General features: G+C 34.8%; 3 protein-coding genes and 1 pseudogene across 6 annotated transcripts; 2 read left to right on the top strand and 2 right to left on the bottom strand.

The window, feature by feature from the left end:
• The first annotated feature begins 1240 nt into the window (after positions 1-1240).
• LOC120206407 lies at positions 1241-3615 on the top strand (annotated as a pseudogene).
• Positions 3616-20649: 17034 nt separating this feature from the next.
• Positions 20650-21963, bottom strand: LOC120206704 (extensin-1-like). Of its 4 annotated transcripts, none has more exons than XM_039206303.1 (4): positions 21832-21963; positions 21118-21753; positions 20941-21074; positions 20788-20850 (listed from the first exon to the last, which is right to left on the bottom strand). In XM_039206303.1, the coding sequence occupies exons 1-3, from the start codon at positions 21936-21938 to the stop codon at positions 20954-20956; spliced, it is 864 nt and encodes a 287-aa protein (XP_039062234.1). In that variant the 5' UTR covers positions 21939-21963; the 3' UTR covers positions 20788-20850; positions 20941-20953. The 4 variants fall into 4 exon arrangements, with proteins under 4 accessions (XP_039062228.1, XP_039062234.1, XP_039062240.1 ...); XM_039206309.1 differs by having other exon boundaries at positions 20941-21263; positions 21445-21753; XM_039206297.1 differs by having other exon boundaries at positions 20650-20852; positions 20949-21753.
• Positions 21964-27140: 5177 nt separating this feature from the next.
• Positions 27141-33772, bottom strand: LOC120207406 (the record flags this gene model as incomplete). Its single annotated transcript, XM_039206868.1, is given in 4 exon segments — positions 27141-28057; positions 28060-30499; positions 31418-32089; positions 33191-33772. Coding segments are annotated over 4 exon segments (4611 nt in total), but the record flags the coding sequence as incomplete, so codon positions are not given.
• Positions 33773-33902: 130 nt separating this feature from the next.
• On the top strand, positions 33903-56765 carry LOC120207396. The gene is made up of 7 exons (XM_039206860.1): positions 33903-33907; positions 40164-40425; positions 52032-52228; positions 52310-53603; positions 53658-53924; positions 54008-55442; positions 56416-56765. The coding sequence occupies exons 1-7, from the start codon at positions 33903-33905 to the stop codon at positions 56763-56765; spliced, it is 3810 nt and encodes a 1269-aa protein (XP_039062791.1).
• Positions 56766-72089: the final 15324 nt, after the last annotated feature.

Here is a 72089-nt window from a genome sequence, read left to right as displayed (position 1 = left end):
AACATATTTGTATCTAATACTTATCCAATGTTGTGGATTGTTGTCTCGGTCATTAATAAAAACGAGGTTAAACTATGTAGATGAGAATAAAAGTACCTATGAATTCAGCGCCCAAACAATTCCGGTGCTGTGTTAACATGGAGGAGGAGCCAATAGCCTTTCTAGGGGTGAGTAAAACTTGACTCGACTCCAAAAATCATTTTTTTGACTCGATTTGAATTCAATTCGAGTTGTAATTTCGTAAACTCGACTCGACTTAAAAAAATTTCAAGTTCAAATCGAGTTGTAAAATACAACTCGAATAACCATAAATTTTTAATAATTAGTAAATTGAGTTTAAAGTTTAAGTCGAATTCCTCAACTATGTATGATATATGTATATCACATGTGAACAAAATATGAAGAAATGTACACATATTTTATATGGTTATAAAAAATCATTTAAACTGAAATCAACTAATATCATAATATTATAAGTATTTATAATTAAATATAAATAGAAACTCAAAATTTGACTCGATTCAACTCGAAAAATTTCAAATCAACTTCAAATTATTAAATAGGACTCGACAACTCGAATCTCAAAATTTTTTGACTTAACTCGATAGAATGCTGCCTCCTAATCTCGTCGAAAGAGAAAAGAGTAACTCAAAATTTAGTAATCATTAGTGTAGTTTACCTAAAAGTATTGATTTATTGGTTCTTAACTTTGAGGTCGTGGGATCGAGTCTCATGGAGGACATTTCATAATTCGGAGGTCTTCTACGGAAGCTGCTCTCAACCTGGTGTTGGGGGCAGCCTACTATCTTATCTCCTCCTAACCCATTACATATGGGAACAAGGGACAACCATTTATAGATTGTTTACTTTATGCCATGTAAAAAAAAACCTGGATCGTTAACTAACCATGGCTATGAATCAGTGGGTCACTTTCAGTTCAGCATCGATGAAAAAAAGATACAAAGCAATGGACATGGAGGTTCTTATGAGAAAACAATGGTTTATTTATCATGTTTACATCGAAATAATCATTTTCATTGGATTTGGAGCTACAAAGCTATGGCTGTCAAATCTCAGCATAGATTCCAAGGTATCAGCTTGCTAAACTGTCTTTTTATAAACCAGACATACTCAAGGACATGAAAGTATAATATATCTGAGAAACCTTAAGTGAAAGTTCAAATACCAATTAGGTTACTTTTTTGTATATAGCCTGAAATATTGGCTCTGGTGACCAAATATGGAGCCCGTCATGTTGATGATCATGTTACTCCTTTTCATATTTGTATCCACTGCTTTCTGCTTATTTCGCTTATCAACTTCACCAAAAGCAATGGAGGATATCCCTGGTAGCTTGGGATAGCCTGTAATAGGTGAAAGTTTATCATTTCTGTCAGAACTTTGGAGTCAATCTGGTGTATGCAGTTTTATGCACAATAGACAACAGAGGTAATGAATTAAAACTTTGGGTAGGGTGCCATTTGCGTAACAAATAATGTTTAGATACATGTTCTTATACATACTTTTTTCAACAGATATGGAAAAGTGTTCAAGAGCTTTGTTTTGGGGAGATTCACAGTGTTCATGACTGGCAGAGAAGCAAGCAAAATCTTGTTGACAGGCAAAGATGGGATGGTGAGCTTAAATCTTTTCTACACAGGCCAGCAAGTCTTGGGTCCGAACAGTTTGCTCCAAGCCAATGGTGAAGCACACAAGAAGCTTGGACGTTTGATAGCTGAGCCACTCTCCATTGATGGTTTGAAAAAATACTTCCATTTTATCAACAGTCGGGCAATCGAAACACTGGATCGATGGTCTGGTCGAAGAGTATTGGTCCTTGAAGAGGCTTCTTCAGTTGAGTATTGTAAACAAGTAATTCGTTTTAATGTCGATTTTCAATATAGAAATATTTGAATCGATTCCTTTATAGTTTGCAGTTCACTCTCAAAGTAATTGGCAGCATGATAATGAGCCTTGAACCCAGTGGTGAAGAGCCTTGAACTCATTTCTTCTTCATTTTCTTCCTTGCCTTTCAAGATCCCAGGAACTGCTTTTTATAATGGTATCAAGGTAAAGTTTTGCTCAGCCATGGTTATGTTGTCTGTGTTATTCGGGTTTTAAGTGTCGGATGTGTGTATGCATCCATTAAGGTAAAGTATCACTCCGTATCAATGTCCGGCTATGTCTCGATCCGTCAAAGTTGGGAACTTAAGAGGAAAAATGGAGTGTTATATGACAGGCATGACTTGGGGTAAGTGTTGGTTAGGGATGTGTATGTTATAGGCATGATCATCTTTTTATGGTTTTCCTTTTCATATTTGGAGGACCATACTCCATGTTGAAGTCCTAATGTGTCAAAGGTAGAGATTTTAGTGAAAATAAAGAGTTCGAGTAATATAGTGTAACGAACGAACGATGAGCTTAATAATACATTTTCTGTATTTCCAGTCCCGGGATAGCATGTATGCCATGCTAGACTCAGTCATAGCAAAGAGGAGAAATGGGGAAGTGATCCAACTAGATTTCCTGGGATTCCTTATAATTAAACATAGCAAGGGAACAAATACAGTAGACGATGAAAATAAACTCACTGATCAACAGATGAAGGACAATATCTTGACTCTGCTCGTTGCCGGTCACGACACCACGACTGCAGCTCTTACATGGCTCATCAAAATCCTTGGAGAAATCCCTGCAGTTTTGGAAGAGCTTAGAGTAAAACGTTTACTCGATCTTGTTCAAGCTAAATTCTAATTTTCTTTCCACTTCTGACATTATAAAAAACTCGAATCCCGGGTGACTTTGCAGGAGGAACACATGTAAATTCAAGCAAATAGAAAGGACGGGACCGGTCTTACATGTTCCAAAGTTAATAACATGCCTTACACCAACAAAGTAAGCTTATATACTATAAACCAAATTATTCAAGGCTCACTGTGGACTAATACTTCTCATCACATTAAATCCAGGTTCTTGGTGAAACTCTCAGAAGGGCCACAATTTTACCTTGTTGTTCAAGGAAAGCTGCCCAGGACTTTGAGATTGATGGTATATTAGACTGTTCCAAATGAACAAATATGAAGTGTAGATCGGAAATGACTTCTTTTACTTGATTTTCTAGGATATAACATCGAGAAAGGTTGGTCGATTAGCCTGGATGTCGTTTCAATCCACCATGATCCCGAGACTTTCCCTGATCCTGAAAAGTTTGATCCTGCCAGATTTGATGTAAGCAATCAGCAGTGAAATGTTTGTTTTCTTCTAGGAGGCATGCACTTGACAATATCTATGTATTTCAATTGCAGGCACCTTTAAAGACTTTCAGTTATCTAGGATTCGGTAGTGGACCACGAATGTGCCCTGGCATGAACCTGGCTAAACTCGAAATCTGCATCTTCATCCATCACCTGGTCTGCAGATCAAGTAAGATGATGCAATGTTTAAACTATATATCTTCAATTTGATAACTAAATTATAAAAATGTAATCTCTATCATAGGTGAAGAGCTCTGGAGAAAGATGATTCAATGCAGGCAACGCTAGTTCGTATGCCGAAGAACAAGTATCCGGTTATGGTTGAGCCGCTGTGAAACTTCGCATGCCAAAATCAAGATGAAGGGGAATAATGGGAAGTAGGAGAACGAAAGCATACGAGTGCATGAATTGAAGAAGATAATATAAATCCCACACACACCACCACATAGAAAGGATCAAAATGAGAAGAGAATAAAGATTTGTAACAAAACTATCATTCTGCTAAACTATTTAAAAAGTGCAACTTAGTTCAAATATATGGTAGTGATATAGCAAAGTATACTGGCAAATAAACAAAAATCTCATGGTAATTTTCTAGTTAAGACAACACTTGAAATTCATCCAAAGGGATAAAAATGTCAGATTATTGGAACAAGACGAAGCTTTTCACCTGACAAACGTACGTTTCGAAATGGTGTAGTAATTTCGTTTGAATGGTATATGGCGAAGACAACATAAGATTTTATGTTATGAGACGAATTTATAAAATTCTTAGGAGATGTGAACCTATAAAATTTTAAGAGCAAAAACATATCCCTCCCTTTTGCTCAATCTCTGAATTTACAAGATAATATTTGTTCAGAATTTTTTAAGCAATTAACAACGTACACAAACGTTCGTACACAACTGTTGAAATCCCGAACTTCTAGGAAGAACAATTTTTCATTTTCATGAGATTGAGATTTGGGATGTAAAGGATGAACATTTTAAATTCTCATGCCTTCACTTCTATCTTTGTCATTTCTTTTCCTTTTCCTCTCTCCTAATTCTTTCTTCTTTCTATCACTAAAACTTGAAACTTTACCCAAAGGTTTAGCTTTCTAAAAATTACTAAGCATCTAAGTGTTTTTAAGACGAGTTTCTTTTTAATCTTCTCAAAAGCTCCGTCAAGAGATTATGAACAAAATTATAGATGGGAAAACCAAGGTTTATGAAGGGTTTAGAGAAGGGGAAGCTTTATGTCTCATTTATATTGCATTTCATAATTTAATAAGTATTGCGTTAATTATTTAATCTAAAGTACTAGTTAGAAATATTTTTTTAAGAACGTGATTAGTAAGAAAAGTTGGTGAGTCCTCTCAAACCAAAGAGAAAGAAAATTGATTAAGGATTATCTAAGAGCTCCGAATTACTGAAAATTGAGGTTTATTACATTTCAACTATGAAATATCTCTTATATTTGATAACATTAATGTTTTGATTGTCATTATTAGATGGAGTGTTTCTCGCAGAACCTCTACCCTGGGCAGATCGCCCCTACTCGTAGTATCCGGTGCAAATTCCGATGATGTGGGTATGTTCTAACTACAACCCTTAGGCGTTTGAACTTATCCTTGAGAACGAGCAGGAGTCTAAAATGTCAGAGTAGGTTACGAACAATCTCTTAAAACATTTTGTGTAACCACATCTGAAACACGCCCTCATCTTCCTATGACACTCTCCATCATGTTATCTACTACAGAAGTACAAGTAGGAACAACAAAATATGCAGATGAAACACCCATACTCACAGATTGACCAGAAGAATTACTAGGTCTACACTAAGAGTCATCATGTCTGAAAAAGTCATATCTCGAGCTCTTACTAGGACGAGTAGAAGAAGAGAGACCCACAGAATCATATTGTTTCCTTTTATTCTGATTATATTGTCCCCTAATGAGGTCCTCCATCTCCTCAACAGTCTTAACTTGGTCAATAAGAATAACAAAGTCTCTCTCATGATGAGTGGCTACATTATGTCGGATCCCAACATGAAGACCCTTCTTGAACCACAAACATTTATCATCCTCAGTAGTAATTAATCCATTGTCATACTTACTAAGACACATGTGTTGAAATAGAGAGAAGAATATTGAGAAACAATGGCTTGAGTTTTCCATTGATTAAGAGTGGATATATATATACACAATATGGGGCACATATAAATAGGAAACTAGCCTAGAGTTAGGGGATTACAAGGCACATAAATAGGAGACTAGCCTAGAGTTAGGGGATTACAACTAATCACAATGATATTATAATTGATTACAATAATTTAAAATTTAAATAAAATATGTTATAATTAATTCTCTAATATGCCCCCTCAAGATGGAGCTCCGGATGAGACACCAATCTTGACCCTTAAATCTTGGAATCGGCTTCGTGGAAGCGGTTTGGTAAGAGCGTCGGCAAGTTGATCTGCTGAGGAAACATGAGTAACATGAAGAGCACCTGATTGAACTTGACCCCGAATAAAGTGATAGTCAAGTGTCATATGTTTCATGCACGAATGAAAGACTGGATTAGAACAGAGATAGGTGGCACCAACATTGTCGCAGTAGATAACAGGCGGTGTAGGAAGAGTGATGCCAAGTTCTGTGAGAAGGGAACAAAATCCAATTGAGTTCAGAAGTAGTAGCGGCAACTGATCGATACTCAGCTTCCGTGGAGGATCGAGCAACTGTATGTTGTTTCTTGGATGACCAAGAAATAGGATGATGACCAAGATAGACAATATAGGCACTCGTTGAGGTATAGTCATATTTGTTTCCACCCCAATCAGCATATGAGAATGCATGAAGGGAAAGTGGATTTGCCTTGTGAAGGAATAATCCATGAGTTAATGTGTCACATAGATATCGAAGCAGTTGTTTTACAGCATTCCAATGTTCAGACGTCGGGCGATGCATGAATTAAGAAAGCTTGTTAACAACATATGCTGTGTCTGGGTGAGTGAGGCAAAGATACTGTAGACTGCCAACAATTGTTCTATATTTTATGCAGTTAGTTAGAGCTGTACCTGAATGAAGTGTGAGATTTCCATCTGTAACAAGTGGTGTAGCAACATGTTTTGCACCAATCATTTTTGTCCGGGAAAGAAGACCAATGATGTAGCGCCTTTGAGTAAGCAACAGACCCGATGGAGTGGTTAGAACCTCAATGCTGAGAAAATAAAACAAGGTGCCAAGATCCTTGATTGAAAATCTTTGTGCCATGAGGTCAATGTAGCGTTGAATAATATTGGTGTTGGTGCATGTGATAATAATGTCATCCACATAAACAAGTAGATATATAGTAGTGTCACCTGAGTGAAGAATGAATAGGGAAGTGTCTACATGAGAGTTTGTGAACCCAGACTCAATGAGAAATTGGTGAAGATCAAGGTACCAAGCCCATAGGGCCTGCTTGAGTCCATATATAGCCTTCTTTAGTTTGCATACATGTGTTGGATTGTCTTTATCAACAAATCCTGGAGGCTGGGCCATGTAGACATTTTCGGAAAGATGGCCCTGAAGAAAGGCATTATTAACATCCAATTGTCGCAATTGCCAACCTCTACTGAGTGTCAGGCTTATAATAAGCCGTATTGTTGTCAGCTTGACAACCAAACTAAAAGTGTCATGATAATCCACTCCAGGTCACTGATGAAAGCCTTTGGTAACTAATCTAGCTTTGTACTTGTCAATAGAACCATTAGGAAGCCGTTTAATACGAAAAACCCACTTACATCCAATAAGGTTCTACAGAGAAGTAGATGGAACAAGCTCCCAAGTTCCATTCCGAACAAGAGCATCAAACACATCATTCATAGCTTGTCTCCATTTAGGATCTTTTAGGGCTTGAGAAACAGTATGAGGCTCAATGTCTGATGGTTGAGAAATGATAGCAGTGAGGTTTATTTTGGTTAGGGGTTTATGGATGTTGTTTTTCGATCTAGTGGTCATGGGATGGGTATTTTGATGGGTGGTTTACGCTATGATTGAAGCATAAGAGGTCTTATAATTGTGTGGTTCTAGTGGTAAATGGTCGACGATGGTTTCTTGACGATTAACCAAGCTGTGTTAGGGTAAAGGGAGGTCTATGGACAGGGATCGACGGTCGACTGATGAGGAAGGGTAGTGGTTTGTTTGGGTATTTTGTGACAGATGTTGACATGAGGAATCCCTTTGTGGAGGCGTATTGAGTGAGCCACTTGAAATTGGTAAAATTTGGACCGGGGAAAGCCATTTGGAAATGATCTCTGGGGTGGGACGCGATAGATGGATTTGGTGAGTGCTAAAGGGAAAGGAGTTTTCAAGAAATTTGACATGACGAGAAATGGAAGTGGATAAAGCGAGACAGATATATGCACTTTGTGTTGAAGAGTAGCCAAGAAAGATACAAGGAGTGGAACGAGAGTCAAGTTTATGCTGAGAATAAGGACGAAGCCATGGATAACATAAGCAACCAAACACCCGAAGTTTAGTGTAGTTGGGTTGAGACTCAAAGAGTTTCTCAAAAGGAGATGAAAGATGTAATGTGGTTGTGGGCATACAGTTGATGAGATATACATCAGTTGCAAAAGCGTAAGTTCAATAAGTTAAAGGCATTGATACATGAGTAAGGAGAGATAAACCAGTTTCAATAATATGTCGATGACGTCATTCAGAAAAACCATTATGTTATGGTGTATGGGGTGGTGTAGTAGGATGTGATATACCATTGGTGGAGAGGGAACGATCAAGGGCTTGATATTCACCATCATTATCTGAATAGAAAGTAACAATTCGATGTTTAAATTGGTTTTCGACTAATGCCTTGAAACTTATAAAGACATCGTACACATGAGATTTTCGTTTAAGGGGATAATACCAAATATATCGTGTATAATGATCAACAAAAATAACATAGTATTGAAAACCATCAACAGAATAAATATGAGAGGTCCAGACATCAGAAAAGATAAGTTCAAGCGGGTGAGATGCGGTTAAGGTAGAAGAAGAAAATGGAATTTTATGACTTTTATTTCATGAACATGCATTGCAATGTGTGAAGGATGATAGCGGACTAGACAATGGTAAAGGAAATTTGGAAACAATATTTTTCATAATAGTAAATGATGGATGACCTAGTCTAGAGTGCCACTCGGACGAAGTGGTCGTGACACTGGAAAATACAAGCAATGGTGGAGAGGAAACTGAAGGGGATGTAGTTGGCCACTCATATACGCCATCCTTAGGTTCACCCATCAAAAGGATTGTCCCCGTGTTTAGATCATTCATCTGAAAAGCAGAGGGTGAGAATTCAACAGAAATATGATTATGAGTGCAAAGTTGATAAATCGAAATTAAGTTCTTTTTCATGGAAGGGACACAAAGGACATTTTATAAAGTAAAGGTACGAGAGGAAGTAGGTATGGTGGTAAAACCAGTATGGGTTATGTGAAGAGTCGATCCATCACCAATCATGATATCATCAGATCCTTGGTATGAGATATGAAGAGAGAGATTGCTCAAGTCAGATGTAACGTGGTGAAATGCTCCATTATCCAGCAGCCAAGTAAGTGTAGTGTTGTTGCCCATAATAGCATGATTGGCTCGTGGTTTCCAGGGTGTGGAGGGGCGATATCCCTGAGAGCCTTGAGGACGAGATGTTGTAGATTGTTGATTAGTGACAAGCCAAAACATCGGGCATCGTTTGGCAGTGTGTCCTTGAGTGCCACATGCTTGACAATGACCCAAATAAGGTTTGGGTTGGCGTTGATCATGAGGAGAAAGTATAGTGGTAGGGCATGATTGCTGTGAATTGGTGGCTGATGGACGCCAATTTGGATGATTTCGAAAGGCCGTGGGATTTTTCGTGACTGGTAGTGATAGGGAAGGTGGTTGAGCGGTCTGAAGAGATGCTTCTTTGCTGAGAAGTTTCTCATGAAGTTCAGCAAAAGAAATTGGCATGTCACGGGCATTAATGATATCAATGACATATTTATACTCATCACTTAGTCCTTCTAGAACCCGATCAATAAGATCCTCATCATCAATTGGCTTCCCTAAAAGAGCAAGTTCATCGGCACGAGTCTTTATCGCCTGCATGTATTCACTAATTGATTTTGAGCCCTTGTTACACCGCTTTAATTGTTCCTTCAATTGTTTAATATGACCACGATATGGTTTGGCGTAGGTATTAGCTAAGGTTTGCCATGCATCAAGGGAAGTAGTGGTGTGGGCAATAAGCGGTTGCAGTGAAACGGAGATGGCATCAAGGAGAGCGCTAAAAAAGAGACGATCCTGACGCTTCCAGGTTGTGTACTCCAGATTTAGAGATGTAACACCATTGACGGTGACGGTGGGTTGTGGTGGAGTTTGAGTACCATCAATAAAGTGATAAAGGTCATAACCTTCAAGAAGAGATTGGATTTGAAGGCTCCATGTGAGATAATTGGTGGATGACAATTTGGTGATATTGGAGAGATTTATTGTAAGGAGAGGATGTTGAGGATCTTGAGAATTTTGGATAGTAATAGGATCGTTGGTGGAAGAGGAAGTCGTATGAGAAGCCATTGAAGGGACAAGTGGTGTCGTTTTAGATATATGTATATGAAAGATCGTGGTGTTTTTGAAGAAAAAAAGAGAGAGGAAAATATGCTCAGGAAGATTAGGCTCGTGATACCATGTTGAAATAGATAGAAGAGTATTAAGAAACAATGGCTTGAGTTTTCCATTGATTAAGAGTGGATATATATACACAAGATGGGGCACATAGAAATAGGAAACTATCCTAGAGTTAGGGGATTACAACTAATTACAAGGCATATAAATAGGAGACTAGCCTATAGTTAGGGGATTACAACTAATCATAAGGATATTATAATTGATTACAATAATTTAAAATTTAAATAAAATTTGTTATAAATAATTCTCTAATAACATGAACTCTAACTCATAATCTTGAACCATCATATCACCCTGCTCCAGATTTATGAACTCTTGTTCATATTGTTTCAAATAGTTGTCGATATACCAACTTCGAAAAGCCTTCCGAAAAAACTCATAAGTTAGCTAATCTATCAGAGTAGTCATCTCAACTGAATTTCACCAAAGCTAAGCATCATCCTTCAACAATAAAACCATGACCTGAAGTCTATGTCCCTTAGGATAACTCATCTCTTTGAGAAAACTCTCAGTCTCCTCAATCTAGTACTCTCCAATAGACAGGGATGCTCAAGTGAACCCTCTGAAATATTCCACTCTATTAGATAATAGAACCGACGATATAGTAACCACAATATCCTTTGGCTGAATAAAAATTGATCTCTAAAGTAAACATAAAACTACTCAACAACAGCAGCAACATCAAAATCATCTATGGCTCTGCTCTCGGTGACAGACAGATCCTCAGTTGGAACAGAAGAATCGAGCGCTCAAGTATGTTGGTCACCCTCAAACGCAAATGTCTTAACCTCTAGAAACGAAGGATCCCTATCCACTTCTATTGTATGGTGCATAAGAACCTTGAACTCTACAAGGAGGTATACTATCTACTAGGTATCTATACAAAACATAAATAGAAACTAAAGTTAAACCTGGTACTAGAGTGTGGAAACAATATAACTCGTATATAAATATCATATTTGAAAATATATAAGGTTAAACTGTTTATCGAAATTTATACTTATAATAGATTTCGGAAAACATCTCTCATTCCTAAATCATTTTCAATGCATGCAAAAATTATTTCAAAAAAAATATAAATTTTACTAGCAACATAATCCGAGAGTTAAACCTGTGTAACGAAACCACTAAATGTAGCCACTTAAATCTGACTATACATTATGGTCGAATCTCGAAAATCACATTAACATATATTGACATAAACATAAGCTTCCCGAGCTCATAAAAAAAATCATATCAAGTAGCTGATAAAGTAATCAAAAACAGTTTCAGATTCATAATATACAATGACAGAACATCTGTTAGGTCTAATAATGAAACTAATTTTTATAAAAATAATGCATGTCAAAAGCAAAGTCCAAAACCACTCAAAGTGATCTAACAAATACATCAAACTGAACATTTCATTAATGTATAACACTAGTTAAAAAGGACACCTTTATCAACTAAACGATACTAGGTAAGCATTACGCTTCTCTCAGTCGTTAGTATTAGGTCCTACAAAGTGGAAATGTGTATCTAGAGTTGAACATGCAGAATCAAGCTGAGCTAAATGGAGGTGGCCCAGATATACTGAAAAATAGTGTAGATATACATAATCACGTTCAAAACATAAAATCAGAGAGTTAGACCATTAATTTCAAAATTTACTTAACGTAAATGTAATATAAAGCATCATCGTTAATTTTTTAACAGTAAGTGATCGAAACGTAACATTGGCTATGATTTAAAAAAAAAGTAATAGTTGACTGATAAAAATAGAACTAAAGTGAGAGTTAAATGACTAAATATGTAATTTACCCTATTTCTAATTGAATTTTCATTTCTCACGTGCGATTGACAAAGTGTACCAGTTTCCTGGTTGCTCGATTACTGTCTAGAAACAACTAGTATTCATTCTCACTTGGCCTGAGAAGGGTAAAACCAATTACTTTTGGTAAAAGTTTTGTATCACCATAAATTAAGTAATTTCAGTGGTTAAAAGATTTGTTATGAGTGATAAAATTTGATAATAAAATTCGGAGGCAACTTAAAATCTAGAAAATTTAGATATTTAAATTAAAATTTTAAAAAATCTTAACAGGTTCAGTTTATTTATTTTTTAAAAAAAATGGGATATAACTAAAATTTTTGAAATTATGTGAGGCTTAATGAGAATTTTTAAAAATTATGGGAGGGATTTAATTAAGAATATTCAACAATTTTAAAATTAAAATGAATTACTAAAAAAATTTTGGGAGCTAAATTAAATATTTTAGAAATTTTAAAGGTCTAAACTATAATTTTTCAATTTTTTGGGGCAATGAGTCTCCATTATCTTCCATCAATGTTTGTTGTATTCCTTAAGATCCCGAATTTAAGTACTATATATACATAGATATAAACATTTATTATCAAAGAATTATAAATCTTTAAACATATACCACCTTATATTTAACCATATTTATATAAAGAGTTTTGTATCATTTTATTTGTCTTGTTTAAAAACCTAATAATTATTAATGACTTGAAGGAGGGGTTAGAGGACCAGTCAACAAAGTTTTAAATTAATCTTATAATAATTTATTCTAATTAAATTAGGCTACTGAACGTACAAATCCAAATGCTCTAAACAATATAATAAAAATAGTTAAACCTATGATCTAGGCTTTTCTCATTTGACAGCTATCGTATTAATTCTTGAGTATATATTAATAATTTTAGATTAAATTTACAATCAGGAATAAATTGAGAAGGAAGAAGTTAGAAATGATTGTTCTTAAAAAATTTAAATTCTTATATATTTTAATTATTTTTTTATATTTTTTATTGATAATATGTAGTTATCCCCTGTAAAAATTTATAAATATATCTTATATTAAAACTTTATAAATTTGAGCCCTAACATACAATTCTACATCCTTCTCGAATTACAATAATTCAAAATGAACCATTATATTTCATAGAATAATAAATACTAAATATATTATATTTTATTTTAAATAAATTAAACGAGACGTATGTCCTAGAGGAAAGAATTCAGGGATGGACTTAGACGGGGCGAGTGGAGGCAATCGCCTTCTCTAAACATTTCAAATTCTTATATATTTTAATTTTTTTATATTTTATATTAAAAATATGTTTGTACTCCTTAAAAAATTTTAAATGCTCCCTTGTTTAAAGTTTTATAAGTTTAATCCTTCTAATATAAAATGCCCGAGGAGAGTTAGTATTGAAAATTAGGGTTTGTGGAGGCTGAAGGTGAGAATGTCAAACACACACCTAAGGGCTACCAACCAGACAATGAAAAGGAAATAATCCGGAACAAGACTATTACTCCTACCCCAAGTGAAAGAGACACCTACCTAAAACTGAAAATTAATTAACTATATTTACTACTAGTTAGTTTTTAAAACAATAAATGAATCAATATAAATATGAAATATTAATTGATACATTAAACAACAACAACAAAATCCTATTCTCATATGTAATGGGGTAAGGGGAGGTAGGGTAGTAGGCTGCCCCCAACTCTAGGTTGAGAGCAGCTTCCGTGGAAGACCTCCGTCAATTAGAAAATTAAAAATAAAGATAAAATACAATGCATGTATAAATAAATAAATAAATACATAGTTGAACATTCTTCTTATGCAGTCTTCATATGCACGTCTGTAATAGGAAGTATTTCCTGCAAATAAATCACTGCATAAAAAAAATCTCTGCATATAGATAGAAAACGTAAGATCCGATTAAATTTAAAAAGAGGAAACATGAAGAGAAGGATACACAGAAGTCATCGATAGCAAGCTACGAGAAGGATAAATTAAATTAATTAAAACCTAAACTAAGGCAACAGTAATCCGCTACCCTAGTTCTAAGCCTTCATAGATTCTAATGACAAAAACGTATACAAAATAGAAGTTATAGAAATTACTACAAATACATTAAAAAGAAGACAGAGATGTTACACCCTATGGTTGTGACCCACACTACTCGGCTATCCTGGTCTTAAGTCTCCATAATTTCCTATTAGAAGTCATGTCCTCGGTAAGGGTTAAATTATTCAAATCAGATCTCAAGCAGTCTACCCACTTCCTCCTTGGTCGTCCTCTCCTTCTGACACCGTTAGCTGTAATCAACTTTACCCTCCTGACCGCATCTGACGGTTGTCGCCTAAGGACATGCCCAAATCATCGTAGTATTTCCTCCCTCAATTTTTTGGATACATATACCCCCCAAGAACATCCTCAAGAGTTCAAATTTTGATATATGTGAATATAACAAACTGTGTTAGGATGATCGTCCTTACATATACAATAGCTAATTTAAATTAATCGATCGATAGATTAAATATTATTAATTGTACAAAAAATAAGTATTACAAAGAGAGAGAAAATGACAATGAAAGTTGGTAGCTAATTGATTGATAGGAACACCCATGACGAAATCCATGACGAAATTCAGAGTTGATATATAATCATTTTTTTCATTTAGTTTTGGATAAGTAATAAATAGTATTCATGTGAATAAGTAAGCCAACTTCTACAGTTCATCATTGATATTTGAGGTTGAAATTGAATAGTTATTTTTTAAAAGTATTAAAGGGTAGATTTACTATATAAAACTTATATTTGGGGGGAAATATTTTTTTTTCAAACTAGGGGAATAGGAAAAATTTTACCATTTTATTTACTATAACCTTATAAATTTTGGGGATAAAAGAGAAACTTCACTAAAATGTTATAGTTCATTATGAGTTAATTGTATCATATGTCCTCAAAGTATTATCCTTATTTTAATTTGATCCCTAAACTTTTAAATATTCAACTTTTATCCCCAAACTATTACTATCATTCTAAATTAATCCTCAAACTTTTAAATATTTCAATTACATCCCCAAACTATGACATTTATTCTAAATTAGTCCCAAACACTTTGAACATTCTAATTTCATCCCAAACTATATGCATATACTAATTACATTCATTGTTAATAAAATCAGTAGGTCAAGTTATATTATTATATGTTTGAAAAAAAATAAAATTAGGTTAGATTATGGTTGAAACTAATTACATATTTGGGTGGATATGTAGATGAAATTGGAATATTCAAAAGTATGGGGACCTATTTAAAAAAAAGGTCATAGTTTGAGAATTAAATTGGAATGTTCAAAAGTTTATGGACTAATTTAGGATGAGAGTCATAGTTTGAGGATAAAATTAAAATATTCAAAAGTTTAAGGAATAATTTAAAATGAGTTTATAGTTTGAGGACATATGATACAATTAACTCGTTCATTATTGATATTTTATGTTTAACTTAAAATTTATATTTGAAGTTTGTGGTTGTCTTTCCTTAAACTTTAGGTTTAATCAAAATCAATGATGGGAGGATCATAATTAATAAGTTGGCTAAAGTTTCTTTTTTTCACGATTCGATTCCTACTACATGAAAATTTCGAAGGAGAATTAAAATTGTTGCAGTTCCTATTGTATGAAAATTAACAGAACTGTTGTTATGGTATTTTTCTTTAAAAAATTAATGATGATGTGTTAGTATCTTACCGTGACACATAGATATCATCTTTAATTTTTTTTAAAGTGAATGATCAAAATAAAATTAAAAAATAATGTTAGATATAATTTGAAACAAAAATCTGAATGACTAAAACGAAATAAAATTTAATAATTGAGATACTAACGTGTAGTTTATCCTAAAAGATAATGAGCCAATTTGCCCCAAGTCAACAAGGACGTGCTAGCGTGAGAGAAAAAGTCCAACTCTATTGTGGAATGTTTTTTCCCCTCCAACTGCATGAAAATGAAAACGCCACGCCAATCCATGCAAAGAAACTTTGGGACTCGTTTAATTTTATGACATTGACGTATTTTTTTATAGAAAATATATATTTATTTTCTAGTTCATTTTTAAAATTTATGATTGAGTTTTTTCAACAACAAAGGTAAAGTATAGTATAATTATGAACCATGGTGGAACTTGGTGGTAGAGTTTGGGGGTTAATTTAAATTTTTAAAAAGTTTAGAGGTTTAAATTAAAATTTCAAAAAAATTGAAGAGTTTGGTTTACATTTTTTGCAAAAACAAATTGGGGTCTAATTAAAAAAATTTGAAAATTTGAGAGACTTAATGAGAATTTTTAAAAATTATGGGAGGGTTTAATTAAGAATATTCAAATATTTTAAAGCTTAATCTAAATTTCTAAAGATTTTGTGGAGGATAAATTAAATTTTTTGAAAATTTTAAGAATCTAAATTATAATTATTCAAATTTTGAGAGGATCGTGGCCACCACTAGTCTTTACTGTATTCCGCCTCTGATTATGGATGAGATCAATTATCATACTCATATAAGTTTCTTGTAAGTATCTATGCAAAAAATGATTAATTAAATTATAACATATAAAAATAGAATAAAAAAAGAAATTGTATTTACTATATTTTTATTTTTTAGAGAGTCACTCTAAATTAAATTTGATTATTTTTATTATTTTTTACTAATGTAGTACACATTTGAAAGGGACCATTGTTATCTTTACCCTTACCTTACCTCGTTATTACCTAATAATATTGTTTCCAAGAAATTAAACACGAGTTCTCTTCTTAAGATTACAATGTATCTTATCACTATCACTGATACTTATTGTTATGATATAAACATAATATAAATTGATGTATTTGGCATATTCATATTTTGTTTAAATCAAATTGTATTTTTGAAGAAAGAAAAATTATTTACAAACCCCAAAAAACTCAAGGGTAAAGATCATGCGATATTTAAAAAAATATTAAAAAAGTTTTAGAATTTCTTTTTGAAAACAACAATTAAAACTTTTCTACGTAGGTTAATTTTGGGTTTATATTCATATCAGGTCGAATGCATATTAAATTTAATTATCACATTATCATATTTAATTTAGATTTAAGTCGACTTCAAATCTAAAATAATCCGATTTAATTTGAATCGAGTTAATACAAATTTTGACTTAATCAATTTTAGAACATCATTACCTCAAATAATAAATAGTTTAAATTCGAATTGATTTCAATCAACTTTTCAAGTCAGATCATTTTTTTACACCCGTAAAAGTGATAATTACTGTTACTCCTAACCCAATTATCAAAGAGACACCTAACTAAATTGAAAATTAATTTAAATATATTTACTACTAGCTATTTTTTGGTATAATTCACAAATGGTCCATGTTGCTTGTATATTCTTTTAATTTGGTCCTAATTTTAATAAATTAAAATAAATTTAACCCTCGAATCAGGTGGTGCCATGTGTCATGGCACATGTCATCATTCGATTGAAGGAATAAATTTATTTTGATTTATTTTAATAAATAGATTTATTTTCCTCAAATTAGAGGGTAACATAGAGGATTCAAACCTGGACCTCCTGAGTAATGGAGCAAGCAACAAACCATTGAGCCAAGGTTATTATTTGAAACAATTGACACAACAAATAGTATATATCTTGTATCTTTTTTGGTTACACACGGGAAAACTAAAAAATTAATGTAAGGAAAAACCTCTTGGAAAAGAGATTCCTCTACTATCCGCTTCCAACAAAGGAGAGATTTCGGCCGGTGGTGAGCAAAAGATCACGACGTCATCGTCCAGAGTACACCCCATCTTGGAGAGGCCGTCTGCACAAAAATTATATTCTCGGTAGATATGCTGGAACCTTAAGATATATTCTTAATTTTTATTTTATCTTAACTTATAAATCTATTTTATTCTAATTTTAATATAAAAATATATGTTTTAATCCTATCTTCACTTAAAAGTATATTTTATTCTTATCTTAATCTTAAAAAAATGTTTTCAAAATATTGAAACTTAAAATATATTTTATTCTTAAGTTAAAATATATTTTGAAATTAATATATTTAAAAATATATTTTTTAAAAGTTAAGATAATAATAAAATATATTTCTAATTTAAAATAAGAATGAAATATATTTTTAAGTAAAAATAATAATCAAATATTTTTATATTAAAATAAGATTAATATATTTTAAATTAAGATATTTAAAATATATATATTTAAAAATTAAGATAAGAATAAAATATATTTTAAGAGAAGAAAAAAGTAAAATATATTTTCAAAAGTTAAGAAAAAAGATAAAATATATTTAATAAGTTAAGAAAAAAATAAAATATATTTTTAAAAGTTTAGAACATATTATAAATTTAGGTAAAGTGTCTATATATTAAGATACAAGATATATAGTATTTGTTGTCTTAATTGTGTCAAATGATAATTTTGGGTTAATAGTTTGGTGTTTGCTCCATCACCTAGGAGGACCCAAGTTTGAATCCCCTTTGCCCCTTTTTTTGTTGATTTGTTTTCTTCCAATCAGAGGATATCGAATGATGGAACGTGTCATGACACTTGTCACTAATGACACGTGGTACCACTTGATTCGATGATTAAATTTATTTTAATTTATTAAAATTAAAATCAAATTAAAAGAATATATAAGTAATAAGGACTAATTGTGTAAATATATCAAAATGATTTAACTACCACATCACCTATACCATTAAACGTTAACGGTAGGTAGCTTGATTGAAGTATTTAAATAGTTAGGTGGTCTGATTAATTAAATTAAAAAGTTGATGGTCAAAATGAAATTTGAAAATAATTTAGTGGTCACCCGTGTAGTTTACCCTAATTGTTTATAGAAGTAGGGAATAAGTTGTCCAAAACAATAAATGAATCAATGTATATGAAATATTAATGGTGAAATTATTTTCTCTATAAATGATTTTAGTTTTAAAATATATGTTTAATGTATATTTAAGTAATATTTAAATAGTTTCAAAAAATAATTAAATAAATCTAATAATAATTAAAATTATATAAAAAAATATTACTACCGATAATGTATCAAATAAGTATTATAAATAAAGTGTGGGAGAAAAAATACAATTAAAGTTGGTTGCTAATTGATTGATAGGAACACCCATGACGAAATCCATGATCAGCTAGAAGTGCGAAAATTCAAAGTTCGTAGATTATCATTTTTTTGACAGCTGTTGTAGATAGTATAATATAAGGTTAATGCGATACTGAAAATATTAATATATTTTAATATTTTGGTAGAGTGTTATTTAAAATATTATTTTTTTTACGGGAATTAATTTCACCATCTAAAATGAATATTCTTGATATTAACATTTTTTGTAGAAAAATAATATTTTAGGTAGCGTACGATATTAATATTTTTGGTAAAAAAAAATAACATTTTAGGTAGTGTTTTACCGGAAATGTTAAAAAATATTAACTTTTCTTATAGCGCATTTTCTTAGTCTTATATTAGGCTACCTTTCCTTAGAAATCTCCTAATTTTTGGGAGAGAATTTAAAATACAACTTATTAATATAAGGTTAAAAAATGATATAAATCATTTGCAATCGAAAATATTATAAATTTATATAATTTTATCGGTTGTAGACTCAAAACTTATAATATAATTTTTTCGATTGTAACAAAAAATTAAAAAAATTATATAAATTTTTAGATAAAATGTGATATTTTAGATTGAAATTCGCTTTAACTTTTGTCTCTTCTTAAGATTATAATATATTCCATCCGTCCCACTCAAGTTATCCCTTATTGATTTATTTGGTCAATATTTAACTTTGACTTATTATTATTTAAAATTTATATTGTTAAAAATATAAAAAAATATTTTTAAAAAACCTTCAATCAATTAATTTTGAAATATATAGATAGAATTTATTTTTTAAATGTTTAAAATAATAATAATCAAAGTTTAATAATTTTTACTTTTAAAAATATTGATAAGGAATAAATTTAGTAAGACAGAAATAATATCTTATTATTATCACCCATATTTGTTGTTATGATATAAACATATTAACACAATAATATAAAACGATGTATTTGCATATTCATATTTTGTTTAAATTAAATTGTATTAAAAAAAGTTTTAGAATTTTTTGAAAAAAAATTAATTAATCATTTTTTACATTTAATTGAACTTTTAAAAATAATAAATTACATCATGTAGATCTTTTGATTTTTTTGTTTGACCGTTATTTTACCTTGAGATTGTTAACATGATTTATAAATTTATTATCATGGTAATCCACGTGTAAATAAAGATAATAAATATTTTGATGGGTAAAGTACACAAATGGTCTCCTGATTATTGGGTGTTATTTTGTTGAGTCCCCCAACTCTATGATTTTTTTTGTTGAGTCCCTCGACTATTAAAAGTTACAAAATGGTCACCTAACTATTCGTATGTTTCAAACTCGTCCTTTTTTTGGAGAAAAATTGACGGTCGTCTATGCTGAACGTCAACATGTTGACTGAGATATGATAGTTGTTTGAGATTCTATGATAAGATATTAACATATCTTAGTCGTTAGGTTAACATCTAACTCAGACTGGCGTCATTTTTTTTACCAAAAAAAGTTTTGAACATATGGATAGTCGAGTGACCATATTATACTTTTACTATTATACTTTTACTAGTTGAAGGACACAACAAAGCAACGTCCTATAGTTAGATGACCATTTTATAATTTTAATAGTTGGAGAACTCGACAAAATAATATCATATAGTCGGAGACCATTTGTGTATTTTACCCTATTTTGATATAAGTTAAAAGAACCTAGAAAATGAAAGTTCCAGTAGTAAAATAATCGGAAGACATACACAATTTATACAAGGATTCATTTTTATTATTAAGCAGAAAGACAGGAGTAAAAACAAGTGGACCAACTGAATAATACATTGCCAAATATAAATACGTCTACATTATTCACTTCAAACGCGGAGACTAGGCTTGGCTCCTAATTTTCTTCTTTATGGCTCTTTATATTTATTTTCAAACCATCTTTTGTTGCTTTATTTGAATCACTCTTCTCCTGCAAAACAAAGCAATTGGTTTTTATTCTTTAACTGTTTAAAGATAAAAAACAATGTGAAATAATGCACCTTGACGAAGTTTATATTACCTTTGGAGTACTGTCAAAGCCGTAGATTAGTAGTGGTGAGGAGGAGGGGGTGAAGAGTAGACATAATGGGGTGACGGTGGGGGAGGAGACTTGTACTTGTATGACTCCTTGGGAGGAGGATGAGGAGACTTGTACTTATAAGGTGGTGGAGGAGAGTGCACTGGTGGTGGTGGAGACTTGTACTTGTAAGGATGCTTGGGTGGGGATGGAGGAGGTGGTGGTGACTTGTATTTGTAAGGATGTTTGGGTGGTGATGGTGGTGGAGGTGGTGGGGACTTGTACTTGTAAGGGGGTGGAGGATAGTGCACCGGAGGTGGTGGAGACTTGTACTTGTAAACTGGAGGTGGCGGGGGTGGAGACTTGTACTTGTAAGCATGTTTGGGTGGTGATAGTGGTGGTGGAGACTTGTACTTGTAAGGATGTTTTGGTGGTGATGGCGGTGGTGGTGGTGGGGACTTGTACTTATAAGGTGGTGGAGGATAGTGCACTGGAGGTGGTGGAGACTTATACTTGTAAACCGGAGGTGGTGGTGGTGGAGATTTGTACTTGTAAGGATGCTTGGGTGGTGATGGTGGTGGTGGCGACTTATATTTGTAAACTGAAGTTGGAGGTGGTGGAGGAGACTTGTATTTGTATGGGTGCTTGGGTGGAGGTGGGGGAGACTTGTACTTATAAATCGGGGGAGGAGGAGGAGGAGACTTGTACTTGTAAGGTGGAGGAGGATAATGCACTGGTGGTGGTGGTGGAGACTTATACTTATAAACAGGGGTTGGTGGGGGAGGAGACTTGTATTTGTAAGGTTTCTTGTGTGGTAGGGGAGGAGAGTATACCGGAGGAGGAGGTGGTGGTGATTTGTAGTGGTAGGGTGGTGGTGGGTACTTCTTAGAAAGCGGCGGAGGAGAGGAATAAGTGTAATCCGCGGAGGTTTCAAAAGGCAAACTGAGAGACACAGCTAAGATTAGAAGAGTGAGAAAGAGGGAGGCCATGGAAGACCCCATGTTTACTACGAAACTGGGTTTAGTTTTGTTATGCTCTTAGCCACCTTCTTATCCTCCTTTATATAGATTTTGTTTTTACCTTATAATCTTTGATAAAGTAATTTAAAATTGTAAAAAGTTATTTAAAGAATTGTAAAATGTAAATAAAAAAAGGGGTATATTCAATTGGTTGCAAGCTAAGCAGAGAATAAATAAGGGTGAAGTGTATAAAATATTTAATTTACATGTGATTGCCTCGTAGTTGACTCTATACCGTTAGACTTGCTACATCAATCTTTCGTACCAAACCAGCCACGATAATATTAATATTAATATAAAATTATAGAGTGAAGTACATGTCGAAACGATTTTTACGCGGAGCGGGGGGGCGAGATTTTTGAAACCGCGTCATTTTTAATTATTATCTTTTCAATTGGATTTTTAATTAAAAACAGTGCGATTTTAGAAAACCTCTCGTTTCGAAAAATTAGAAATTCCTTTACGATAAAAATATAAGGTTCGAGGAGTCGCCACCAATCTTTGATTAGGGTGTGATTGGGCACCCAAAAACATTTTGTCATTTTAAATTAATTTTAATTAAAACGACAAGGAGAGGTTTGCGTTATCAAAATCTGAGTTCGGGAGTCGATTACGTGTGGGGAAGGATTAGCACCCCCACAACGCCCTAAATCGGTACCTAGTCGATTAATTAATTTCTTTGCAACGAATTTCACAAGTTCAAATTTGATTTGATTAATGATCCCTTTAAACGACAAACATGCCAATTTGCAACATTCAAAGCAACAAAATAGATTTAATTTAAAATTACCAAGTCATTAGAAAGATAAAGAATATTCGATTATTTAAAAATATCGAGACCAGATCTTTAGTTCAGTTCTAACGACCTTTTCTCGAAAAGTTTAAATAGTCGAATATTTCCTTTTCTTTCGCTCCCAAATTTTACAATGATATATCCAAATTTAATTAGGCGTTACTGACGGGATACCATTTTAATTTAAAATCGTCAAAACAACTTTCCTGTAAGTTAAGGAAAGTCATTCTGATAATTTTAGATTAAAAGGGCATTACCCTTAATTCCAATTATGTGATTAGATCGGGTCATGCACATGAGGCTAAACATGCATAAAAGCTACACCTAAATATACGAACGCTAACAACATGCTCGGAATGTGATATCTCAATAAAGATCCCATACACATTTAAAATATATATATATATATATATATATATATATACACTCTATACATAGCTATACTTAATGAACAAAGATGGCCTAAACACAACCAACGAAAACATAGCATAACAAATTATAAGATTTCAGAAAATAATTATATTTAAATTAAACTTTAATATCCTACTTATGAATAAAATACAAATTAAGGTAGAAATGCTAGCATTATACCGTACTGAATACTAAGAGCTGAAATGAAACTATTCTCATTACAAGGGACTAAAAACAAAATAGAACAAAACACACTCAGGACTAAAATGCAACATACAAAAATGTGGATGTCGAATGTTTAAGACGACAAAGATTTAAACACAACAAAACATAGGGCTAAAATAAAAGAACTCGAAACAACAGGCCAGAAACATAAATAACACAAGATATGAATTAACAAACGAGATGGACTAAAATAAATGTCCTGAAATTTAAGAGTCAAATACATAAAACTGTGAAAAACTTTAAACAACATGGTTCGTACTAAAATGTAGCAAACATAAAGATTGAGAGCCCAATTTAAGATTTCCACAACATCAAAGCGGGGATTAAAACAAAACAGTTGAGAACTGCAGGGACCGCGACGTGGTTAAACCTCTCCTAGGCTCGGGTTCAAACGGCGTCGTTTTGGAAGCTGAACATATTAGGTGCCTTTGGTTTATTTTTAACCTAATTTTCATTTTCCCTTTAGTTTCATTTTAGCAAACTTATCCCCCCCCCCCCCGCCGTTCTCAACTTCTCTCCCTCAAACTCTCTCCTAACCCTCGACGAAGCCCAAGACCTCCCTGGTATCTGCCGTAGCAACCGCCGTGGTTGCTACCTCCAAACGACCCCGACGAGAACCCCTTCAAGTACCAACCTAAACCGGCAACCTAAACCCAAACTAAACTTGAAAACCCAACCGGCTTCACCCTCTAGTAAACCTACAAAAACCACGGCCATCGCGACCTTTTTCTTCCCCAAAAGACTCCGATGAGAGCCACCATCCAACTACCCGGCCAACATATGACCAAATCTACACCGAACCCTCCAAATCCCTAAAGCTCGAGACCTAAAACCGACATGCACGACTCCAAATGAACGGGAAGCAAAAGGTTTTACCTTATCGCAGACGGGGTGTGGATTTCTAGTGACGAAAGTTACTGGATCGAAAGGGTAAGTGTCTTGCCTTGGGTTTGTGTTCTATGGTTGCTGGTTGCTGGGTATTTCGTTTTTTTTGTGTTCTTTTTGGGTTGTATTCTCTGTTGTTTTCTTATGACTGAGGGATTGGTGTTTCCCTTTTTTTTGTTCCTCTCCCTTGCCGATGACCGAGGGCTCTCCCTTACCCCCTTCCTTTCCTTTATATTTCTAGTTTATAGATTTCTTTCCAGTTTTCTTCTTTTCTGTTTCTGTTCTCGTTTGGTGTGTTTGCAGGGCTCTGGAGCGAGCAAGTCACGGGCGCGAGCAGCCTGGGCACAGGCGATGGGGAACAGTCCCGAGAGACTTCACGTGGGTAGTACCCGGTTGGTTCGTGCTGTCTTGGAGTTCCGAGTGCGTTAGGAGCCGTTGGATCACCTCCGATCTAACGGTGGAGGCTTCTGGGAGGATTGAGAGTCGTTGGATCATGAAGCCAGATCCAACGGTGGAGGCTCAGCTGCGCATGGAGATGGTGACAGGAAACCCTAACGGGTCTAGGGTATCCTCAAATGGGCTGCTACTTTGGGCTTGAGCCTGTTGTATTTTAATTATTTGGTTCGGCCTGTAACAAAAATGGCAATATTTAGGGCATATTTTTATATTTAATTATTCAATTATTTAACTATTTAATTACTTATCCGTATATATATATATATAACTACATAATACCAAATTTATGCTAATAACCGAAATTGCAATAAAAACAATAATAAAACCCGATTAAACACGAATAACACCCCGGACAAATTGAGCGTCTACAGCTGCCCCTCTTTGCTCATTGTCGTGTAACGAGAATAGAGCAAAGATCAATAGATGGACAAATTTGTCTGGTCATGAAATATTCAAAAGATTAATCCGTTTCCGCAACTTCGGGATAGTGGGACTTAAAAATATTCGGAAAACGAGCTCGCTCCCTCATTTTAGGGAGTATAGAACTCGAACAATTTTCTGCGAACGAGTTCACTCCCTCTTTCTTCGGGGAGTATAGAACTCGAACAATCTTCTGTCAACGGGTTCGTTCCCTCTTTCTTAGGGAGTAGGAACTTGAAGAATCTTCATCAATCGTGTCTGCTCCCTATTTCCTCAGAGAGTATAAGACCCAAACAATCTTCAACAAATCTTGTCTGCTCCCTATTTCTTCAGAGAGTATAAGACCCAAACAATCTTCATCAATCGTGTCTGCTCCCCATTCTTTCAGAGAGTATAAGACTTGAACAATCTTCATCAATCGTGTCTGCTCCCTATTTCCGCAGAGAGTATAAGACTCGAACAATCTTCATCAATCGTGTCTGCTCCCTATTTTGCAGAGAGTATAAGACTCGAACAATCTTCAACAATCGCGTCTGCTCCCTATTTCTTCAGAGAGTACAAGACTCGAACAATCTTCATCCATCGTGTCTGCTCCATATTTCTGCAGAGAGTATAAGACTCGAACAATTTTCAACAATCGTGTCTGCTCCCTATTTTTTTCAGAGAGTATAAGACTCGAACAATCTTCAACAATCGCGTCTGCTCCCTATTTCTTCAGAGAGTATAAGACTCGATCAATCTTCATCCATCGTGTCTGCTCCATATTTCTGCAGAGAGTATAAGACTCGAACAATTTTCAACAATCGTGTCTGCTCCCTATTTTTTTCAGAGAGTATAAGACTCGAACAATCTTCAACAATCGCGTCTGCTCCCTATTTCTTCAGAGAGTATAAGACTCGATCAATCTTCGATTATCGTTGGGAAATCTGCAAACATTTAAAATAATCATGCAATGTCATGATCCTATTCATGCCTACGATGTATGCAATTTAATCCACTTTCTTCTTCGAAAGAATACTATCCCCTTTGATTTCAGTGGAACTCGGTTTCGCTTTGGGCATAGAGCATTTCACCAGTTCACCCCAGTTGATGCTCTCAATACTATAACTTTTGGCTTGACAAGACTTTGACTTCTTTCTTTCTTGAGGCCTGCCAGTACCCCTGACCAATCTTCTTGATAAATGACAACATCCTTGGGTCATCTATTAATGGCTGTGATTTTCTATGAATTCCAAAGTTTTAGCTTTTCCCAACCATACAAGCTTATGGGTAAAACCATTGCTAGCTTCAGAATACATGCATTTCCAGAACCTTTTGCATAATAATACAAAATGATCTCATGTACCACCAGTTAAGCTATGCGTTTTAACTTTCTCAAGATTAGATGCTTGTAAAAGGGAAATTAAGAAGGGAAAATATCTCTTTATTTATATAAATGGCGAAGAATTTTTAGGCAACTACATGACAAACTTTTAATCGGAAAAGAACAAAAGGATAGGTGTCTTCAAATATCAATAACACAAATGCTTTTGAACTGGCACGCCGTCAGAATGACTCGAGTGTAGCTTCTGTCAAAAGGACCTCCAAAATGGTGATGACACCTAAGAGTGCGAAACTCTTTCTGAGCCCCAAAATCTCCCATTATTGGATGCCATAAACCAATATTGAATCTCACGTGCATTCAATTCCTCCTCTGGTTGTCCTCATCGAGACTCATTGATCTTTGGTCTCAACCCCAATGGCCATTGTCGTTACCCATGTCAGGAGCTCTTCCTACTTCCAAAAACAATTCAGATTATCCACCATGCACGAACTCTGAATTTAAAACTCAAGTCGCCCTTTGCGGGTTTTCGACTCGAGACCTCCTTTGGTTTCAAGACGCCCTTTTCGAGTTTTCATCTTGAACCCTTCCTTTTTTCCATTTTTTCATTTTTTATTATTTTTTTTATTTTTTCTTTTTTCATTTTCACTCATTTTTTCTTCTTCTTTTTTCTTCAAGCAAAATACTTCTTAACTGCGTCAGAATTCACTGGATGAGGTAATTCAGACCCATCCATCTCAGTTAAGACCAGGGCTCCCCCAGAAAAAACTTTCTTGACAACATAGGGTCCTTCCCACTTGGGCATCCATTTCCCTCAGAAATCTTTTTGAATGGGCAATATCCTCCTGAGAGCCAAATCTCCTTCGTGGATTTCTCGAGGGCGAACCTTCTTATCATGTGCTCGTATCATCCGCTTCTGGTATATCTGACCGTGACAAATAGCCTTCAATCTCTTTTCTTCAATCAGATTCAATTGGTCATATCTGGCCTGTACCCATTCTGCCTCATTTAGCTTCACCTCTGATAAAACCCGGAGCGAGGGAATTTCCACTTCAATAGGGAGGACAGCTTCCATCCCATAAACTAGAGAAAACGGAGTTGCCCCAGTAGACGTTCGTACAGAAGTCCGATAGGCAAACAGAGCAAATGGCAACTTCTCATGCCAATCTTTATAAGTTTCAGTCATCTTCTCTATAAGCCTCTTAATGTTCTTATTAGCCGCCTCCACTGCCCCATTCATCTTTGGGCGATAAACCGTGGAATTATGATGCTTTATTTTGAATTGCTCACATACAGATTTCATCATCTTGTTGTTTAAGTTCAACGCATTGTCAGAGATAATTCTCTCTGGTAAGCCATATCGGCAGATGATTTCTTTCTTCAAGAACCTACATATCGTTGACTGGGTAACACTTGCATAGGAAGCTGCTTCTACCCACTTGGTGAAGTAATCTATTGCTACCAGAATGAAGCGATGACCATTTGACGCTTTTGGAAAAATTTGCCCAATAACATCCATGCCCCACATAGAAAACGGCCACGGAGCTGTCATCACATGCAACGGATGAGGAGGGGTGTGCATTCTATCCCATAAATCTGACACTTGTGACACTTTCGGGCATAATTGATGCAATCAGTCTCCATAGTTGACCAATAATACCCAAATCTCATAATCTGTCTGGCCATTACATGCCCATTAGCATGGGTGCCACATATTCCTTCATGTACTTCTTCAAGAATCATTTTCGCTTCTTTATTGTCCACACACCTTAATAAGACCTGATCCATGCTTTTCTTATATAAGATCTCACCATTAAGCACATACCCTGCTGCCATTCTTCTAATGGTCCTTTTGTCATTCTCAGTTGCCTGTTCGGGGTAACTTTGATATCTTATATACTGGAGGATATCATAGTACCAAGGCCCTTCATCATCTTCTTCTTCAATGTCAAAGCAGTGGGCTGGATATTCATAAGCCTTCATCTCAATAGGCATCATATTTGAATGCTCGTTCATCTTAAAGGCCGCTGCCAAAGTAGCCAAGGCATCTGCCATTTGATTTTCTTCTCTGGGGAGGTAATTGAAAGTCACTTCTTCAAATTCTTCAATAAGTCCCAGAACTAATTTACGATATTCCACAAGTTTGGGATCTTTGGTTTCCCATTCACCTCTGAGTTGGTAAATTACCAAAGCTGAATCCCCATATACCTTCAACATTTTTGCTTTGAGTTCAATAGCTGCTCTAAGACCCATAACACAAGCCTCATATTCAGCCATATTGTTTGTACAATCAAAATTGAGCCGACTGGTAAAAGGATAATGCTCTTCACTTGGTGAGACCAAGATTGCCCCAATCCCATGCCCCAAGGCGTTTGAAGCACCATCAAAGTTCATCTTCCAGTATTTACCGGCAAGAGCAATTGTTTCTTCCTCCGAGATAGCCATTAAATCCTCATCCGGGAAATCGAAATTCAACTGTTCATATTCTTCTGAAGCCCTACTCGCAATGAATTCTGCTATGGCGCTCCCTTTAACTGCTTTCTGGCTTACATACTGGATATCAAATTCGGACAACAGGATTTGCCAACGGGCTAACCTTCCAGACAATGCAGGTACCCCCATCAGATACTTTAAAGGGTCCAGCTTAGATATGAGCCAGGTAGTATGATACAACATATACTGTCTAAGTCTTCTGGTAGCCCACACTAAAGCGCAACACAATTTTTCAATTGGTGAGTATCTGGCCTCACACTCAGTGAACTTCTTACTGAGATAGTAGATAGCCCTCTCCCTCTTCTCAGTTTGATCATGTTGCCCCAACACACATCCCATTGAATTGTCATAAACGGACAAGTAAAGAATTAAAGGCTTTCCTGGGATAGGTGGCGCTAGGATCGGAGTATTCGAAAGATATCTCTTTACTGCCTCAAAAGCCTCTCGGCAATCTTCACTCCATTCTCCTGAATCATTCTTACGAAGAAGGCGGAATATGGGATCACATCTTTCGGTCAGCTGCGAGATAAACCGCGCGATGTAATTTAATCTCCCCAAAAATCCTCGAACCTCTTTCTGTGTTCTTGGGGCTGGCAAATCTTGAATGGCTTTTACTTTATCGGGATCTATTTCGATTCCCTTTCGACTCACTACGAATCCCAACAGTTTTCCCGATGTCACCCCAAAAGTACACTTATTTGGGTTAAGTTTTAGTTGGCACTTCTTTAATCTTTGAAAGAGCTTCCTCAAATTCTCGACATGTTCCTCCTCCGTCTTGGCTTTGACAATCATATCATCGACATAGACTTCAATTTCTTTATGCATCATGTCATGAAACAACGTCACCATGGCCCTCTGATAGGTCGCCCCTGCATTCTTTAATCCAAATGGCATGACTTTATAGCAAAACGTCCCCCACATAGTGATAAACGTTGTTTTCTCCATGTCTTCAGGGTACATTTTAATTTGATTATAGCCGGAGAAACCATCCATAAATGAGAATAAGGAATTTCCAGCAGTATTGTCCACTAACGTGTCTATATGTGGCAAAGGAAAATTATCCTTTGGACTAGCTCTATTCAGATCTCTATAGTCGACACACATTCGTACTTTCCCATCCTTCTTTGGTACTGGGACAATATTTGCTACCCACTCAGGATATTTGGCCACTGTGAGAAACCCAGCATCAAATTGTTTCTTCACTTCTTCTTTAATCTTGAGCAGCATCTCGGGTCTCATTCTTCTCAGTTTCTGTTGTACGGGCTTACAATCAGGCTTTATTGGTAACTTATGGACAACCAATTCTGTATCCAGCCCTGGCATGTCCTCGTATGACCAAGCAAATACATCCTTGAACTCTTGAAGTAATTCTATCAAGCTTTGCCTCCCTTCAGTAGACAGGGTGGTACCAATCTTTATTTCCTTTCTATCCTCATCTGTACCCAGGTTCAAGATCTCTGTAAGCTCTTCGTGAGGCAGGATCTGCTCATCTTCCTGTTCCACCATCTTTAGTAATTCTGAGGGTGGTTCACATCCCTCATCCTCATCACAACCTTCGATTTCCCCTTGACATATGGGCATCTCGAAATCAATCTCCGGGTCAGAGTCATTAGCATTCGTATTATTGATATCTGAGTTCCTGAAAGGATAACGAAAAAGAAGATATATACCTATACATATATACATATGGGAGAATCTTTTCCCATATAAACAAATAGAAAGAAATAATATATGCGTATATTCAAACAAAATGCATGAGGAAGTGTTTGCCATTCGGGAATTAACAAAACACATCTTTTATTGAAAGCAAGTAAAAACACACAACTTAACCCTTTACATCAAATCACCTACTGTCCCAGGGTATGAACAATAGGGAAGAGTTCTAGTGTATTACTCTGCAAAAGATTTGTAAACTACAGGCAATTCCTCCGCAGTCCAGTTGTTCAACACAAAGCCCAGTGGCGCAGGGTAGATGCCCATAGCTCTCATTTCTTTGAACTCCTCATCGGTTATGACATTAATGCCCAAATCCTCCAAGGCATTCTCAACTATCCCTTTACTGCTTTCCAAAGTCCCTTGAAACATATATCCTCCTGATACGAAAATGCTGCTCAATGGCGGGAATGTCATGGGTTCCCAACTTGGGTCCTCACCAGTCAATCTCGCCTTTCTCAATTCCTGAATCTTCTTGATGCTTCTCATTTTTTCTTTTAAAGTTGGCTGATACCCTAAACCGAACCTGTCTCTTTTAGTCACAGGGTAGATTGGGCTCACCAGTCCTTGCAACCGACGTCCAAGCCCTTTGCCAGTTTTTGCTCCTCTTCCAAGAGTCAGCTTAAGCCCCATTTTGGTGCAGTTTGACAATCTAGGCTTCGGGATCTTCTTTCCTTCTGCCACAAACATGGCATTGACGTATTCCAACGATCTGAAAGAACATTCAACAGCTTGCTCTTCCACTTCAACGTATGGAGCAGTAGTAGAAACCGAAGCAATAATGTCTTCCTCAGCATGAATGCATATAAGCCTCCCATCCATTGCAAATTTTATCTTTTGGTGCAACGTTGACGGAACCGCACCGGCCTGATGAATCCAGGGCCTTCCCAATAAACAGTTGTATGTAGGCATGATGTCCATCACAAGAAACTCTACTTCGTATATCGCCGGGCCAATAGTCAAAGGGATATCAATCTTGCCTAGAACTTCTCTCTTCGTTCCATCAAAAGCTCGAACCACACTTTGACAGCTTCTCATCAGGGTGCTGTCCACTGGCAATTTTTTCAAGGTCACCAAGGGCATCACATTTAACGCCGAACCGTTATCTATCAGTACTCTGGATAGAACATGCCCTTTGCACCTAACTGTGATGTGTAGGGCCTTATGATTGCCAATCATCCCAGAGGGGACCTCGTCCTCAGAAAAAGATAAAAAATTATCGGCCTGGATGTTGGCAACTAGTCGGTCCAGCTTTTCTGTGGGTATCTCCTTCGGGACAAATGTTTGGTTTAAAACTTTTAACAGGGCGTTGCGATGAGCCTCTGAACTCAGAAGAAGTGATAGGACAGAAATACGGGCAGGCAGCTTGTGCAATTGCTCAACAATACTGTATTCACTATGTTTCAGAAATTTTAAAAATTCCATCGCTTCATTCTCCGTTACTGGCTCATTGACGATGGGTTCATCTTCTCTTATCTGCACATCGATACTTTTTCCTTTCTCGACAGCAATCTTTTTCTCAGGTTCTTTGTGATAACATCTACCACTCCTGGTCATGTGTCCCACTTCATCTACCTCTTCCTGTTGCTTTGTCACCTCTCCTATTCGACAAGTATATCTCCAGGGTACCTGTTTATTGTCTTTGTACAGGAACGGAGAGGGAGGTGTAATAATCACCTTTGGAGCTACCTTCTCAGCCACTCGATTCTTGGGAGTAATGACGAGGGGACAACTAGCACTATAGACCTCTTTGGATGATCCCTCAGAGGCGTAAACTTCCGCTTCTTCTTTCTCAGCCCCTTCTTTGAAGAACTCGATTTCCTTACTATCCATCATCTCTTGTACCAGCCCTAAGAAATCAGAACACTGTTGTATACTGTGTTTTGTGCAGTTATGGTAGTGGCACATCTCTTCGTTATTGAAACGTTCACGTGGCAGATTAGTCTTTAATAGTCCTACCTTGACCATTTGGCGCCACACCCAAGACATGGGTGACATCACCTCCCTAACATTTTTTACAGTCGTTTTTCCTTTCTCTTCAGCGACTGCATTAATCCCGGCTCCTGCATGGTTTGGCAATGGATTCTGGGCTATGTTTGGCTGTTCACCGTCACCAAAGTTGATGACGTTTCTTCTTCTCAGAGCTTGGACGACCTTTTTGAAAGCGGGACAATTTTCAATAGAATGTCCGGAAACCCCTGCATGGTATTCGCACTTAGCACTAGCATCATACCACTTGGGATACGGGGGTTGTATAGGGTCCACATGATAAGGTGAGACTACATGTCGATCATATAATTCGTGGAATAACTCCTTATAAGTCATGGGAATCGGATCAAATTGAGGCCTCTCTCTCCTTGGATCTCTTGCCCCCTGCCTATTGTCAATTTGGGGTGATGCTACCGTTCCCTGTGGTCGGGACACTGTGATATTATGGGAATCATACTGCCTTATTTTGTTGACTTCGTTTTCCTTCTTCCTCATCGGTTGTTTCTTGCTGGAATCTCCTCCCTCAAGCTTCCCGCTTTTGATCGCCATTTCAATCATTTCTCCCGCCGTAACTATATCAGCAAAACTTCGAGAAGGATTACCAACAAAATGTGAGAAAAATGGAGCCTTCAAGGTATTAACAAAAAGTAGGTTCGTTTCTTCCTCTACCAACGGTGGGTGGACTTGTACTGCTATCTCTCTCCACCTCTGAGCATATTGTCTGAAACTTTCACTATGCTTCTTCTCCATTGCTTGCAGCACCATTCTGTTAGGCCTGACGTCCTTCACATGTTTATACTGGTCGAGAAAAGATTTGGCCAGGTCTTTCCATGTCCTGACATCAACTCTCCTTAGTTGATTATACCATCGCAATGCTGAGCCTACTAAGCTTTCCTGGAAACAGTGGATCAACAGCTGGTCGTCCCCTACGTAACCAGTCATTTTCCTGCAGAACATTGTGATATGGGCAGAAGGGCATTGGGTACCGTCGTATTTCTCGAAATCAGGAGTTTTGAACTTGGGAGGTAGGACCAGATCAGGAACTAAACTCAGTTCCTTAGCGTCGAGACCATACAAGCTGGTATCTTCTTTCATAGCTTGTACTTCATTTGCTAGCTGCTTATATTGCTCCTGCAACAACTTGTTTTCGCTCTTCTTTGCTTCTTCATCAAGGTCCGGGACCTGGTGATATGGGCTTTCTTCGGGATGCGAACAAGATCCAGGTTGCGGATTCACTGCCATGCCGTCAGGATTTATGTGTACTTTGGTATGGACAGATGTTCCTTGGATATTCGGAGACTGTACCGGGGTAAACCCTGGGGGGTAAAGTGGTTCTTCACTTGTTTGCTCATGGGCCTTTCCGTGCTCTGGATTTCTCCCTCCCAGCATATTTGCCAACTTAGACAACATATCCTCTTGAGCCTTAAGCATATCTTCTTGCATTTTTCTCAGATCATCTTGCAACTGCAATTGAGTTCTTTCTATTTGAGCAATCTTATCATCCATGGCTTTCCTTGTGTTATAGTGATGCTTGAAATTTCCCAGTATTCTGTAATGTATCCCTTATTGTTAATTTTAATGCTTTGAGGATGAATGCAAATTATGTAAAGTGTGATAAAAAATGCAACACAAAACTTAAATTACACATAAAATGCAAATGCATGCAGAAAGGCATTGATTCATAAGACGCGATCAGTCTTAGAACAACTTTCATTTAGGACAAAAGCATCATCTTTACAAGAAAAGTCCATTACAGAAATGGCCTAGCTCTCATGTTCAGCTCTACTATCTGACTGACAAGCCAATCGACCCTCTCTCCTACACCTGATGCTGGATTGGTATAGCTCTGGATGACTTTTGCTTGGAGGTCCATCTCTCCCAACTGCCTCGCAACGCCACTTAACTGATTCATGGTCTCTCGGATCACGTGATTCACGTTTGTCTTCCAGTCTCTAAAGTGATCGTTTGAGTTTTGCCATTGCAGTCTGGTGCCTTGGACGGTGCGCTCGAGACCAGCGATTTGTGTCTGGCAGCTTCGTAAGGCAGCCTCTAAATCATGAATCTTCTTTTGCAAAGCAGCGTTCTCCTCGAGGCTAACCCTTTGATCCACTTGGCAACGCTGACTGTTTTCTGCAGATAAGGAACTTTCAAGCTGCATAACGTAGGCACTGTACTCTTCATTCTTTGCCTTGGCTCGAGCTAGCTCTTCCTCATGCCTTGATTCCATTTCGTGCATCTCTTGATTGAGTAGCTCTATCCGTTCGTTCTTTGCTCCGCACCTCTGTATCCAGAGGAATACTTCATCCTGTTTGCCTTGGAGCACATTCTCCCGATGTTGCCTTTCTAATTTTAGCTCTTCTTTGCTTTGCCTCTTCTCAGTTTCGAGCTCGTCGATTCTTTGCTTTCTAACCTCAAGTTCAAGTTGCATGTTATTTGCCTTCATTCTGAGTTCTTCAATATTAGCATGCAATTCTTCTTCTCGCTTCTTGCTCAAGGTGTACCTTTGTCTTAACTCTTTAGCCTCTGTCCTTTCGCTCTTCAGTGCCCTAACCCAGGACCTTCTCTCGGACTCAAGTTCTTGATTTCTTTTCTTCTTCTCTGTCTCTAATTCTCTGACTCGGTGCTCTCTCTCGGCTCTGACGTCTCTAACTCGACGATCTCTCTCAGCCCGGAGCTCTAACCGCCACTGCTCTGAAGTTCTCCCGAGGCCAGTAATTGCCCGTGCTCGACTCATCTTTTGGTAATCACTCTGTAAACTAGTGAGATTGGCCTCCACTTCATCCTTTCTCTTGCGCATAAGCTCAAACTGTGTATTATAGAATCCCCTATCGATGTCCAACATAAAATTCTTTTGTCTAAGGGCCTCACACTCTGCTTCCTTCCTGGCGATTTCTGCTTCGAATTCACTCTTCAGTATCTCCAACTTAGACGGTACGTATTTAAACTGTACTTCCAAAGGAATTGTTTGGTCGCGATCCGCCAACGGAAGGATATCATTCTTTCGCACCGCCCTCCATGCCACGTAATCTGGTGTCAGCATGACCTCAGCCGCTATGAAATCAGTTCTAAAGGTTGACTTCCACGCCTCTGACATTGCACGAGCAGTCTTCTTGTAATGATCTCCACAGTACACAAATTCAGATGCCTTCAGACCGGATGTAGCTGGGACGAATTGGCGTGCCCCAAATTGCCTTAGTACCATCAGTGGCGCATAACCTACTCCACCCCATAACCCTAATAGGGTTACCCAATCGGAATCCCCGCATTTGTACAACACATCCACAAAAGCTAACCAGGGGACACGCCACACTATATCATGTTCCTGTAAATTTCTGAAGAGTGAAACCCAATCTTTCCTGGTGAGATGCTCTGGCCACTCTTTAGTGAGGAAATCTTTTAAGGGTGAATAGGCCGTAGAAAACCGTCGACTATACTCTCGGTCAATTTTCCAGAAGTGACTGCGTATCCAAACAGTAAGCAGCTGGACACACCCGGTGAAGCGGCTACTCTCAGCTCTTCTGCAACTGCTAAGTGCTCTGAATGTTTCAGCTAAAACCGCAGGAACAGGGTTTACCTTCCTTTCCAAACGCTCGAATAAATCGACCACTGCGGCTTCCACGTGATAAAGAACTTTCGGGAAAATCATCAAACCATAAATTCCCAAGGCGAACATCTCCATGCTCTTCTCGATATCGCTATGCTTGACGATAAGCTCCTTGAGGCATGACCAAGGGAAGCAATCGGACTCTCCCTTCTTTTGGATTCGATCAGCAACCCACTTCTCTCCCATCCCAGTAATCCTTGCGAGCTTGCCCTTAAAGGATTGTGTCCTTGAGGCTTTTGAGTAGATACGGTCCAAGTGTATCGTCTCGAAATGAAACAAGGAGGTGTATTCTTCTAACGTGGGAGTCATGTCTTCCTTGTTGAAAGTGAAGCAGCTATATGCGGGATTCCAAAACTGGACGAGAGCTTTGATTAGGGGTTCGTTTACTTTCACGTACAACAGAAGGGCGATGTCACCATACTTTTGCCAGAAAGAGTATTTCACATCAGAATTCCAACTTTCCCAAATTTCGCGTAACTCTTGCAAATCGTTTTGCTTTAGACTGACCGGAGCAACCTCTGGTAGTACTGATATGTAATCTTCAGTCAAATTGTCGCCTTTCTTCCTCTGAGTTTCCTCGGACCACGACCTCACTTCTGCGTTATCCACTTCCTTGTTATGAAAGCTCTTGTCCATTTTATGACCGCCTTCTACTTTTATGACCACCTTGTGAATCAACACCTTTTTTCATGAATGATGATGCAATGCAACGGTAATAAATAAAACATAAAACACAGACAAAAACAAAACTGCGTTAGTATATACAATGAATAGTCAAACAACATGAAGATAGAAAATATATACATCCTAAACCTAATTCACATGGTATCTACCCAACATGGCGTCTACCGAATCATGCTTTAGTAGATCCTACCCGACATGATATTTACCCACATGTTTTGTTACTCCTAAAAAAACCTAACCGCATGGTATCTAATTCACATGCATGTTTGAAAAATAAACCTAACCACATGATCTCTAGCTCGCATACTTTTTGCCAAAAAAAATAAATTCGAGGGAAAAGTTAGAATGAGTTTCCCCTTTGTGCCTGCGGACAGAGATTCAACATAAGATGGGCAGAGTTTCAGTATTTCTAAAAGGGTCCTCGAATTGTCCTTTGCTGGTGCCCCCTTGGGCTTGCCAGACCCTCGATCCTCGCCCATTATAGGCTTAAAACGGATCAAGTTCAATTTCGAGAGGATACATTTCCCTATGTCCATGCGAGGAAACTCAATGTTTCACTCGTAAACATAAGGCATGTATCCCAGAGGTTACTAGCTAAAGCCCATGCGGAGAAAAGTAATTTTTCTCACGTAAGCGTAGCTTTCACCCCTACCTAACGGGACAGAGCACAGTTAGAATGCTCTAAATATTAAAGGTTTACAGCAACAGTGGGGAAACTCATAATCCTTTGCCTCGATCCAAGAGAAACAATAGACTAAAGTGAAAGTCAGAAAACTGAAAACATGTAGATCACACATTAGTACAACTATTTATTTGTTAATTAAAACGCAAATTAAAATGCAAACAACAATTTAAAACAAATCAGGGATCAAAAATCAAATTTGAATGAACTTACAAGTTTCGTTTGCAAAGACAATTAATTAATCGACTATAGGCCTGACTCTCTAAAAAGTCCCCAGCGGAGTCGCCAAGCTGTCGAAACGATTTTTACGCGGAGCGGGGGGGGCGAGATTTTTGAAACCGTGTCATTTTTAATTATTATCTTTTCAATTGGATTTTTAATTAAAAATAGTGCGATTTTAGAAAACCTCTCGTTTCGAAAAATTAGAAATTCCTTTACGATAAAAATATAAGGTTCGAGGAGTCGCCACCAATCTTTGATTAGGGTGTGATTGGGCACCCAAAAACATTTTGTCATTTTAAATTAATTTTAATTAAAACGACAAGGAGAGGTTTGCGTTATCAAAATCTGAGTTCGGGAGTCGATTACGTGTGGGGAAGGATTAGCACCCCCACAACGCCCTAAATCGGTACCTAGTCGATTAATTAATTTCTTTGCAACGAATTTCACAAGTTCAAATTTGATTTGATTAATGATCCCTTTAAACGACAAACATGCCAATTTGCAACATTCAAAGCAACAAAATAGATTTAATTTAAAATTACCAAGTCATTAGAAAGATAAAGAATATTCGATTATTTAAAAATATCGAGACCAGATCTTTAGTTCAGTTCTAACGACCTTTTCTCGAAAAGTTTAAATAGTCGAATATTTCCTTTTCTTTCGCTCCCAAATTTTACAATGATATATCCAAATTTAATTAGGCGTTACTGACGGGATACCATTTTAATTTAAAATCGTCAAAACAACTTTCCTGTAAGTTAAGGAAAGTCATTCTGATAATTTTAGATTAAAAGGGCATTACCCTTAATTCCGATTATGTGATTAGATCGGGTCATGCACATGAGGCTAAACATGCATAAAAGCTACACCTAAATATACGAACGCTAACAACATGCTCGGAATGTGATATCTCAATAAAGATCCCATACACATTTAAAATATATATATATATATATATACACTCTATACATAGCTATACTTAATGAACAAAGATGGCCTAAACACAACCAACGAAAACATAGCATAACAAATTATAAGATTTCAGAAAATAATTATATTTAAATTAAACTTTAATATCCTACTTATGAATAAAATACAAATTAAGGTAGAAATGCTAGCATTATACCGTACTGAATACTAAGAGCTGAAATGAAACTATTCTCATTACAAGGGCAACATACAAAAACACTCAACTAAAAGATACAAAAATGTGGACAACGACAAAGATTTAGGGCTAAAATAAAAGAACTCGAAACAACAGGCCAGAAACATAAATAACACAAGATATGAATTAACAAACGAGATGGACTAAAATAAATGTCCTGAAATTTAAGAGTCAAATACATAAAACTGTGAAAAACTTTAAACAACATGGTTCGTACTAAAATGTAGCAAACATAAAGATTGAGAGCCCAATTTAAGATTTCCACAACATCAAAGCGGGGATTAAAACAAACAGTTGAGAACTGCAGGGACCGCGACGTGGTTAAACCTCTCCTAGGCTCGGGTTCAAACGGCGTCGTTTTGGAAGCTGAACATATTAGGTGCCTTTGGTTTATTTTTAACCTAATTTTCATTTTCCCTTTAGTTTCATTTTAGCAAACTTATCCCCCCCCCCCGCCGTTCTCAACTTCTCTCCCTCAAACTCTCTCCTAACCCTCGACGAAGCCCAAGACCTCCCTGGTATCTGCCGTAGCAACCGCCGTGGTTGCTACCTCCAAACGACCCCGACGAGAACCCCTTCAAGTACCAACCTAAACCGGCAACCTAAACCCAAACTAAACTTGAAAACCCAACCGGCTTCACCCTCTAGTAAACCTACAAAAACCACGGCCATCGCGACCTTTTTTCTTCCCCAAAAGACTCCGATGAGAGCCACCATCCAACTACCCGGCCAACATATGACCAAATCTACACCGAACCCTCCAAATCCCTAAAGCTCGAGACCTAAAACCGACATGCACGACTCCAAATGAACGGGAAGCAAAAGGTTTTACCTTATCGCAGACGGGGTGTGGATTTCTAGTGACGAAAGTTACTGGATCGAAAGGGTAAGTGTCTTGCCTTGGGTTTGTGTTCTATGGTTGCTGGTTGCTGGGTATTTCATTTTTTTTGTGTTCTTTTTGGGTTGTATTCTCTGTTGTTTTCTTATGACTGAGGGATTGGTGTTTCCCTTTTTTTTGTTCCTCTCCCTTGCCGATGACCGAGGGCTCTCCCTTACCCCCTTCCTTTCCTTTATATTTCTAGTTTATAGATTTCTTTCCAGTTTTCTTCTTTTCTGTTTCTGTTCTCGTTTGGTGTGTTTGCAGGGCTCTGGAGCGAGCAAGTCACGGGCGCGAGCAGCCTGGGCACAGGCGATGGGGAACAGTCCCGAGAGACTTCACGTGGGTAGCACCCGGTTGGTTCGTGCTGTCTTGGAGTTCCGAGTGCGTTAGGAGCCGTTGGATCACCTCCGATCTAACGGTGGAGGCTTCTGGGAGGATTGAGAGTCGTTGGATCATGAAGCCAGATCCAACGGTGGAGGCTCAGCTGCGCATGGAGATGGTGACAGGAAACCCTAACGGGTCTAGGGTATCCTCAAATGGGCTGCTACTTTGGGCTTGAGCCTGTTGTATTTTAATTATTTGGTTCGGCCTGTAACAAAAATGGCAATATTTAGGGCATATTTTATATATTTAATTATTCAATTATTTAACTATTTAATTACTTATCCGTATATATATATATATAACTACATAATACCAAATTTATGCTAATAACCGAAATTGCAATAAAAACAATAATAAAACCCGATTAAACACGAATAACACCCCGGACAAATTGAGCGTCTACAGTACACAAAGTTCATCGTCCTACATGGTGTTAATTTGTTGAATCTACTGATTATTAAAAATTATAGAATAGTCTTTAAATATGTCGTATTATTTTATTGAGTCTCTGACTATTAAAATTTATAAAATGATCATTCGACTATTTATATGTTTCAAACTCGTTCTTTTCTATTAAAGAATTAGAGGTTGTCTAAGCTGGACGTTAACATGTTGATTGAAATATGATAAAATATGATCCAAGAATAGTTTGAACTATTTTTTGTGAATTGACTCTCTGTTAACATTATGTCGTCGAGCCAATGCTTGAAACATTATGTCGGTAAGACATTGCTTTAAAGAGATGACGGTGTGAGTAGACATTATTAAAATATGATTTTATTATATCACAGTCAGCATATTAACGTCTAGCTCAGAAGTCCGTCAACTTTTTAACGAAAAAATAGAGTTTGGAACATATGAATAGTCAAGTGACCATTTTATAACTTTTAATAGTCAGTGGACTCAACAAAATAATGTTCTATAATTGGGGATCATTTTGTAACTTTTAATAATTGATGGACTCAACAAAATAACGCCCTATAGTTGATAGATCATTTGTATGCTTTACCCAAAATTATAAAACAGGTATAAATATTGAATATAATTGTAGGATATATTTTATTTCTAAAAAAATAAATTTAAATGTTAGAAAAAGAAACATTATTAAAAGTACAATTATAACACACGAACCAAGTAATATCAATGATTAAGGGATTTATTGTTATCTTTTGAGGTCTCAGGTTCGAGCACCGTATATACATGGGTATGAATGTTCATTGTTAAATGATTGAAAGTATTTAAACAAATACTACATTGTATTCACCTCATATGTATATATACTTATATGATATATTACACACCTAATGAGAGAATTTATTTTGGAATCTTGAAAATAATATTATAAGTAGAATTATGAATCTCAAATGTAAGTAATAAAATTATATAAAATATAAAATAATATACAATATAATTTAATATTTATTGCAGGGTGATTACAAAGTAATATAAGTTTGAAAGACTCTTGATCATTTGACGTTGAACTCTCAAATACCTTTGCATACAATGTGCTTGAACCCGAAACTTCTAGGGATAACAATCATCCCTTTAACAGCAAAGGTAGCTTGGTTCGTGTTGTTTATCAATAAACTTGAATAGTTTAAATATAGATTATTATAATTTAATATGAATATAAAGTATAATTCAATATTTTATTAAATTTTATATATTCGAAGTTTATATTTAGTTGTAATATAATAATAAAATTATTTTCTTTCGTTCAAGTAGAAAAATATATAATAAGAAAATTTTTTTATATATAAGTTTGACTGTTTTAGTAGTTTAAATTAAAATTAGAATGAAAATATATGAAAGTTTTTAAAGAGTAATTAAAGATATATAAAGTGTAATTTAATATCTTATTTGACTTTAACTATTAAAAATTATTTAATTGTAATATAATGATAATAAATAACAGTTTAAATTATATATAGAATATAATTGAAGATGAATATAAGTGTTATCATACTTTATCTATTCAAAATTTTACTTTTGAAATAAATATTTTTATTTTAAAATATTAATAATATATTTATTATTTATATATTTAAATAATTAAAATGAAAATTTAATTCAGGATGTGTATAAATGCAATTTAATATATATTGAAATTTGTCGATTTATTTATTTTATTTAATTTTAGCATAATAATAAAAATTGTTATTTAAATTTTATGATGGGTAATTTAAGATAAATAGAAACTAATAAAAACATTTTTAAGGTTTAAAAATTAAATAATAAAAATAAAATATTTTAAATATATATAAAATTTAAAACAAAAGAACAATATGTTATATATAAAAAAGTCTTAACAAAAAATATTTAAATAATTGTAATGATATAAATCATTTCCTTTTGAAAACGATCCTTGAACTTTATGACAATACTTTCAACTCCACGGTTTAAATTTTGGTTTAATAAAATTTAAAATTTTATTTTGGATAAAATTTAATTTTAACGAGTGTTTACTCCTCGTATATTACGTTTAATTTAATCAATGATTCAATAAACTCCGATTAATTTGATAATCTTTATATTTGTAATCAGGGACGGAGTCAGGATACCAGTTTAAGGGAATAAAGTATAATTAACTATAGAAAATAAGGGGGGCAAAGTATAATTAATCATAGAAAATGGAGGAACAAAATCAAAATATTAAAGTTTAACTCGAATTCAAAATGACATAATTTAATAAGAAAAATAATAAACCTAGTTTGCATCAATTATCAAGTGTCATGTGACGCCGTACCCTCTCGACGTTGGTGAGGAGTTTACCTCTCAATGCAAGCCACATAAAAACTCGTATGTGTTGTGGAATACTTGAAGACCAAACCATGTCGCTCATATGAATTACCCCATTGAAAACTTCGTATCAACTTTTCAATTTCCATTGAATTACCCCACTGATAATCCTATTTTGATTAATAGAAAACTCACATAAAAGAACGAGATCATCTGTAAAAAAGAGATGAGACAATCCAAGACCATATCTACTCAGATGGATCTCAGGTCATAATCCTAAGGCAATACGATCATTAATAATATGAGAGAGTCGTTCCATATACAGAACAAAGATATACGGAGATAACAGATAACCTTGACAAATATCACGTGTAGATTTAAACTGCTCCGTAATTTCACCATTTCAAAGTACTAGCGACGAAACACTGATGATAGACTCCACGATTAAACAAATCAGATCAATTGGAATTTTAATATAAATCAATGTGTCCTCAATGAAGTTCTACTCTAAATGGTCATAGACTTTCTCAATGTCAATCTTTATTGCCATCCAACCCCTTGTTCCAGAGCTTTGGGAGGCTTCATATCAAATACCACCCTTTGCACCTTATCCTATTAATCGTATTTTATTATGAAGAATATAATTGTCTTAATGCAAACGGAAAATTTTATTGCTATTAATAATACATTTTTTTATTTCCCCGTGGATTTAATTGCTTTGAAAACTTTGAATATAGGCACTAGGGGTGAGCACTCGATCGAGTTGATTCAAAAAATTTTGAGTTATTCAAGTTGACGAGTCGCATTTTATAACTTGAACTTAACTTGAAATTTTTTCGAGTTGAGTTATTCGAGTTTCTATATTAATTTTTATAATTATTTATAGTATATGATAAAGATTGATTCTAATTTTTCGACTTTCTCTAACCATGTAAGATATCCAAATTTATAAAATATATTCATAATATTATATTTTAAAGAAAATATTTTGAGGGTAAAAATATTGACGAGAGAGTAAAATGAAAGTTAAGAGACTAAATAAAAGAAGAGAGTCAATTTTTAGTAAAAAAAAAGAATTGAACATAGATATTTTATAGTGGTATATGAGCACGTGTTCAAATTTGGAGAAAAATGAACTTAAAATACATGATGAATTAAAGAAATAAAAAATATATGAAAATTGAGGGACTAAATTGAAAAATAGAAAACTTGTTATAAGAAAGATAAATTGAAAGTACATATGTATTCTACAATGATTTAGGAGTATGTGATTCAAATTTAATAAAAAATTGATTTAAAATGAAAAAAATTTGAATAAATAATGAAATCAGAAACTAAATTATAAAATTATCAAAATACTTAATCAAAATTAAATTTTTTTGAATAACTCAAAATTTCAAAAATTAGCTTGAGTTAAACTTAAAAATTAAATTGATAATTCGAGTTTACTCGAAATTAAAAAATTTACTTTTCCAATCCAATCAAATTTTGCACCTAACTTTTGCATTAAATTTTGGCAAAGTGACCTGGCGGCTTTTAGACTTTTTTGCAGGGCTCCAGCCTCTTCATTGACGTTTTTCACGCATTTAATTTAATCATATACTTCAATTTCATCATCTACAGTTAATTATCGTCTTATATGTGAATTTTATTAGTCTAAATCAACTCATAGTTAATATATGCTGAATTAATTAAGCATATGTAAAAAAATATTTTTAATGTTTGATTATATTATTATATTATTTTTTTATTTTTAAAATATTTTACTCTCAAACCTTTAATTTTAAAGTAAAAAGACTCTTTAAATAAATAGTCACTTTAATTTTTAATTTTTTTTATTTCTAAAGTATTTTTGGTATCTACTATTTTATTTTATAGTAAAAATGTCTCAATTTTAGAATGTTGATCGCACTGGGGGAAATAAGTGGCGACACATTGGAGCCATGGCATGCCAAAAATTTGAAAAATTCAATTTAGACCATTATTTAAAAAAAATAATAATTTAGCCTCACATAATTTTTAGAAATTCAGATTACGCTCTAAAATTTTTGAATGTTCTTAATTAAACCCCTTCCATAATTTTTAAAAAATCTTATTAAACTTCTCAAATTTAAAAAAAAAATTAATTTGTCATCAATATTTTGAAAAAATGTAAATTGAAATTTTCAAAATTTTAATTTAAACTTCTAATTTTTTTAAAGTTTTAAGTTAGCTCCCAAATTCTATCAGCATGTTCCACTTCTGGTTGACCATTTGTTGACTAACAATTTACATTTCTAAATGTAACTTTTTTTCTCAAAATGAAATATTAAGAGTTAACATACTCTAAGAAATTAATAGAAACCAAAATAATTATTTAGTTCAAATTACAAAAATTCAGCATTATAAGTAGAATTTCATCAATTTAATCACCGACAATGGGTTCAAACAGATCACAACTTTCTAATTCCTTTACTATATGTTTAGATTAAATTAATTTTATTTTAAAAAATCTAATCGCCGGTGCACAAGCTTGAGTACAAAGGGATTAAGCAGCTTGGTAAGATCAATTATATCATCAACTCCAACGGGATTAGTTGAAGTGGTAAGCATCCTGATATCATTTAAGTAGGTATCGAGTTCGAGTTCTTATCTATACAAAAAATTCTCATTACGAGTTTCATCTACCCAAACTAGATGTACGACCTGAATAAGTTTGAATTTTAATCAAAACGAACGGGAGTGCAATAAAAAATCAATTATATCAAATTTGAATTAAAATATATTAATCGATAATATAAATTAGTGTTTTTCTTCTGCAAATAGGAAGAAAAGTCCTCGTGTTCGCTTTTTTAAATCCAAAAAGCGATCTGGAACGAATCTTTTGATTAATATATTTGACTGATATTGATATTTTAATATATTATATAAAAATAAAAATACATGTTATTGGACCACTAATTTAAAATTCAGCACTTAAGCAAATTGCATGAAAAAAATAAAATAACAATCAAATATTAAATTATTTACACGTAACAAATTAAGAAAATAATATTTCAAATTTATACATTTATCAACAATTTAATCAAATTTTCACTTTCTTAAGAAATTAAAATTAAAATTTAATAATTTAAAATATAAAAGTTAACCCTCTTTTTAAATTTTAATAATTCGATTGAATTTTCAGTTCACACGAGCTATTGCCAAACTATATCAGCTACCTAATTGTTCGACTTCCCTTATTATCTAGAAACAACTGGAAGTCACTTTACTTGTAAATTTTAAAAATTAAATTAAATAAATTTTAAAATTTCATGATAATTTATTGTCACTTAATTTATACATAAAATTGAATCAGATATAAATTCAATAAACAAATTTGGTGTCAATTTACTTGTAAATTTTAAAAAATTATTTAGCTGAGTTATAAAATGTTAACGATACGATGAGTGGTTAACGACTGTCAATATAGACACCTCACCAAAACGATATCATTATGATCTGACTATTAACGATTTAACGGTTCAATGGAATAATTGAAACGGAAATCAAAATTCAATGGTTAAAAAAATTCAGTGTTTTCCTCCTTTGACGGGTATCTCAGTAATTCTTGCCTACGGTTTTTTAGGATATAATATTTGATCTCTAAATATTTCTTTTTTCACACTGGTTTTTAAATTTGATATACATATTTTTTATTTTTAGTTCTCTTAATATTATGAAAATTTGAGATTGTAATTAAAAGAAGGTTTTATCAAATTCAAAATTTTAGAATTATTTTTTATCAGAAGATATAAATAATTTAAAATTCAAAAGAAGGTAGAAAAAGAAAACAAAGAAAGAGACAACACAACTTCCTATTGATCTGGTTTTATTCATAATCCTTAGTTGTCAATCTTGGCTTGTAATTAAAAGATTTAGTGAAAATAATAAAAAAAATTAACAAGAAAAGGCTATGGGAAAATAAAAGAAAGTGAGTACACTTTTTATTTTGCCTTTAATTTTTCTTCTTAATAATTTTTTTAGTTGCCTTTCCGGTTATCAAAATTTATCTATGACTAATCTATATCGACCCGGATTGCACACCTTATTTTGGTGGGTGAGTCTCCCGACGGGAATTTTATGCATACACAAGGACTCGAACTTGAGACATGACTTAAACGATATCAAGCTGCTTACTACTTGAACCAACCCCCGTTGGTTCTTCTTAATAATTTTATTGACCAAAGAAAAAAAGTGTTATGAATATTGAAAATAAAAAAAGGAAAACACAATATGATTTAGGTATAATGCAAAATTAGCCCTTAACATTTATCCAAATGGTTATTTTGGTCCCTATTTTTTGAGCATTTTGACATTCAACGGTTGATTTTAGGGCAAAAAGGCTCCTAATGTCGCCCTATAATGCAAAGTGTTATGAATAATAGCTAAAATGATTGTTTTGATAAACATTGGGGGACTAATTTTGGTATTATACCTATAATTTGATGATTATGCTTTTTTTGTTGCCTTCTCGGTTCCATGACTTCGCCCTGACTAATTTGTACCGACATATGTCGCACACCTGACTTTGGTACGTGAGTCTTCCAGCTAAGATTTTCTGCATACACAAAACGTCGAACTCAATACCTGCTTAAGCGATATCAAATTGGTTAATGATTATACTTTTCGATATGAATTTAAATTTATTTATACCGTTAAGATTGGATTTAAAGTCATATTAATAAAAGTTGTGATCATTTTACACCTACTCTGTTTAACAAAATCTAAGTCTATAATATAACCTTGATCTTACCGATTGAGATCTATGATTCATTAAAAATAAAAACATGGTAGGTTGGGTTATATTTAGGTTAAACAATTGGTACGTAAACTTTGATCCAATCTCCAAATCTTTTGCTTTCTTAAACTATACTATATAAAACATATTCATATTTAAATCACCGACAGAAGAAGTTGGCAAATTTTGACTAATTAAACTGTTGCCATCACTCAATTTTTCATCTAATATTTATGATTTTAAAAATGGACGGTTGTTATGAAATTAAATTAAACTTATTAAAATTTCACGAATTGAAATACTTCAGTAATTAAGGAATTATTATTAATTTTTGAAGTCCTAAATTGGAGCATTATGTATGCAGGGTTATGAGCTCAAATAATTAAGAATTTTTGAACAACTACTACTTTGTATTTACACTAGATTAATAAAAAAATTAAATTTATTAAAATTTAAAAAATAAAATTGACCAGCTAATTTCAATTTCAATTTACTTTTAGAAACGTTAAAATATATTTAAACTTATATTTTATGTTTATTAATATAATTTTTTTATTCAAAATCATCTCTTATGGCATTATTTATTTATTTTCTTCTAATAGAGAACCATACACGATGAGAATCTCCATGTTTTACGTTTACATTTTCTTGGAAACCAAACATGATTTATATTCGCTCTTCCTGTCCAAGATTTGGAGTATAATTTTGAAAGTAGTACAAGTGTAGAACCGAGAAGTTTCCATCAATCGATTTAATAAGATAATAAATTAAAACTTCATTATTATTTTATAAAAAATGGGTATGACTATGCATGTGGGATAATAATCAATAGTGTAGTTTTTTTATAACCACCAATATTCGATTATTCGGATCGGGTATTACAGAGATAATGGTGACTCTCTCAACCCAATTTGTTCTATTCACAAACGCCAGTGTTTGAACCCCTAACCTTACGCAAGAGATCTAATGTCTCATTCTACGGTTGTCTGTAATAATCAACAATTTGTAAAGTTAGGTATATGCCGTTGAAGATGACATGCAAGGATCATACGTTGATTTATTATTTAGGATAGTGAATAGCGCAACCAAATTAATCTAGACTTAAAACAAGGTTTGATTCATTTGGATCATATATATATATATATAAACTTTTTTTTAATAATTTTCATATCTGATTTATTGATAAATTAATTTAGATTCGATATGATAAAAATCTATTATAGAGCCGATCATCTCAATCAAATTTATTTTATTTATAATACCATGATTTAAATTCTTTTTTTTTAGTTTAACCACTGATTTTTATTATCAATCGATTATTCTGAATCGAATTTTGTAGAAACTCAATGATTATCTGTCCCACATGGGTTTTAACGTATTTAGGTGATTAGCCTAATCATTTTCCTTCCCACGAAGAAAACAAAGGTAAACGTAGTTTCATTAAGGCCTATTACTTATAAAAGCTCAAAATTTGCTCTTAAAAACTAAAGTGCTTGGTTTGCTATGGACATTAAGTTCGGCAAATTGTTAAGGCCAATACACTCCGATGGACAACTATTTTCTGAAACTAGATTTATCTAGGGATGGCAATGGGTCGGGTCGGGTTTTTGGGCCACCCGACCCGACCCGAGAAGAAAGGGTTCTCCACCCGTGACCCGACCCGACCCGACAAAATTAATGTTTCACTCGACCCGACCCGACCCGAATATATGACTTAGAAACCCGACCCGACCCGACCCGACCCGAAATAATAAAAAAAAAAATTTAATTCAATGAAAACAGTGACTTAATTGAAAAAAATTATATATGGAGGGATATTATTGTAATTATCCCTAAATATATAAGATAAAATTATATATATTTTTCGGGTCGGGTCGGGTCGGATTTTTTTTACCCTAAACCCGACCCAACCCGACCCGAACAGTGCATTTAAAAAAAACCCGACCCGAACCCAAATTTTTTTTAAAAAAATCCGACCCGATTGAGTCGGGTCGGGTCGGAACCCGTCGGATTCGGGTTGAGTTGCCATCCCTAGATTTATCCCTAGTGTAGTCGTGGGGAAATCTCATCTAGTATTTATCTAACTTTAGGTCAACACTTCTTATAGTCAACACTTCTTATATATATAATTGTAATACCATATTTTTACCCAACCTTATTGTTATTATTATTATTATTATTAAATAAAAGAAAACTATTAAATATATTTATATGTGTAAACCCAACTTTACAATTATAAAGATCCAATAATACCATGACCCATTACAAGCAAAACCCATTGGAAGCCCTTATGAGGACCCAATATATCTAGGGTTTCATCATGTTCCAACCAGCCGCATCACCAGATATGGGAATGATCAAACGGTCCAGATGGAAGCAAACTAGGGTTTTACCCTTAGCTCCAACCGCCACTCATCATGGATCGTCAGATCTAAACTCTATCTAACGGTCTAGATCAAAGCAAATTAGGGTTTCACCCCAAAGCAACAGAGCTATCGCAGCCAAGCCCGGATTCCAGCTGCGTCGATCATCAAGCCGACGTCAAATCGAGCCGAGACAAATCACAAGAAATATGGGGGCATTCAATGAGATCCATGCTAGATCGGACTACCTGTACGAGCCTCGTTAGAGTCACCGTGGTCCCAATGCCTTCGCCTTGCCACGACACTAGATCGTTTGCCTCGTCACCAATCATGCAAATAGAGATCAGAATATCAGTTGTAAAAAAAAATCAAAAAAATGAAAAAGGTTCTTCCTTTTTGTTTTTTCATCCATGTAACCGGGATATAAAAACCCGAAAAAAATGCAAGGGGGACTTTTCGGGAATAAAAAAAGCACCTGAATCAAACCAAAGCAATACTAAGTTGAAAGGTATTTTGGCCCCCTTTTTTTAACCATGTTTTTTTTTCTTTTGGTGCATGAATATATGATTTTCTAGTGAATAAAAAGAGAATATAAAGTTGCCCATTTACTTTGGGGTAGGGGTGTATTCGGTTCGGTTCGGTTCAGTTTTTTTACCAAAAATTTAACCGAACCAAAATAAATGGTTTTTCAAAATTTAAACCGAAATCGAAATCGAATGGTTAAAAAAAATCAGTTTTTTCGATTTGGTTCGATTTTTCGGTTTTTCAATGAAAAAATCACTTGAAACTATAATTTTTTTTAAAAAAATTGCCTATTCGGTTCAATATGGAACAAATGGGTTCCATATGGAAAACCCGAACCGAATCAAAATAATTAAGACTTTAAACCGAACCGAAAACCGAACCGTATAATACCAAACCGAACCGAACCGTTTTACTCGGTTTGTGTCGATTTTTTGGTTTTCTCGGTTTCGTTGCTCAACCGTACCTTGGGGTGAACCCTTTCCGGAGTAGGGGTAGTGGCGTCGGGAAGCAAAGAAACCAAAGGCCAGCTCGATCGATTAAGAGAGGGTTTGACCTTTTCTTTAGGGTCTTATTTTAGGAGACTTTGTAGTAAGGGGGAGTTTAGTTTCGACTGTGGGTTGAATATGAGGTCGATGGCCACCATTAGGGTGACCGATGAGAGTGAAATATTGATATAGGGTAGGGGTTGGGTCCATGGGTTTTCGATCGAAAATAGGGAGAGAGAGAAGATGAAAGTAGAGGGGTTTGACTCGTTTGGGAGGCCTCTTCAGTTATCCGTGTCATGGTCACTATTTGGATAGGGAGAAGACCATCAGTGCTCGACAGTCGGTGTGGTATTGGGGTGTTGAAGCGATGGTGTTATGATGGAAGATGAATTAGGGTAGGAAAAAGGGGAAATTGAGAGGAAATTACCCCGGTTAGGGATTTTAAACGAGGAAGAGTTAGGGATTTTGAATGAGGAAGGATTAGAAAATGAGAAGGCTAGGGAGAAAATTACCGTTGGGGCTAGAATAGAGAAGGAGCTTGGGTCTGCTGAGGCAAAACATGGGCCTGGGTAATGGTGGGCCTCAGAGATAATCTGCTGAGATACCCAAATGCTTATGAACCTGCATGAGTCAACAATAGTTAGTTAATTTTTTAGATTTCTAGTACATGCCAGCTGGTACTTGTAATTATATAAAAATGTACCAGATTCCATTTGGAATTATCTCTGAAGAATGAATGAATATCTTTTCTCTTAAATTATTTTCTATTCTTTTCTTAAACCTAAATTCTTCATCCTAATTCATAACAATTGGTATCATAACTTAGTTGAGTGATCCAAAATCTATTTTCACGCTGGGAAATATAAGAAAAATGTAGAAGGCTGGAACCATAGAGGTACCAGAACAAGCAGTGGAGGTTAAGGAAGAGACCTTACCATCTTGGTGGGCTGGGCAGAAAGAGGAGCTGAAAGGAAGAATACAAACCTTGAAAGAGAGAATGACTAAAAATAGAGGGTATTTGCAGAGGATCCTACAACTGGTCAATCAAGCAGTTGAGGAGAAAGATTCACCTCAGTCAGTGAAGAGTTAACCAACAACAGCTGAAAAACATAAAAAAAATGGAGGTAAACAACCATGCTTGATTACGATTCTTAGTGAGCATGAGAAGTATACTTTTCAACCTAATGAACCAGGGATATTAGCTTTTAAACCTGTGGGGTTTACTGGTCATCAAACTGTTAATCCAAAGTTGCAAAAAGAAAATCCTATGGATAGTTTTAGTGAGATTAAGGGGGAAGGAGATGAACATGTGGACATTAGAAACTATTTTAAAAATCCTTTTGGAAATACAAGTTCTGTGCTACCTAGACCAAAATTGGAGCTACCAATGTTTGATGGAAATAATTCCAGAGGTTGGATTAGGAAATGTCAAATTTTTTTTAATCTGTTTGGAATACCCGAAGAACAGAAACTGGAAATAGCTGCTATGTATTTAACTGGGAGGGATGAGACCTGGTTTGATGGTTACATTATGCAGAAGCATAGAGCTACTTGGTATGAATTTGAGGCTGATTTGTGCCATAGGTTTGGTGATAAAAATTATTCAGACATTATTGAAGAATTTAATAAGTTAATGCAAAAAGGAAGTGTGGAAGAGTATCAAGACAATTTTGAAGAGTTAAAACCATATTTGCTACAACAAAATATGTATCTGGGGGAAGATTATTTTGTTTCCAGTTTTGTTAGTAGTCTCAAAGAAGAACTTAAGCACAAGGTCAAGGTGTTGGAGCCTAAAACTCTATCTGAGGCATATAGACAAGCCAAAATTTATGAGTTGGCAAATGAGATTGAGACTAAAAGGTACAAAGTTCATACCAGAAGTTTTGCTTACACATCTCAGAATATTCAGCCAAAGAACTTGAATACTGGTTTGGTGACTAAAACCAGTCCACTAAATAGTAATATTACGCAAAGTTTAGTGGAGTATAGGAGAACACATAATTTGTGCTTTAAATGTGGGGAAAAGTTTACCCCTGGACATCAATGCAAGGTCAGACAACTAAATTGTATGGAAGAAGAGGAAGAGTCTGCTGAAAAAGGTATAACTGAAGAAGAAGCTGGGGAAAAGGAGGATACAGAAAAGGAAACTCTTGAAATATCCATTAATGTTATTACAGGGAATGTGGGCCATACTACCTTGAGGATACAAGGATTTATCAAGGGAAAACCCTTGAACATTTTGATAGATAGTGGAAGCACTCACAGCTTTGTAACTCCTAAGTGGGCTAAAGAAGGAATGAAGTTAGTAAACACTCAACCATTAGTAATCACAGTAGCTAATAGAGAGAAGCTTTACAGCAATGCTAAGTGTAATAAAGTAAGCTGGAAGATGCAGGGATATGAATTCCAACATGATTTTAGAGTTCTATCCTTGGGAGGCAGTGACATGGTACTTGGTGTGGATTGGATGGAGGAATTTAGTCATATTTTAATGGATTTTAAGGACAAAACTATCAGTTTTATGAAAGATGGCAAGAATGTTGTTATTAGAGGAACTAAAAAATTACCTCTAGTCAGATCCATCACAGGAGAGAAATTTCAGAAGTTGGCATTAAAGGATACTGAAATGACTGGAGAAATATTTTGGTTAAGTGCTGAAGTTGCTGACAGCATAACCCCTCAACCACTTGAGAAGTTGTTGGAAGAATTTAGTGAAATCTTTGAAGATCCTAAAGAAATTCCTTCTAAAAGGAAACATGACCATGCTATTGTCCTAAAACAAGGGTCACAACTTGTGAATCTCAGAGCATACAGATTTACACATCCTCATAAGGCTGAAGTTGAAAAAAGCAGATTACTGACATGCTAGCAGCTTCCATCATACAAGTTAGTCAAAGCTCTTTTTCTTCTCATTGTCTATTAATCAAGAAGAAGGATGGGTCTTGGAGGTTTTGTGTAGACTACAGACAACTTAACTCTATCACCATCAAGAATAAGTTTATTATTCCTATAGTAGAATATTTGCTAGATGAACTGAATAGAGGTGCATTTTTCTCCAAAATTGATCTAAGGTCAGGGTATTGGCAAATCAGGATCAAGGATGAGGACATTCACAAGACTGTCTTTAGAACTCACCAAGGACACTATGAATTTAAGGTAATTCCATTTGGGCTTACTAATGCTCCAGCTACTTTTCAAGCATTAATGAATGATTTATTTGGTGCTTATTTAAGGAAATTTGTCCTTATGTTCTTTGATGATATTTTAGTTTACAGTCCTAACTTTGCAGCACATGAACAACATCTAAGGGTGGTTTTAAACATTCTTTTAGAAAATAAATTATATGCTAAAAGGAGCAAATGTTTCTTTGGGCAATCACAAGTGGAATATTTGGGGCATTTGATTTCAGCACAGGGAGTGGCTACTGATCCTGCTAAGATCAAGGCTATGCAACAATGGCCTTTGCCTAAGAATTTAAAAGCTTTGAGGGGTTTCTTAGGTTTCACAGGATATTATAGGAAATTCATTAAAGGTTATGGAGAGTTGAGCAAGCCCTTGAATAATATGCTCAAGAAGGAAGGATTTTATTGGAGCCCAGAAGCTGTGGAAGCATTTGAAGAATTGAAACAAGTAATGTGCAGATATCCAGTTTTGGCTTTACCAAATTTTGAGAAATTTTGTTTGGAGACAAATGCTAGTTCAAAGGGTACTGGAGAAGTTCTCTCTCAAGAAGGAAGGCCTATAGCTTATCTAAGCAAGGCTCTTAGGCCAAAACATGCAGACTTGTCAATCTATGAAAATGAGTATTTGACCATTTTAATGGCAGTATCTCATTGGAGACATTATTTAGAAAATGAACCTTTTGTTATCAAGACTGATCATGAACCATTAAAACATCTTCTTGAGCATAAGTTAACTACAACTATTCAGAAGAAAGAACTAAATAAACTGTTGGGACTTGATTATACAATACAGTACAGAAAGGGCAAACACAATAAAGTAACATATGCTCTTTCTAGACAACAAGAGGATTCTGGTGAGTTTTTCCAAATAGGGATAATAGTTATAACTCTTACTTGGATGCAGGATATTGAACAGAGTTACCAGGATGATGCACTGGCACAAGAAAAGATTCATATGTTGGTTCTACAACCAAAAAGTATAGAAGATTGGAAGTTGGTTAAGGGAGTTTTGTATTTCAAAAATAAAGCTTATGTGGGTAGTAAGGGAGACCTCAGAGAGAAGATTATTATAGCTCTCAATGACTCATCAATAGGAGGCCACTCAGGTATACAAGCTACCTACCAAAGAGTTAAGTCCTATTTTTTCTGGCCTAGACTGAAAACTATGGTTCAAGAGTATGTGCAGCAATGTGATGTTTGTCAAAGGACTAAAATAGAACATATTGCTAAACCAGGCTTATTACAGCCCATTCATATTCCTAATAATGTTTGGGAGGTCATTATAATGGATTTCATAGAAGGCTTACCATATTCTATGAAGCATTCATGTATCCTAGTGGTGATAGACAAATTCACCAAGTATGATCATTTTTTACCATTGTCACATCCATATACAGTGGTAGAAGTTGCTGAGTTATATTTAGAGCAAGTCTATAAGCTGCATGGACCTCCTAAAATTGCTATTTCAGACAGGGATAAGACTTTTACAAGTCTCTTTTGGCAGGAATTATTAAAGTAACTAGGGACAAACACGTTTTTCAGTACTGCCTATCATCCTGAAACGGATGGACAAACAGAAAGGCTTAATCAGTGCTTGGAATAATACCTTAGATGTATGTGTTTGCTTAAACCATCTTCATGGTTAAAGTGGCTACCTGAAGTAGAGTGGTGGTATAATACTAATTACCACACTGCCTTGGGAATGACCCCATTTGAGACACTTTATGGTTACAAACCTCCTAACTTAAGTTGGACAGAAGAATCTACGGTGGGAGCAGTTCAAGACATGATGCAACAACGTGATCAATTAAATATATTGTTAAATGAACAGCTAAGTAAAGCCAATAATCGCATGAAGTAGTTGGCAGATAGACATCGAACATACAGAGAATTTAATGTGGGGGAGGAGGTTTACCTGAAACTTCAACCCTATCAGAAAACCTCTTTGGCTTTAAGGAAAAATTTGAAGCTTGTTGTGATATATTTCGGTTACTACAAAATACAACAACAAATTGGGTCAGTGATGTACAAGTTACAGTTACCATACTATTCGAAAATACATCTTGTTTTTCATGTCAGTTCACTCAAACGAAAAAATTGGGAAAGGGCGAGTACCTTCAATTGATCCTCCAGAGATCACGAATGATGGCCAATTGAAAGTTTACCCAGCTAGTGTGTTGAATAAATGGATGGTTAAACACCAAAACCAGGCAGTAACCCATCTATTGATTCAATGGACGAATATGGGACTAGCAGAGGCGACGTGGGAATATTATTCAACGCTGAAGACTCAGTTTCTAGATTTCGATCCTTGGGGACAAGGATCATCTGGTGGAGGGAGTATTGTTATGATGGAAGAGGAATTAGGGTTGGAAAAAGGGGAAATTGGGAGGAAATTACCCCAGTTAGGGATTTTAAACGAGGAATAGTTAGGGATTTTGAATGAGGAAGGATTAGAAAATGAGAAGGCTGGGGAGAAAATTACTGTTGGGGCTGGAATGGAGAAGGAGCTTGGGTCTACTGAGGCAAAACACGGGCCTGGGTAATGGTGGGCCTCAGGGATAATCTGCTAAGATACCCAAATGCTTATGAACGTGCATGAGTTAGCAATAGTTAGTTAATTTGTTAGATTTCTAGTATATGCCAGCTGGTACTTGTAATTATATAAAACTGTACCTGATTCCATTTGGAATTATCTCTGAAGAATGAATGAATATCTTTTCTCTTAAATTCTTTTCTTAAACCTAAATTCTTCATCCTAATTCATAACAGACGGCTGGCGTGAGGGGGAGAATAAAAGGTTGAGAGAATATTGAGAGGGGAAAGTTTAATTTTAGGGTTAGACTAAAAATTACCTGAAAAAGGAAAAAAGATAAGCTTTATGTGAAAATGTAAGGAGTATTCACGTTAGGGTCCCCTTACTTTTAGCATTATTTTCATTTTAGTCACCATGTCTTCTTCTCAATTTATTTCGATTTACATGTACTAATTTAGTGATTTTGCATTTTATTTTCATTGTGTGCTTAACTTTATTATTGCATTAGCATTCAATTTGATCTTGCAGTGACTCAATTCAGGGTATGATTTATATTATTATGGTCTCTAGACTCTATTAATATCTAACAACTGACTTTTCTAACTTCTAATCGCTAACAATTAATTTGTATTTTTTATGTTCGAATTAATGGCACGACTTCGTGACGACCCGCCCTGGGGTATGACTCGCGTTATTTACGGTCCGGGTTAAATATTAAAATTATCCCTAACATTTTATTTTTCTTGCATTTTCCTTCTTTAATTATGTTATTTAATTTTTATGCTCCTTTTAATTTGTGCCTTATATTTTTCTTTATTTTATTTATGTCCTTAAAATTCCATTACTTTATGTTTATGCCATTAATTACTGTCCTTTACTTTTCAGTAATTTCAGTCCTTTAATTATTGCACCCTATCTTATGTTTATTTTATTTCGGTCCTATGAATCTATATACCCATGCTTCATATTCTTGTCACATTTGATCCCTTATTTTGTTCTCTGGCATTTTGATCCCAATGTTATTTATGGTTTTGTTCATTTCAACCACATATATTGCATGATATTTATTTTCTAGTCTTTGTTTTTCTCATGCTTATATATTCACCATTAAAGTTGAAGTTTTTATTATTATAATTTAGCATGCTTGATTAAATCTACTTAGTATTTCCTCGCCATTTCTCACATATTTAGATTCTAGAATTGCTAAATGTATGTGTATATGCTCACTTTAGTTAACCTCCCATATTAAATATGACGTAATATATACTTTAATTTATTGAGATTAAAATATATCATTTTACGAACGTTTGTTAAATATTACGTAAGTACGTTTGTTGTACATAGAGGTCTAGACATCTTATATATGTATGTTAGCCTCATAAGTATAATTTGACTGATTCCATAATTATAATTGAATTAAAGGTAATATTTATTTATTTTAAAATATTAAGAGAGGGTTGTCTTAAGGTAATTAGATATCATATTTTAGTATTTTAAAATAAATAAATATCCTACTAGTAAAAATTTAAAAAATCAAGTAAATTTAAAATTAATCAGAACAAAAGAGAAAAGGAAATGTTCCTTTATTTAAACTTATCGAGATAATTCCTTTAATTCATATTAGGGACTTGGTCTCGATTTTTTAAATAATTGAGCATCCCTTATCTCTTCTAATTGGATAGGTAATTTGGACTAATTGGCTTAAATTCTCATTTTTTTGGTCTGATCAAATTACTTAATATTGAGTTATTGGGAGAAATTATTATATTCCTTTTGTTTCAATTGGAAAGAGAAATAATCATCCTAAAGTATTTTAGAGATTATTTCCTCTTCGATTGGAAATAATGGAATATCTTCTCTTTCTCCTTAATATTTTCGCTAATAAAATTGTGTGAATGTGTCTGAAATAAGAGGATAGTAATTTAAATTTATATTTGAATTCTTAGACTTATGTTATTAGAGACAATTTATAATTGACGAGGTACCAATTTTAGGCGATGTGGTGGTGCTTATCCTTCCCCCATGCACAATCGACTCCCGAACCCTTTTTTTAAGAATGAATTTTTGGTTACATGTGGATTGGTCTTATATTTTAAAAACGATGTTTTCTTAAAATCTCATTTAAAAGACAATTTTCAAGTATTCGACCTACCTAACCCAAAAAGTTGATGGTGACTCCAAACTATGTTTTTTTTGCAAATAATGAATTTTAAAAAATAGACTAGACACATTCCAAGCTTAGGGATCGTTAGATAGCTTGGCGACTGGGGATACTAGTGGGTTAAGCCTGAAATTGATTAAGAATTCAATTTTACTTAATTTATGATTCTCTTAATTCCCTTCAAGTAATTATTATATTATGTATTTTTTTGCATGTACTCATGTTTGCATTTGATGAATTTCAGATATTGAGACATTTTGAGAATACTTTAAATGAAGTTTTTTTGTGGTTGTTTATCCAAGGTTTGAGAATTTCTCCTCACGCACGATACATGCATTTGCATAACATAAGCTCTATACCCAAGCTCTTTCCCTTATTAAGTGAGAGTGAAAGCGAAGTCTTCGTGAGAATTTGTTCTCCGTGTCAGATATAGCAAGTAGCTTTTAGGTTTCATTTGCACTATCTTTTTGTGAGGATTTATTCTCCATGTCAGGCATAGAGAAATGTGCCCCCTCGAATTAAACTTGATATGCGTAATCCTATAATGGATGAGGATCAAGGGTCTTCCTAGTCCAAGGGGTAGTAGCAAGGACAATTCAAGTACCTTTACCTCTAAAGCCGAAACTCTGTATATAATAAATCGTAGAAACCCATTCGATCTAAAAACATGCCAAAGTTTCGTCTGTAAGGACCCAATAAGTGTACAAAAAGGGGAAATAAACTCTAAAATTCATCTTTAAATTTATATAATAGACTTATTTTATGAATAAATGCATTTGAATTAGAAAAATATGCAGTTTAGAGTTTATTATGTTATCTAAAGCATGTGGGGTAGAAAGTATGTTTGGGGTTAGAAAGCATGTAGGGTAGAAAGTATGTTTGGGGTTAGAAAGCATGTTTGGCTAAGATTGCTATTTAACAAAAGAATGTTTGGGTAGATATCATGATAGGATATATGTTTTTGAGATTTATTTAATCACCTTACCCGTACTAACTCGTTTCTTTTTTTTATTGCACTGCATTATTCAAGATTGAAGATGTTGATATTTGAGTTAATCATCAAATTGGAAATCTTTCATTAATGGATGAAAAATAGATCAAATATTTACGAGATATTTGGGAAAATGACACCCGAGCATGAAGCAACAATTTTACCAGTGTTATAGTGACATTTCCTACCTATTGTATATTGAGGTAGATGATGAGATGCTACAAGCCTTGGTTCAATTCTGGAACCTAGGGTACAATTGCTTTATTTTTAACCGAGAATATATGGTTCCTACCATCAAAGAGCATACAACTTTGTTACATATAGAGGAAGCTCAAGATAATCAAATTTATTCCAAGTCAATTAAAACCCTACCCTTCATGATCAAATTAGCAAATATTATAGTAGTGCGCAAGGAATGAGTGGTTTCTAAGACCAAGCAAAAAGGCAAAAAAGAAGGAATTTCATGGATCAATATCAAAGAATCCATTTAAAATCATCCTAATGAGAATATATGATTTGACCTTTATGCATTGGGTATATATGGCTTACTCATCTTCCCGAAGGCTTTAGGATATATTGAAGTTGTGGTTATGAATTTGTTCGAACAATTGTCAAAGAAGGTTGATAACTCTCAAAAAGAGTTATCATATAAGTCATTTATACCTAGGTTTAGCTTGAACTTTAGAACTTTTAGAAACATTTATACCTAGTTTTATTTTCATATATTTTGCATCATGAGGAATTTGGTTTTTCTTGGGCTGATTTTAATTTTTATTACTGAAAAAGATACAAAAATGTTGCAGCACTGATCGAAGCTATAGAGGATGCTGAGTGGATGTTGTAGCAATCGATGAGTCATCATATGGTTAGGAGAACCTTTTGGATTAGACAACTAGTTGGGGCAGCTTTCATCACACCAATTAGCACATATGCGTGGAGCATTTTTATTGGTTGAAGGATGATTCCTCTAACCTATAAATTGAAGAGTCATTTCTTCATTCAAGGAGATTTACACACTCTTTTTTCACATATTCTCTCCACGATTCTTCTTTTCCTTTCCATGGAAGCCTAAGCCACCAGTCAGGAAGTGCTATAGCATATGGGGAAAAGTGTCGCCGAGTAGCATCGACAACCAACCAAGATCTCTTTCATTAACACTTGTTCTCTGCATGAGATAGGGGAGTTGTTAATGATAGATTGAACTCTTTTTTTATTCGTGGAATGTTATTGGATATAAACTTATCCATTTATTTGATACTTTATTATTATAAATGTTTAGAGTTTGTAACTATGTGCCTTTGAGCTTATGGATGGTTTCAAGATATTATCATCTTCAAACATGTTTATTCATATGGTTTAGAGATAAATATATTGATATTTCATACTATCTTTTTTGGCCTTGGTTTTGTGAGAAGCAATATTGTATAACGAGAAGTATGCTTCTAAGCATTTAACATAATTAATGGATTAATTATTTGGATTAGTGAGAACTAATTTTGGATAATTAGTTAATGTTAATTTATGCTATATACATAGTGATGAATTTCTTTACTTGATTCTAATAGAAGTTCTCATTTATCATTTTATTCTATTCGAAGGTTTACTTTATGCTTTCTTCATTGTTGTAGCATAACCTGGTGTTCTCATATTGAATTAAATCCCTTTTTACAATATGTTCTTTTATTATATGTTCCTTAAAACCAACAATATTTGATAACTCTTTTGTAAACATTTTTTCTCATTGTGGATACGATATCTGATGCTGTAAAGCATCTACTTACTACTTGTTAAGATAATGTATGCTTGTATTTTTCTATAATGTTTTCAGAGAATCAAGTTTTTCACGTTGTTGTCAAGGAGTAATAGCTTTCATTAGAGTTTTATTTGCACTTACTTACCTTGTTTCTTTTCTTTTATAGGTGCTTATTTTTATTTTTTAGCTTAGTATGTTGTTTTATGTCTGATAGTGATGACGATCTAGTGCCATTGGATGCTAAAATTGCACGTACGTTCTGTTATCGTAGAAAAGAAGCTATCTATAATCAAGTAAACATGGTTGGAAAAGGCTGCGACCATATTGTTCTACCACCATTATCACCTGTTGAGGAAGGAGAATTGTCGTCTGACATTGGAGCTGAACAACAACAATATTACAACATAGATGATCGCAACTGATCTATCGAGGAACATGTTGTGCCAACTTTGGATGATCTACACCCTGTCATTATGCAACCAACAATCGAGGCTGCAAACTTTGAATTAAAGCCAGTGATGTTCCAGATACTATAATCCATGGGACAATATATTGGTTCATATACTAAAGATTTGAGAGCACACCTTATAACATTCATGGAGGTATGTGGTTCCTTTGTATAGAAAGGATTTCATAAGGAAGCACTGAAGCTAAAATTGTTTCCTTATTTGTTGCGCGACAAAGCTAGAGCATGGCTCAATTCACTGCCACCCGGTGCTATAACATCATGGAATGAATTAGCACTAAAATTTCTATTGCACTTCAATCTGCCGAATATGAATGCGAAGATGAGGAATTACTTTACCTCGCTCAAGCAATTAGAAGACAAGAATTTATATGAAGCCAAGAATTTATATGAAGCTTGAGAACGATTTAAAGAGTTGCTGAGGAAGTGTCCAATGCATGGGTTCCTCCATTGGATAAATAATAGAGATGTTTTAGAACAGAGTGAACATGCATACTCATATAGTGGTTGACGCTTCTGCTAATGGAGCATTGTTGGATGAGACATACAATGAAGCATACGATATATTGGAGACAATCTCTAATAACGAATATTAATAACCCCATATGAGAAACATGTTCGACAGACGCAATACTGTAGCAACGAATATTGATGTTTTAAACTCAATGACTTCCCAAATCACAACATTGACTGTTATGGTAAAGAAATTGCAAAATCCAGGAGGTATGTATGAGGTGAAAGCTACATCTCACATGTCTTGTGCTTATTTTTGTGATGCACATAATTATGAAGAATATACATAAAACCCCGAATCTATTTATTTTATGAGAAATTTTAATAGGGGTGATAATGCCAACACTTATGGCTCCCGATAAATAGACTCTCTAAAACATGGAGAAGAAGCATAATGAGACATTTACAATATGCCCATAGATGATGTGATATAGAGAACGAGGCTACTATGATCTTTGTAATCACATTGAGGGTCCTATACCTAGGACATATACTTGGAAATACCACCAAAATTTTGCTGATTTGGTTATTTCTTAAGAGCTCATTGGAAACGCAATAAAAAGTGGCAAGATTGATGGAGGAGACAAGTATAGCTCTAAAACATTTGTATACCGAAAAAGGAAAATGAAGTAAACAATGCAAGTGTCTATAAAAAGAATGCTACAAAGAGTGTCACAATAACCCATCCCATAGTAGAAAGAGCCAAAGCAAACGCCAATAGAAATGAGTCCAGGGGATCCCAAAGAAAAATTAAGAGATTGTTCTCCACGTCTTTGTCGATACCCTATTCTAAAATATATATGCCTCGTTACTAAAGGCAGATGTAGTATGACCCTATCGTATGACTCCTATACAACCTCTGTACCCTCATTGGTATGATACAAATGCACATTATGAATACCACGCTGGAATCGCATGCCACTCCATTGAGAACTGCTTAGCCTTCAAGAAAGTAGTACAAAATTTGATTAATACTGGGTTTGGAGTTTAACTCGCCAGATGTGGTAACTCACCCATTGCTAAACCATGGAGGTCAAGGGGTGAATGTGATCCAAGAGGATAATAGAAGGAATGTAAAGGTAGACATTTCTAAAATCAAATCTCCCTTTAGTTAGGTATTCAAACAGTTGTCTGAGGCTGGTCTGATCAAACAATACTTCTAACCAAAACCCAGCGATTGTGGAATTTATTGTGAATATTACCAGGAAAAGAGACATGAGATTCAACTTTACCCCGAGGGGTCTGATTCAAAGATTGATGAACAATAAGGAGATAAAATTCCTTGAAAAATATGAAGGAAGAAGAAAAGTAAATGTCTGTACTTCAGAAAGCTCCAAGCCTATGCATGGAGCCAAAAAGCATGTAATCATCACTGTGAGACCACATGCAGTGAGTCCCATGTCAGCAATGCCAAATATTATGATTACATTCCCTTTACTATTTCCGTTTAAGGATACCCACAAGGTGCCTTGGAATTACACTGCCAATATTTCAATGATAAGAGTATATAGTTAACTAGAAAAAATGAAGGTAGCTGAGGAAAAGAAAAATAATATCACGAGGCGAGCCAAGAAGTGAAACAATAAGCGAAGTAAGACACTTCACAAGAAGTAAAAGGTGTTATCTCCCAAAACCTCAAAAGAAAAAAAAAAGTAAAAAAAAAGAAGTAAAAGTATCAGTCATACCGAAAAAGATATTCAATGATGAACCTCCATCAACAATTAATGAGCTAGTGACTGAAGCTCAAGCACAAGAGCTCTTGATATTCTCAAAGCATAATAAATATAGTGTTGTTGAGCAGCTACACAAACAACAAGCACGAATTTTTGATTTTTGACATCGAAATGCTTTGTTGAAAGTGCTTAACCAAATATTTTGCCTAAAGATATACCCGTAAACAAGCTGGATCGAATTGTGGGGCACATAGTTACCGACAACTACATTACTTTAACTGATGAGGAGATTCCCAATGGTCTTAGAGTTCAAGGACATATTTGATTGGTCTTACCAAGATATGCCCGTATTGATTAACGATATAGTTATGCACAAGCTTCCGATAAATCTTAAGTGTAAGCCAGTCCAAAAAAAGCTTAGAAGAATAAAGCTAAAAATGCTGTTAAAAATCAAATATGTGTGATAAAACAAATTGATGCAGGATTTCTTCAGGTGGCAAAGTATCTAGAATGGGTAGCCAACATAGTTCATGTGCCAAAGAAAGATGAGAAAGTTCGCATGTGCATGGATTACATATATCTCAATAGAGCAAACACAAAAGATAATTTTTGTCTGCCTCATATAGACACTTTGGTGTATATCACTGCAGAGCATTCATGGTTTCTTTTATGGATATCTTTTCATGGTATAACAAAATAAAAATGAACCCTGAAGACATGGGAAAAAAATAAATATGTGACTATGTGGGGGCACTTTATGCTATAAAGTAATGTCGTTTGGGTTAAAAAACATCGGGGTAACTTATCAAAGGACTATGATGACTCTTTTCCATGATATGATGCACAAAGGGATCAAAGTGTTCGTGGATGATATGATTTCCAAATCTAGGACAAAAAAAAGAGCACATTCAAAACTAAAGAAAGCTTTTCCAAAGATTGAGAAAATACCGGTTGAAACTTAATCCAACTAAATGCATATTTGGGGTAAGGTCAAGGAAGGTCTTAGGATTTATGGTTAGTTAGAGAGGAATCGAGATCGATCTAGATAAATTAAAAGCCATTCAAAATCTTCTGCCACCTCATACGCAAAAATAAGTTTGAGGCTTCCTAGAGAGGTTGAACAATATATCTATTCATTTCATAGTTAACTAACAAATGTGATATAATTTTCAAATTATTTTGAAAGAATAACCAGGAAGTTTGGAATGAATAGTGCTAAAAGACTTTGGAAATAATCAAGAAATATTTATCCAATGTTCCAATTCTAGTGTCACCAGTTCTCGATAGACTATTAATTCTCTACCTAACAGTCTTTGAGAATTCAATGGAATATGTGTTGGGGCAACATGATGAGTCTGGAAAGAAAGAGAGAGTCATCTATTATCTAAGTAAAAAGTTCATTAATTGTGAAATTCAGTACCCACCAATACATAAGTTATGTTGTGTTTTGGTTTGGGCTACCCGGAAGCTCAGGAAGTAGTCAGTTACACCATATACTGGTTGATATCTAGATTTGTTATTGTATATGTAAGCCAAAAACCAATCAAGGGGAGTGCCATAGCATATTTCCTTGCAATTCGTGCTACAGATGATTATGAGTCCCTACTTTAATTTTCTAGATGAGGATTTGATATGTATCACAACCGAGGAAATTTTTTTTTTCAAATAATAAATCTTAGAAGCTTTATTTTTATGGAGCATTCAATGCTTTGGGACGAGGAATTAGGGCGGTGCCAATTTCTCCGGAAAATGTCTATTATCCTTTAACAAGTAGATTAGAGTTCTTTTGAACCAATAGTATGGCAGAATATGAAACTTATGCTATGGGGTTAAGAGCAGCCATGAAGAGAAAATTTAAAGTGCTCAAAGTATATAGAGATTCTGTAATACCCCAAATATCCGGTTGGTGACCATAATGAAAGGATTTAAAATTTGGAAAATTAAATTAAATAAATGGTAAAGTATAAGAAATGATTTAATTAAGACCAATTAGTAAGAATGGATGAATGAAAGGGCATTTTGGCCCTTTAGAGTGAAATGAATTTAAAGTTCATTTTATAGGGATTTAAAGAGAAATTCTCCGGAAAATGTCTATTATCCTTTAACAAGTAGATTAGAGTTCTTTTGAACCAATAGTATGGCAGAATATGAAACTTATGCTATGGGGTTAAGAGCAGCCATGAAGAGAAATTTAAAGTGCTCAAAGTATAGAGATTCTGTAATACCCCAAATCCGGTTGGTGACCATATGAAGGATTTAAAATTTGGAAAATTAAATTAAATAAATGGTAAAGTATAAGAAATGATTTAATTAAGACCAATTAGTAAGAATGGATGAATGAAAGGGCATTTTGGCCCTTTAGAGTGAAATGAATTTAAAGTTCATTTTATTAGGGATTTAAAAGAGAAAAGGGGAAAGTTAAACAAGTTATCTATATTTCTTCTCTTATTCTTCTTCACGTGACCGTGATTTCCCCATAGCCAAAGGTAAGACTTCATCTAACTATTTTTTTCCTTTTGATTTTGGTTTGGTATTGAAACCTTGAGTATTATAGAGGCTTAAGGAAGGTTTACAGATGATTAAAACCAAGAGATGAATGATTTATGTGAGATTAAAGAAAATGGGTTTTAAATGTTATGTTGAAATATGAGTTTTTATTGAGGTTTTCTAGTATATTTGACTTGTCAAATAAGTAAATAAGAGATTAGAAGCATTGGATGTGATTAAAAACATGTATGAAAAAGTAGTATGATTCTTGGTTTGAGAATGCAGAATGAAGAAATGGTATCGATACTAAAGGGAGTATCGGTACCATAGTATAGAAGTATTGATACCATGGTAGGGGTACATATACTATCGAGTCTGGAAAATTAAGATAGGATAAATTTTGATAAAATTGAATATAATAGTACTTTTAGGTATTATTAAAAGAATAAATGTTAGAAAGTATACTACCATTAGTATCATATGTGTACTTATTGGATGCTTGTGTAGATCATAACCAAGCTCCTGAGTCAAGCAAGAAAAATGGCAAAGATAAGGTTGCTGAATAGCTGGACATCCTTAAAGAATATTAACGAGGCATACCAGGTGAGTGCATTTATTATGTACATTACGAGTTATAGTTGCATTTGGTTAAGTGCATAGGTTGCATTGTTATATTAGTACTATGTGTATTATCAACACTAAGAGTGCAAAATCACGAAATTCATAATATGTTTATGAACAATAGTTTCAACACTAAGTGTGCAAAACCACGAAATTCATAATATATTTATGAACAACAGTATCGACACTAAGTGTTAAAACCTCAGAATTCATAATATGTTTATGAACAACTGTATCGGCACTAAGTGTGCAAAACCACAAAATTCATAATATATTTATGAACAACCGTATCGGCACTAAGTGTATAAAACCACATATTTCATAATATGTTTATGAACAACCGTATCGACACTAAGTGTGCAAAACCACAAAATTCATATGCTTATGAACAACTGTATCGACACTAAGTGTGCAGAACCACAAAATTCATAATATGTTTATGAACAACCGTATCGACACTAAGTGTGCAATACCATGTAATTCATAATATAATTATGAACGACCGTATCGGCACTACGTGTGTACCTTAAATAAATTATAATGATTTGAAAACAATAAATTTGTATTTGATATATATGATAAATAATGTATTGATTTTTACCTCATTAGTGTTCTTGCCTCACTAAATAAATACTTAACATGTGTTTATTTCATGCGTAGGTGTTAGCAAGCAGAGTAAGGAGTGCATCTGACATTACAAATCAAGAGTCTCCTCATTAGTAACTGTACGACAAATGTGTCTATTTTTTATATGATTAGTTAGCATGTTATAAAATTATGATAACTCTTTGAAAAGTATTTAACTTATACTAATGTTTAATGAACGTTTTATTATTATTAAATTAAAATGATTTATAAATAGAAACAAAATTTTACTGGTTTTGATAAAGAGGAAATGCTTTAAAAGTTATGTGACATCTGTGTCTAGTATACGAAAACGTATATGGGAAATTAGTGTTACATTTATTGGTATCAGAGCTACATGTTTAGCCGATTCTCGGTCGAAATTGAGTGTACTTTAATGTAAAAAGGGTTTACATGCCACTAAGATTCCAATGTTACTGATAGGGTATAGTTAGAATATGATTGATGTCACTCTTTACTAACTTAAGTATTATCCTTATGTGTTATATTAGATGTCAAATTCTATGAATTCACAAAGAGCGACTGGTCAAGAAATTAGAGAAGGTTCGGGTAGCGAGAGCTATGAAGCTAATAGTGTACACCCGATTCTATTCGAAAATGCTAGTCCACCGGCACATCAGGGTATGCCAGTGCCAAAGTTTGGAGCTTTTATGCAGGCTCTTGATGCAATCTTGACTAGATTCCAACCTCCTCCGCCTCCCATATTCCTCCAGCACCGAGGATGTTAATCCCAAAAGACTTTAGAAGTTTAAGAGCTCTTGTGTTCCGGGGAGAAGAGGGTGAATATATGATGGATGCTGATTTATGGTTAAACGACATTATACTAATGCTAAAAAGTCTTCAATGCTCAGATCCTGAAAAGCTGGGCAGAGTTGTATCTTTACTCAGAGGATCAGTTCAAGTGTGATGGACTAAGACTACAACGTATGCATCACCTGAACAAGTGACCTGGCAATTCTTTGAAGATGAGTTTAAGAAAAAGTACATCGGGGAGCAGTTTATACGGTCAATGCTGCTGAAGTTTTTTAATTTGAAGCAAGGTGATCGAGCAGTGCATAAGTATGAGGCTGAATACAACAAGCTTAGTCGTTATGCTACTGAGGTAGTTTCTAATGATAAAGCCCGATGTGATTGGTTCATTGAGGGTTGGAGGCCTAAGTTGAAAGAGATGATGTTGGCTTTAAACTTACCTAGCCTGCAAGAAGTTATTAACCGAGCTAAAGCTATTGAAAGAGCTCAAGAGGATACTCTAGCAGTGGAGCAAGGTATGCAGATGGGAAAAAGAGTTGGAATGTCTTCAACTTCCCATCATGCTAAGAGAGACAAGGGCTCGATTTCCTGATATACTGACAAAGATAGTTCTGTTGTAGCTTCTCATAAAACTAAACAATCATAATCTTTTGCTGCTAGCTTATGTAGATCAAATCTAGAAAGAACTAATCCATGTCAGACATGTGGAAAATTTCACCCGGGGAGTGTGTAGATGGCTCTTTGGCACTTGTTTTCATTGTGGAGAAATCGGTCACTATGCTCGAAATTATCTAAAGAGATCTGGAGATAGATCAGTGCAAACTGAGAGATCAGTAGCAACACCTAGTAGAAGTAGATGAAAAGGAAGATCCAGAGGTCAATCTAAGTCTAACCAGCGACAAGAGACTTGGGGAATGGCCCGAATTTATAATATTAAGACTAATGAAGATCGGGATGACCCGAAGTTTTTAACAGATACATTCCATCTTTTTCGATAAACCTGTATTTGTTTTGATTGACCTTGGTTCTACACACTCTTATATTAGTATGAAGTTGGTTAAAATTAGAGTAATTCCTTTAGAACCAATCCGTAGTGAGATAATAGCGGTAAACCCCATGGGCCATAGTGTAAGAGTAACTCGGGTATGTAGGAAATGCCCGATAAAGATTCAAGGGGTTGTGTTCCTGACAAACTTGATGAAGTTGCCATTCAATGAGTTTGAAATCATTTTGTGCATTTATTGGTTGTCTCCACATCATGGATGGGTTGATTGTCGCAAGAAGCGATTATTCTGGAAGGATGCGGAATGCTCCAAAATAGTAGTGATCGACGAAAAAGCGAAATCACCATCAAATGTGATATCAGCCATGACTGCAAAGAAAATAATATCAAAAAGGTGTATAGCTTTCCTAGATAATGTGATAGACACTCTAGTACTGGAAGTGAGACTAAACAATATCCCAATGGTTAAGAAGTTTCCAGAGGTTTTTTCGGAAGAATTATCGGGTTTATGTCTAGATCGTGAGGTGGAATTCATGATTGAGGTTTATCTATGTACCAAACCTATTTCTATGGCTCCATATCGAATGGCTCAAATGGAGTTAAGAGAATTAAAGGCCCAATTACAAGAGTTACTTGATAAGGGATTTATCATACCCATTGTTCTCATTGGGGAGCACCTGTGCTATTTGTGAAAAAGAAGGATAGGTCTATGAGGTTATGCATTGACTACCATCAGTTAAACAAAGTAACGATAAAGAATAAATATCCTCTCATGAGGAATCATGATCTATTCAATCAATTGAAAGGCGCAACAGTGTTTTATAAGATAGACCTGTGGTCGGGGTACCACCAATTAAAAAATAAAAGAGGATGATATTTTAAAGACATCTTTTCAGACTCGGTATGGACACTATGAATTTGTGATGATGCCATTTGGATTGACTAATTCTCTTACAATATTTATGGACTTGATGAATCGAGTATTCCAACCTTGGATTAATTTGTGGAGGTATTTATAGATGATATTTTGGTGTATTCCAAGTCAATAGATGAACATGATGCTCATCTTCGGGTGATTCTTCAGATACTTCGAGAAAAGAAGTTGTATGCCAAATTATCCAAGTGTGAATTTTGGTTAGCTGAGATTGCTTCCCTTGGTCATATAGTCTCGGCAGAAGGCATAAGAGTAGATCCTAAAAACATTCAAGCTATTGTGGATTGGTAACCCCCAAAGAATGTTGCTTTCGGGAGTTTCTTGGGGCTTGCTGGTTATTATAGACGGTTTGTGAAGAACTTCTCAGTGTTAGCTTCACCGCTAACTAAGTTGTTACGAAAGGATGTGCCTTTTGTTTGGTCGGAGAAATGCCAAGAAAGTTTTGAAATGCTACAAACAATCGTAACAGAAGCCCCAGTACTTGTACAACCTGAGTTGGGTAAAGACTATGTAGTCTTTAGTGATGCATCTCATAATGGGTTGGGATATGTGCTTATGCAAGATGGAAACGTCGCGGCTTATGCCTCAAGACAGTTGAAAACTCACAAGAGAAATTACCTGAAACATGACTTGGAATTGGCAACGGTCGTGTTTGCTTTGAAAATTTGGCGTCATTATCTATAGAGTGAGCGGTACCATATTTATACGGATCACAAGAGTCTAAAGTACTTGATGACTAAAAATTAACTGAATTTGAGACAGAGAAGATGGATCAACCTTTTAAAATATTATGATTTGATCATTGATTTTCATCCCGAGAAGGCTAATTTGGTAGGAGATGCACTTAGCCAAAAGACTTTTGCCGCTCTACGGGCTTTGGATACTCATATGTCTTTAAAGGAAGATGGTGCCTTGATTGCTGAAATTAAGTTAAATCCGATGCTTTTGGATTAGGTAAAAGAGCTGCAAGGTCAAGATGAGAAATGCTTGGCGAGAATGGCGTAAGTAGAAAAAGATGAGGTCAAATACTTCGAAATAAGGGCTGATGAATGTTTATATTATCGGGGAAGACTTGACATTCGCGATAATGATGAATTGAATAAATATATTCTTTTCGAGGCACATTATAGTCCTTTGACTATGCATCCAGGCGAGAAAAAATGTATCAGGATATAAAGAGTCGTTATTGGTGGTCTGACATGAAAAGAGATGTATCAGAG

This window comes from Hibiscus syriacus, unplaced genomic scaffold (genome assembly GCF_006381635.1).
Source record: "Hibiscus syriacus cultivar Baekdansim isolate YM2019G1 unplaced genomic scaffold, ASM638163v2 tig00000477_pilon, whole genome shotgun sequence".
NCBI lineage: Eukaryota > Viridiplantae > Streptophyta > Magnoliopsida > Malvales > Malvaceae > Hibiscus > Hibiscus syriacus.
This window is presented reverse-complemented; position numbering and strand designations above follow the sequence as displayed.

Bases quoted from the DNA above. Each gene is read 5' to 3' on its own strand.
- LOC120206704 (XM_039206297.1), bottom strand. From the start codon at position 21,938: ATGGGGTCTTCCATGGCCTCCCTCTTTCTCACTCTTCTAATCTTAGCT. The intron at 21,754-21,831 runs GCTTTCTAAGAA...CTCTCCTCCCCT, and splicing joins ACTTATTCCTCTCCTCCGCC to ACCACACAAGAAACCTTACA.
- LOC120207396 (XM_039206860.1), top strand. The intron at 40,426-52,031 runs GTATCCTCAAAT...AGAAAAATGTAG, and splicing joins GAAACCCTAACGGGTCTAGG to AAGGCTGGAACCATAGAGGT. The intron at 53,925-54,007 runs GTCCTAAAACAA...TGAAAAAAGCAG, and splicing joins GGAAACATGACCATGCTATT to ATTACTGACATGCTAGCAGC.